Genomic DNA, 71,735 nt, shown 5'->3' on the forward strand with positions numbered 1-71,735 from the left:
TTATTTCCGTTGCTCCTTCATAACTGTAATTTTGCTACTGTGATGAATCGTCATGTAAATATCTGATATGCCATAAGTGTTTTCCGATGGTCGAGACCCACAGGTAGTCACTAGATGAAGAGCTTATAGCTCTGATTAACATGCGGATGAACTGGCGAGTCAGGCTGATCCTCTATCTAAAACTGTTCAAAAGGGAGAAAAAGACAGAGTTGCCAAAATCATGAATTTACAGCTACAATAATCAAGCAGTCAGACACACAACACCTCCCCCCCCCCCCCCCCCCCAGATCTCTCTCTTAGCCAAGGGAGAGGGGAGTGTGTGCCTGTTGTAAAAGGCCGGTCACCTTAAGTAGGACTGGAGAAAACGGAATGGGACTTAACAAAAGAAAAGCAGCAGAAGCAAACGTAGGGCTGCTCCCACTATGAGAGGACCCCTCCCCCCCCCCCCCCCCACTTCCTTAATGATACTTCAGGCGTCATTGAAATGGCCGCCAAAGGAAACATGACGAAAGCCCTTGGGGATATGGGAACAACTTTATCTGTTCTTACCCCTACCCAGCCGAGTGGCCCTCTCCCTCGGGGCAAAGCTTGTGTACAGATGGGAGGAATATCTTATCTGCCAACATCTAAGTACAACCAGTCTGTTCCCTTCCAGCTCAGGTCAAAGGACAGCTCATAGGTCTACTCCTCAAACCTTCTCAGTTCGCCTACCCGATAAGGTGAGGCTCTCTTGAAACCAACGATGTCCACCTATTCTTCTCCCAGAAGGGGGAGATGGGCTTAGAACTCATTAAATGAGGCACTGAGTCCATTTCAAAGGAGCCTCCGTACGAGGGAATGAATCTTGAGACCGACTGTTGGAAGATGCCCCAGTGTAGCTTTGGCTCTTTTCCAGTACAAATACTGGTACGACCAAGTCAGCCACTGATTAAATTAACTATTGGCAAAACTGCCTCTCCCTCATATTCACCGTATCCTGGAAGAGCTGGTGAAGTACTGGAGTTAAGCCCGTTATTCAAGATGACGTTAAGGGGTGGGGGTGTGGGGGGGGCCTTACATAATTCTATGCATGAGCCCCTGCAATTCTCCTATCGTCCCAGTAAAGAAACCCAATGATCAAGGGTGGAGATTTGTACGGGAACTCAGAGCTATAAATAAAATAGTTATTCCCACCCTGGCCGGCATGGCTCAGTGGTCGAGTGTTGGCCCTTGCTCCGAAGCGTTATGATCTTGATTCCCGGTCAAGGGCACGTACCTGGGTTGCGGGTTCATTCCTGGGTCCCCATTGGACCCAGGCAGGAGGCAACCAATTGATGTCTCTCTCTCACATCAATGTTTCTCTCTCTCTCTCCCACTCTCTAAAGATCAATGGAAAAAATAGCCTGTTGTGAGGATTCATAAGAAAAAAGTTATTCCCAGGCATCTTGTGGTTCCAAATCCACACACCCTGTTACCAGCTACCCCCGTGGATGGTAATAATTTTCAGTGATAAATTTATGCAGCTCCTTTCTCAGCATTCCTGTAAACAACAACATCTGAAGGATAGTAAATATCTCCTTGCTTTGACCTGGAAGGATCCAGAATTTCCTGGGACAGCAATGCCCCAGGGATAGACAAAGAATTCCACCTCTTTCAAATACGAAAGGCTGATTCGAACGATGTTAGAATTCCCAGGATCCAACACATGGATGATAGGCTTTTATGCTGTAGGACATGTTGGACTCCCAGGAGGACACGACTTACCTGTTACAACAGCTCGCCATCATGAGACATGGGTCTCAAAGGACAAGTTTTGATTCTCTTTCCCCCAGAGAAATGCCTTGGCTATCTCCTAACCCTGAGAGACTCGGATGAATACCAGCCTCTCCTCTCCTAAAAACACACACACAGAACAGCTTAGAGCAGCGGTTCTCAACCTGTGGGTCACGACCCCTTTGGGGGTCGAACGACCCTTTCACAGGGGTCGCCTAAGACCATCGGAAAACACATATATAATTACATATTGTTTTTGTGATTAATCACTATGCTTTCATTATGTTCAATTTGTAACAATGAAAATACATCCTGCATATCAGATATTTACATGACGATTCATACCAGTAGCAAAATTACAATGATGAAGTAGCAACGAAAATAATTTTATGGTTGGGGGTCACCACAACATGAGGAACTGTATTAAAGGGTCGCGGCATTAGGAAGGTTGGGAACCACTGGCATAGAGGGTTCATGGGTCTGACTGGATCCCAGCATGGCTGCGATCCATATTTCCCACTGATGGCCCAGCCTCCAAGCCTCCTATTATTCTCAGACGGACCTGACCCGATTCAGTGGAACCCAAAAGGGAAACAATGAAGAAGCTCGAAAGCGCCCACGTGGGGACACATTGCTGATAAACATCTTTCCTTTTTAGATGTGAAAATAGAAGAAATGCTGTGGGAGTTTTAACTCAAAAACATGGAGATCAGGCCCAGCCGGTATGGCTCAGTGATTGAACATCCACCTATGAACCAGGAGGCCATGTTCTTTTCTTTTTTTCAAATATATTTTTATTGATTTCAGAGAGGAAGGGGGAGAGAGAGAAACATCAATGATGAGAGAGAATCATGGATCGGCTGCCTCCTGCACACCCCCTCCTGGGGATTGCGCCCGAAACCCAGGCATGTGCCCCAACATGGAATCGAACCCGTGACCTCTTGGTTCACAGGTTGGTGCTCAACCACTGAGCTACACAGGCCCATGGTTTGATTCCCAGTCAGGGTACATGTCCAGGTTGTGGGCTCGACGTCCAGTAGGGGGCGTGCAGGAGGCAGCCGAGCAAAGATTCTCATCATTGATGTTTCTCTCTCTCTCTCTCTCCCTCTCTTTCTCTTCCTCTCTTAAATCAAGAAACAAACAAACAAACACACAAACAAAAACCAAACACCTTGGAGCTCCTCAGAGACCTACAGGGTATGATAGTCAGCAATGAGACCCTGCAGCCAAAGGCTCCCTCCCTGCTGGCGGCTCTGCCACAGCAACGCTGTGCAAACACACAGCACACACAGCGGAGGGCTCTTGATTGACGTGCCTCCTTCGGGTGCGTCCCACTGAATGCCCGTCACTCAGCACTCCCGTGGGGCGGGGGACTCTCTCTGCGCCGATGTCCCTTGAACCGGATGTCACCGTGCGAACCCAGCGGCGTGGCTGCCTCCTTTGCAGGCTGAAGGCACCGCGGTGGGTGTTGCTGACTGGCCCCTTGTTCCTGGAACTGACTGGGTTGCAGAAACTCTTCTTGGTAGTGCTGACTCCATTTGGTTCGAGGAGGGATCTTATCTGGAAGAGGAACAGGGCCGGCACGAGCTGCATCTGCAAGAACTTCCACGGTGGATGCAATCATGAGCTCTTATCTGCCTGCAAGAGCTAAGGCCTGCCCAGCACGCGGAGTGAACTGCTCTCACCGGGGCTTATCAGTCGGCCAGAGATCAGACAGCCAGTGTTTGCACTGATGGTCGCCGTGTTCCTGGCGTGTGTCGCTCAGGACTTCAGAATGTTGTGGAGGCTGCCCTGGCCGGTGTGGGTCAGTGGGCAGGGTGTCGGCCTGCGGGCCGAAGGGCACATACCTTGGTTGTAGGCTCCTCCCCAGCCCCGGGCCCTGGTGGGGCGCGCAGGAGGCAGCCAATGGATGTGTCTCTCTCACATCGATGTTTCTCTCTGTCCTTCCCTCTCTCGTCCACTCTCCCTAAAAATCAATGGGACAATATCCTTGGGTGAGGATTTAAAAAAAGAAAATGTTGTGGGGGCAGCGAGGCCTCTTCACTTCCTCAGGGCAGCCCATGAAGAATGGGGAAGAGGCTGCAGAATTATTAGATGCCATACAGCAGCGGTTCTCAACCTGTGGGTCGCGACCCCTTTGGGGGTGGAATGACCCTTTCACAGGGGTCGCCTAAGACCATCGGAAAACACATACATAATTACATACTGTTTTTGTGATGAATTACTATGCTTTAATTATGTTCAATTTGTCACAATGAAATTGGGGGTCACCACAACATGAGGAGCTGTATTAAAGGGTCGCGGCCTTAGGAAGGTTGAGAACCACTGCCATACAGCCACCGGAACAACCGGCGATTATAAAAATTCCAGGTCATTCTAAAGCTGCCCCCATGGAAGGGAAAGGAGGTCATGTAGCTGACGCTGCAGCGAGACAGGCAGCAGTAATAGACAGCCACGTTATCAGACTCGGGAATGCCCGTCGCTTCCTAGTAAAGAATAAAAAGACTCTCACATTTCCCACAGGCAGCTACAGAAAGAGAAAATGGGATGTGGCAACAAAAAGGGGGAACCCTGGGCCCAGGCAGGCAGATGCGGATTGGAACCAACCCGAAACCAGTCTGACCTACAGGCGCCCCCTCCCTCTACTCCAACATGAACATGAGCAAACGCACTGGGGTCCTGAAAAGATGATTCCATGGACTGGACCATCAGTGGTCCTGGAAGCTTCTCCTACTGTAGCTCGTAAAGTCTAGAGCCGATGTTCTGTCTGTTCAAATGTAACCTGGACAATCGCTGCACGGGTCCCAAAGACATGTCCCACTTCCGTTAGTCCATTTGAGGTATGGCCATTGGATTTTATCCAAATGCCACCACCTCGCGGATACAAATATGTGTTAGTGCCAGGCCGGCGTGGCTCAGTGGTTGAGTGTCGACCTATGAACCAGGAGGTCACGGTTCGATTCCCGGTCAGGGCACATGCCCGGGTTGCGGGCTGGATGTGTGTGCAGGAGGCAGCCGATGAATGATTCTCTCTCATCATTGATGTTTCTCTCTCCCTCTCTCTCTCCCTTCATGTCTGAAATCAATAGAAATCTACTTTTGAAAAAATATGTGTTAGTTATGGTCTATCTGTTTTCTCACTGGATTAACATTCGGCCTATTCTGTCTACGGCGTTTCACTCTGCTCACTGCCCCAGTCCTCTGGCTTGGTGGGATGTGCGAACGGTACAATTGAAACTCAAGTAGGTCAATTTCTGGAGATTTTCACCTTCCTGGGCCCCACGCTCGCCCTATCGTGCTCCTCAACCTGCCATCTGCTGCTTTGGGTAAATATGGCCTTTCTCCTTCTGAAATAGTCACCGGTCGCCCTAGGCATCTGGAGGAGGGACATATGGACCAGCTTTCCTCCAGGGAGACATTCTGCCTTATTATCAAGGACTCATTCACCAGCTTGAAGAAGCCGGGAAATGAGTGGTTGATTTCACAGTGTGCTCCCGGGGAGATGGAGACGTAGCTTCCAAGACCACGACTTACAACCGCGAGATGGCGTTCACTGGGAAAGACATCCATGAAAGACTCTCCAACCCCCTTGCCAGGGACCTTATCAGGTATCACTAACGAATCCTTGTGCAGCTAAACTTAGAGGTGTCGACACAAGGATTCCCATTTCTCATCTAAAAGTCAAAAAAGGCGCAGAACTGCAAGTGGGCGTCTGCCCATCTCTGGCCCTCGCCCCTGCCTAGAGCGTCATCAAAGACCCCTCAACGCTGAGAAGCTGCTGACATCAGAGATAGACAGCTATCCCGAGACACCGAGAAGGCCGAATGCCCACACACTGATGTTGAACTTTAAAAAAACTGTGTTTGATTACCTGTCTGCTAATAATACTAGCCATAATCATAGTTATACTAGTTCTTCGGGCTTTTCTCAAAACTTGTTCTTAAATAACCCGGCCATTAATGATTGCTGAAGGGGTGTGAGATAACTGTTGTACTATGAATAATACTCCTTTTATGGTTTCTCTTTCGAAATTTAGAAGAAATGTTCTTACAGAGGGAAGGACAGGGATCTGTGTGTGTGTGTATTTGAGAGAAGTTAAAAGGAAGTAGTTTGTCCTAATGAGTTGATTATTTCCAAATGAGTCAAAAGAGACCAACTTGAAGACAGGGGGAGTTGTAGATTAGTGTGTGTGTTGGGGGGAGGAATATTGACAAAGGAATTTTATGTAGAAACGCTAGAACCCAATTATGGAAACCTGCTTACCCCCTAACCCATAAGAACTACTAACTGTGTTAATTCAGACGGAAGCTGCTGTGGCTATAGAAATATGGCCCCTCTAGAGGCCATATAACAGCCTAAGGCACAGGAAATATACTTATGAAATTCTTACTGTCTGTCTGGCCTCTGGAAATTCACAGAAACATGGCCCTCTATGACAGCCATGAGGCACAGGAAATGTACTTATGAAACTCTTACTGTCCATCTGGCCTGTGGAAATTTATAGATTATGGTGTAATTATGACTTACACCCTCGTGTTCTTACAGCCTTGGCCCCGATTGAACCTGAAAGTTACAGTTTCCAATTGCACAACCAGCAGGAATCAGATAAATAATGAGTGACACTTGAGTGTTTCCAATGGCAAGTAGATGGGCCATATTAAAGTAGTAATAGTAATAATCTATAATCATAAAAGCATAATATGATAAGACCGGATGTCCTTCCAGACATCCTTCCAGACGACCTTCTGGACGAAGCCGGGGCTTCGAGGGAAGCCTGGGTCCCGGGCGCCAGAGTGAAGCCAGTGCCAGCAGCCGGGGGAAGGAAGGCCTACTCTTGCACGAATTTCATGCATCGGGCCTCTAGTAATAATAGTAATAATACCAGGAATCGGGAACCCATCTCATGGTCAGATGTGGAAACCGAAGAGGTGTATAACAGACCCTCAAGCTACACATGTTGTACTGGGTGCAAAATACAGAAACAGGAGACAGACAGAACGTGGATCATGGTCGTGTGTAGGTTAGAAATGACCCAGAGTGTTCTTGTTTCTTAGCGAAGGCCCATAAGACCTGACTGCTCCCACTCACCCGCCTTTCCCTTTTGAGACAAATTTGGCCTTGACTTTCCTCCAAAGTTACGGTCTTGTTCCATCCCCAATGGTTCATTGTTCAGCGAGACAAATGCTGACACTAACACTTCCTAGGAATGAGCCTTCCTAGCACCGCAGGACCATAGTATCCCCCCCCCCCCCCCCCCCCCCCCGCCCCAAGGTTGGCCATCAACGCAACCTTTGGATTGATTTATGACCAAAAGGAGAGACTGTGGACAAAAAAGGGGGAGGGGGGGCACGTACTAAACCTCACAAGCTCATGGAAGGCCTTAGAAACTCCAAAATGGAAGTAACTACATAGGATGCTCTGAACATGACGATGGCGAACGTGGGTAAAAAAGTGGGTCAGGGTGGGTAGTCACATCCTAGGCCTGTAGCTCCCTTGACAGAGGTCAGTTTTTATCTTAAGTGAGTCTGTCTGCTGTTCTTTCCCATCTAAGATAACGTACCTGTGAAATGTTAGAGTAATATCCTTTTCCAGACCCCTCAGGGCACATGGACCAGAGCACAGACCACAGAACCCATTGTTATCGTGTTCCCATCTTATGTGCTGTAGATGCTCATTGTTAACTCTCCTGTCCCCACCAATGTACAAAGGTATGTGTCTCTGCATTTTACTTTTTATTCAATCCCAGAGGTGTTCCTGCTTTGCTTCCTCCTGCCCCCTCCTTAATCTTTCCCCCCACTGGATTTCATGTAACCCTGCTCAGATATCCTCCTCTGATTCTAGAATATAAAATCTATCCTAATAAAAGGGTAATATGCTAATTAGACCGGATAGACCTGACGTCTTCTGGACATCCTTCCAGACAAAGCCACGGTGGCAGGGGCCGAGGCAGAGGTGATTAGGTGCGATCAGGCCAGCCGGGGGAGAGCCGTTAGGGATGATCAGGTCGGCAGGGGAGGGCAGTTGGGGGCGATCAGGCTGAGAAACCAGGACCAGTCAGACCTCTGCCTGAGGTCACAGTCCTCCCACATTGTGGCTCTGCCCCTTGGCGCCAGGGACACCTGTGGCACTCGCAGGGGCATATCGGTGCCCACACACACAGCCCGAGGACAGAGGCAGGACCTTCTCCAGGGCCAGGGAGTCCCAGCAACCTTTGGGCTTCTTGCTGGGACCCCAGCTGCAGGCTTGTGAACTCTAGGCTCAGAGGCTCAGCAGGCCTGGCTGCTCTCTGCTTAGATTTCCCTGACATCAACCCACTCTTCACATAAACCCTGCTTCCTTGTCATGCTTGGCGGACCCTTCGCCACTGCCCTGGCTTCTCCACAGCAGCCAGGAGCCCAGGAGGGGGCAGATGGCCCTGCCGGATGAGGGTAATTCTAGGAGAGCTTATGACAAAGGGAGTAACTCCAGAGCATGTGGGTGGGGTGCAAGGGGAGCCATCCAGGGGTGCAGGGACCTGGGTCAGAAGCTGCAGGACTGTAACCATCGCAGGCCCAGAGGGTTGGCAGGAGAGGGCAGGTGTGGGACCCCGAAAGAAGGGAGAATTGCACAGAGCAGTTGTCTTACACGAAGCAGCCAGCCCGAGAGACCTCCCTGGGAGTGGGGGTGAGGGATGGGGGTGGCAGATCCAGGAATAAATGCCCTGATCTTGTTTCCCTGCCTGTGATCCTTTGTTGGGCTCCCTAAGATCAAAGCAAGCCCGCCCCCCCGCCCCCGCCCACTTCAGTGTGTCTCAATGGTTGAGTGCCTACCTATGAACCAGGAGGTTACAGTTTGGTTCCCAGTCAAGGCACATGCCTGGGTTGTGGGCTCCATCCCCAGTGTGGGGTGTGCAGGAGGCAGCTGATTCATGGTTCTCTCTCATTGTTGATGTTTCTCTCTCCCTCTCCCTTCCTCTCTGAAATTAATAAAAATATATTTAAAGAAAGAAAAAAAGCCAGGGCTCCGGAGCTGGGCGATGCCATTGGAGGGAGGTGGAGAGGGAGGGGGAGCACCAGGTGTCCCCGTAGAAGCAGGTGGTGTGGTTGACACCCCTGTTTTATGGTTGAGGAAACTGAGGCCCAGAGAAGAGGACTTGCTGAAGGTCACACCCCCAGCTTTAGCCCCAGGATAGCCCTTGGGGCTCTTGGACACCAGAGCCCTTGTGCACAGACACCCCACAGACATGGCCACCTTGGAGAAACGGGGAAACTGAGGCACACCGAGAAGGACTTGCCCAGGAAAGAAAAGCAGCAACCCCCCAGGGGCTCACTTGGAACTAGGAGTTGTGGCTGGCACCTCTACCCCGTCCTCCCAATGAACCTGTAACTAGGCTATGACTGTGCGGGAACCTGAGCCCAGAGAAGTCAAGTAGCTTGACTAAGGACACACAGCACAGCACTGCAGTGCTGGAACCCGAGTTGATTCTTTCTCCTGCTACCTTCTCAATGGTGGGGTCTTCTGCCAGCCAGCTCCCCAACACCACTCTCTTCCACTCCCTCCCCGCACCCTGCAGCCAAACAGGGCCTGGGTTTCGGGCTCAATCCCCAGTGTGGGTCGTGCAGGAGGCAGCTGATCGATGATCCTCTCTCATCATTGTTTCTCTCTCTCTCTCCCCCCCTCTTCCTCTCTAAAATCAATAAAAACACATTTTTTTAAAAGTCTTTGCTGAGCACCTACTGGACACTGACTGGGATCAAGTACCAAGACCACTGGCAGATGGGCCTCCGATGGGGACAGGGGTTTGATGTCCATCACTCTGAAATAGAACTGGGCCTCCCGTGGCCTCAGGGCTCCTCCTGGGGGCTAGACCCCACCTCAGCAGGAAGGGTGTGTGCACCCTGATTCTGTAAGGCGGGGTTATCCAGGTCCTCAGTCCTCAACAGCTAGCGGCTCCCTCTGCGGATAGGCTGCGCCATCTGGTGGCCACTCTTGGGGCAGCAGCCTCGGGGCTCGGAGGCGCCCGGGTCAGACCGTTCTCTGGGCTCATGCCTCCATCTAGCGGCATTAATGTGCAATCGCAGCCCATCAGTTTCAACCTTAGTGTCATCCGAGGAGGTTCTTTGCATTCCTGGACTCCATTTCAGGGTTACTGAATCCGAATTTGGGGAATGTGGGGGTGTATTTTTCAGAACCTCGGTTTTAGACAAGATTCCCAGGTGATGCTTAACTCTGGGGGAGTTTAAGTTTGCGATGCACGACCTGAAAGGGACTTCTGTCCATGTGTAATTGTACCTGCTCCCCCCATCTGTTCAGTAATAAAATCGTCACCCACGTCACATCTGAGATACTCATTTCCAATACAGCGGCGAGGAGACTGAGGCCCGTGACCACACAGCAGGCTCCGCCAACCCGAGCTAAAGACGTGGGTGCCTGAGCAATAATAACGGGCATTGGTGGACATGCGCTATGATATCGCCAGGCCTGTTCCAGGCACTTCATCTGTATCACTTTCTCTGTCCTACAAACAAGCCCCTGAGAATGTACATCCCTTTACACAGGAGGAAACTGAGGCACAGTGAGTGAGTGTTGACCCAGGCGATCTGCTCTGAGTCCACCCTGCCCCCGAGCCTCAGGCTTTGGCTTCAGCGGCCTCAGGACATCACGGCCCCCTCTCCGGATGTCCAGGGCCACGCCCGCCTCCCGTCTGGGCCTCTTTCCCCACTTGTTTATTTATCTGGTCAATGTTTATGCCGCTTGTGCTAGGCACTGAATAGAGGGCAGTAATCAACTACGTCCTTGCTCTCCTGGGGCCTGCAGTGGGGGGTGGGGGGGATGGAGGGGTAATTTAGGAATAGAGACGAAGTTGGGGCTGGAGTGGGGGGTCATGCTGGTTGGCCCAGCGAAGGAGTTGGATTGTGTCCTGAGGACCGTGGGACCCCCGTGGCTTCTCCTGGGGGCCCTGCTGAGAGTCCATGCGCGTGTGTGGGGAGCTTCTTGCCTGGAGGGATGATCTTCGTCCTACCAGCCCCTGTGCAGCACGTCTCCTCTGCCCCCAGGCCAGACCCCTGCAAGGCCCTGCACCGAGCGAGCGAGCCCTGCCCTCTGCAGGCGTCTGGGCAAAGAGCGGGAGCCCGTGGCTTTGAGCTTGAGAGGATTTGTCTGTGTCCCGCGCGCCCCCGTGAGGCCTCCGTGTGGCTGAGATAAACGCCTCTAACGCTGTACCCCACCACACACTCGAAGAAACATCCGAGAGATGCAAGGAGAAAAGGACAATCAGAACATCCTGCATATTGTGGGGCCGGGAGGGGGCCCGGGAGCCCGAGGTTTAGCCCCGGTCTCAAGGTGCCCCTGCCCACCAGTCACATGCTCAGCCAGCCAGCTGCTGACCCCAATCCTTCTGCAGCAGCAACAAGCTCTGGCTATTGTTTTTCTAAGAATCTGGTCAATCTCCTTTCCTGTAAGTGCTGCCCGCCCCCCCCCTCCCGCCCCCCAGCTCTGGTTGCCACTGCCTGCCTCCCAGCGGCGCTGCCCCCCATAGCACCAGCCTCCCTTTCCACAGGACAATCGGCCCAGCCACAGCCCAGAGACCACACACTCCCAGGGATGGCTGGAGTCTCCTGGGGCCCATGTGTGCCCCCCCCCCCCCCGCCCCCACCGTCTCCATGTCCTGTGCCCACTCTCATCACACCCAGCTGGTCCTTGCCTTCCCGCCTGGGGGGCCAGCACGGTGGGCCCTGCCCCCTCCCTCCACTAGGGGCAGCCCCATGGGAAGAGGGGCCCCGTCCAGAATCCCAGAAGGACGTCTGGGGGACATGCAGACCGTGCAGCCGGCAGCCAGGGGGCACTTCAGGGGGCTCCAAAGTCCCCCTTGGGGGGCCAACACCCCAGCCTCTTTCGTCCTTCCCTTCCTCTGCCTTCCAGACGGCTGTACACACGGCCTCTCACCCACTGCACTCGCTGTGGGCACGCAGCTGCCCATCACTCTTGTCCTCCAGGGAGCCTGTGGGTCCCACACGGGCAAGGCACGGGGCCGGGGCAGGTTGCCTGACCATCTCCCTGAGCCCTAGCATCTCCATCTGTGAAATAAATTCATGCTACACCGGGCTCAGGGGTTGTCCCGGGAGGCGGCACCTAGTGTGCCCTTAGTACGGTGCCTGGAGCACAGTAGGTGCTCAGCAAACGGTTCCATCCCCATTTCTCAGCAGCCGAGTGTGTGTGTTCTCTGAGCCATGTCAGCGTCCTCGTTATTTTGCAAGGATGGGAGTGAGGGTCACCAGACACGCCGGCAAAGTGCTCGAAATGATTGCCATCCGGGGACCCGAAGACGAAGATGGGTTGCCGGTCTCTGCCTCACAGACAAATTAACGGAACGGCAGCTTCGGGTGCAAAATGCGATTCTTGTTGAAAGGATTAGACGCACTAAATCCAGCTGGAATATACGGTCCTCGCGAGGGTGTGTGTGTGTGTGTGTGTGTGTGTTTAAGCACAGCTGCAATAATCATACATTTATGATGAATAAATTGGGTCCTTTAATTCCTCAGCAATAAGCCCTGGAAATATAATCTGTCCTTTCAGACTAAAGAACATGACTTTTCATAAGGCTGATTCTCCAGCGCACATGACTGCTTATAATTAAATTCGCTTTTAAGAGAGCCAGATTGTACTTCTTTGCGGATTATCTGTTTGCATGAAGTCATGATGGTGAAAGGAACGGGTAATCTGTCGAATACGTGTGGCCGGTCCTTATACGAAAACACACACTCTGCTACTGATCAAAAGCTGGAAAGACAGACACGATGAACTAAATATGGACGAGGTCTGAGCAACGGGCTGGAACAAACCGGGTGCCTCTATCCCCAACCCGGCTTCTCAAAAGGATAGCCGGCCCCACGGAAGGAGACGTTTCGAAAGAGTTGAAAAAACTTAAATGTTAAATTATGGCCAAATTGTTTGCCGGAGAGGAGGCAGGCCCAGGGATTCTGAAAAGGCCCCTCACAAGGTGGGGAAAGGTTATGAGGACACACGCATGCGTGCAAACAGACCCTAAAAGTCCTCAAATCAGGGAACACGTGTAGGAGGCATATATAGGCCCACAACCTAAGACGCAAGGAACACACGAGCAGACCAAGAAGGTGGGAACGTGGAACTCAGAGAAACTGGGAGAGAGCAGGCATTCCTGGTCTAGCGGGACCATCTTGAGCTTTTTGATAAAGAACAGCCGGAAGCTGCACTGTAGATCTGCAGCTCAACCTAAGGCCAAGCCTGATGCACCCCGAACGGGTGAGGACCCCCCACGGGCTTGAGAGAAGTGGCCGCTTCCTCAAAGAGGGGATTTGGAGAATGATGAGGAATTTCTCCCCCCGACCCCCACCTACAAAATGTCCTCCCCCACATACTCCCTGCGAACGTGGCAACATTTCCTTAAAGGACCCCCTGAGTGACAGTCACATGGTTAGCATGAACCTGGGCACCTTTGGACGGAGGCAAAGGGCAGCCCCTGCACCTGGCCAGTGAGTGTGGGAGGAGCCTGGGTGGCCCCGTGCAGAAGTGGCCCAAGGTGGGGAAAGGTTATGGGGACACATGCATGCGTGCAAGAGGGAAAAATAAACTAAAGAGGCAAGATGTCCGCCCCCCCTCCCCCCGAGAAAAATGACTCGACTTTTTTTTTAATTGCTTTCAGAGAGGAAGGAAGAGGGAGAGAGAGAGAGAAAAACATCAAATATGAGAAAGAATCATTGATTGGTTGCTCCCTGCACGCCCCCTACTGGGGATCGAGCCCACATCCCAGGCATGTGCCCTGACCGGGATTCGAACCTGGGACCCTTCGGTCCGCAGGCCGATGCTCTATCCACTGAGCCACACCGGCCAGGGCTCAACTTCTTTATAAAGTGATGCCACCCTGGTGTTCCTAGGTCTTCTGATTTCTTAGCGTTGTGCTGAGCACAGATGTGTTTGTTTTCCTGGGAGGAACCGATGATTAAATTATCAGAAATCGAGCTAAAATCCAGGCTGCCTGCACGGCCCACACACCTCCCCAGTGTCCCCCCCGCGTGCGAGGTGCCGGCTCTATCTCGGAAGCTTTAGCTTAAATGTCCAACACATCTTATTAATGAAAGTGGTAAGCTGTTGTTTATCCACGTCCGAATGGGGAATAGGACTGTTTCATATAAATCTGACATTTAAATTCCGCTTAGTTCTGCGACGGGGCTGAGAGCAAGGCAGGGCTCAGCACCCCGGAGTCCCAGCTCCCTGGGCCTGCATTTTCAAGCATTGAAGTTTTCAAAGTAATCAGCCTCCTGCTTTTTTTCCCCCTTCTTCTTCTTTTGCTTTTCCAGAGGAACCAACTTGTGAAGACATCTGTTCTGTTATTAATTTCACATAAATCTTAAGCTCCTCAAGGCCAGAAATGAGGCCTCATCCACGTCGAATTAATGAAACATGATTGTAAGTCCCGCTCATGGAAATGCTGTCACACGGTTCTGAGAGGCTTAGAGGCCCTGGGTAATCTCAGGGGCCGCCGGGGGACCGCCCTCCCTGCCCCCCGAAAACAATATCCGAAATATCACGACGCTCACCCTCTCCCGCCAGATTAATAGCAAATGAACATTTCTGGGAAATGAAGCGGACTTTCTCAGTAAAGGATACACTCTCCTGGGTGAAAGCAGATTGCAAAATGTAAGAGTCTTCAGACAGAGTTTAATATCCCCCCTCCCTCCCCCCCGCAGCCCGAGGATATGCCCGCATGGAGGGGGTCCCAGATGTCTCCCTGGATGTCTTTTGGGAAACGTCGTTCAAATATACTTGGTGTAGGTTTAAGATGAGAAGCTGGGTGTGTGAGAGAATGTGTGCGTGTATGTGTGCGCACATGTATGCAGGTGTGTGTATAAGTGTGTGGTGAGTTTGTAAGAGAATGTGTGTGTGAGAGAGTGTGTGTATGAATATGGGTGAGTCTGCCCTGGCCAGTTTTCTCAGTGGTTAGAGCAAAACTCAGCCTGAGGACTAAAGGATCCCGGGTTCGATTCCGGTCAAAGGCATGTACCTCGGTTGCAGGTTCCTCCCCGGCCAGGCCCTGGTCGGGGCCAGTGCAGGAGGCAACCAGTTGAGATGTATCTCTCTCACGTAGATATTTCTCTCTGTCTTTTCCCTCTCTTCCATTTTCTCAAAACAATCAATGAAAAAAGATCCTTGAATGAGGATTTAAATATATATATATGAGTCTGACTGAGAGACTGTATGATTTTGTGTGTGTGCGTGTGGTTAGTGTATAGATGTGTGAGTGTGTGTGCCCATAGGAGTTCGTGTGTGCACGTTTGCGTGTGTATGTGGGTGCCTGGGAGAGAGTGTGTGTGTGCAAGGTGAGTGTGCGAGCATGTGCCCAGGCACACGCATAGAAGGACTCCTCCCAAGGCAGACATGACCCAGGCACCTGGAGATGGGTCTTAAACAGCCGCTCAGCACAGTCCTTGTGCGCATCTGGGCTGATGCTGAAAGGAACTGGCTCCTGGGGCTGCGAGGGTGCGGTGCAGGGCCTGCTGTTTTCGTCAAATAACCGAGCTTGCCGGCAGGAGGAGGGTCTCGAGGGAGCCAAGGAAGGGGGAGCGGGAGATTTCTTCATCAAACTTCCAAGTGTTATTCTTGGTCTTCCGCTGAGCTGGGACCCCAGCAAGAATCTGCATACGCTATTTACATCTCAACTCTTCCGAGCCTCATTAGCTTTGATATTTATTTATTTATTTGCAGAGAGGAATTTAAATCAAACAGAGAGGCACAGAAGCGAAACCTTTGAATGCCGCGCAACAATTAATTGAAACAGGCATCCGGCGGGTGGAGTGGAATACAATGCGATTTTGGAGAAAAGACAAGGAAACTAACGAGAGTCTGATGGGAAGAGCCTGCCTTGCACAGTGATCGTCCATTGGTCATGAATAAGTGACAAGTATATCGCCCTGGTCGGTTTGGCTCAGTGGATAGAGCGTCGGCCTGCGGACTCAAGGGTCCCAGGTTCGATTCCGGTCAAGGGCATCTACCTTGGTTGCGGGCACATCCCCAGTAGGGGGTGTGCAGGAGGCAGCTGATCGATGTTTCTCTCTCATCAATGTTTCTAACTCTCTATCCCTCTCCCTTCCTCTCGGTAAAAAAATCAATAAAATATGCTTTAAAAAATCCATTGGGAAGAAGTCAGAAAGTCTGTGAGTTTGGAGAGACATATATATATATATGGCATACACACATATTTTTGATACTAATTTCTCACTGAAATGTAGCATTTCCTTCAATTCTGAATGTAGGCAACAAACCACAACTGTATCAGTACTACATACATGTGACTTCTGTGCCTCTGTCATCAATAAAAATCACAGATTTCATATCACATTATAGTTGCTATTGGAGATCTTAAAATATCTGTCTCATGCCTATCTTGAAATCATAACTATTAGGCCCACCTATGAATCTTGCTACTTAAAGGTTAATAAAAGCCTGTGAGTTACTCTTAAAATTATGTGGATAACTGTCATTTAATAGAAGTTGTTTTCTTTGTAATCCCATTCTTTTTACCTTATGCCTATAAATACACTAGAGGCCTGGTGCATGAAATTCGTGCACAGATAGGGTCCCTAGGCCTGGCCCGCGATCAGAGACGACTGGGGCCTTCCGACTGCCGGCTGGGGCCTTCCTTCATTCCATGCTGCCCCCTGGTGGTTAGTGCACGTCATAGCGAGCGATTGAACTCCCGGTCTCCAGGTCAAACTCCCGAGGGGACAATTTGCACTTTAGGCTTTTATATATATAGATTACTCTGCAGTAAACCTTGAAGACAGTGTGCTACATGAAATGAAAGCCCCCCCCCCCAAAGGGACAAACACTGTATGATTCCAATTCTAGGAGGGTCTAAACATTAAATCTCCACAAGACAGAGGAACAAGAGAACAATAACCAAATTTAATTGCATACGTATGCACAGGAACCCCACATCCGTGAGAGGTTTGGAGCAGAAAGAAAAATGAGGTACACAGGGCATTCTGAGCGAGGGATGAGGTCAGCGGGGCTCCAGAGGGGAGGAGGGGAACCCGTAGGATGATAAGAAGAGCAGATGTTCAGTAATTAGACGCTTTCCCTGCTCTACAGATAAGTCATAAAAAGTTATTTCTGGTGATAGCTCTTATTTGGGCAAGGCTCCACATTTAAATTCTTTAAGGGCGAGGTAAAGCTTATCACGAGCCCACGGGGTCTCTATCGCCTTCAGCGAGGAATAATCCACATGGCAAAGTAGTACATCTTGGGGGGGCAGGTTGTTCTGATCCCCTTTGAGACATACCAGCATCCAACAGAGACTTCCTTGATGCAACGCGGAGGGTCCAAAGGGGGTTAAACGGAACACAATACCCTTGCCGTGGGAGTCAAGGTCATTTCACGTGCCACCTGAGCATCATCTGAAACCACCTGTGATCTACGTTAGTCTCAAGACACCGCTTCCTCAGTTCACACTCCCAACCACCCAGTGCCTTTAGTACTAGCCCTGTTAGTACTTGGACTAGTTACTGCCCGCCTCCCCGCCCCATTTGATGGGCACAGAGAGGCTGCTTCATTGGCCTGAGGAGGCACAGCCAGCAGGGCCACCCTGCTCTCTTCTGACCTGAGAGCTGGAGCTCCCATCCTCCAGGCGGCCTGACCACACTGGGGTTCTGTTCTGGGGCCACGTCTGCCAGGAGAAGGATGTTTGGTGGCATCCGTGCCTGCCCAGGAGCTGCCAAGGCAGCTGCCCACCCAGGCACACCCTCCCCTGTGAGAAACCCCACGGTGAGACGCACCCCAGGCCTGCAGCCCACGTCGCGTGACACTGGACCTATCAGACTTAGTCAGTGAAGACAGCTTTGCTGCAGGGAAGAGGGAATGAACAGGAGGGGAAGTTAAGGGGTGGAGAGGAAGGGAGGAGCGGAGGGGGATTAAAAAACTGACCTCACAGGATGAGTTGAGAGGATTTGAGCACACAGTAGGTGCTTCATACTCCCTCTCTTCCCCTCTTGTCTCCTTCCCAATCTCTCTCCTACACACACACACACACACACACACACACACACACACGTGTATTATTTACAGTGAAAATAGAGAGTTTGTGGCCAAGGTCTGCGCTGACACAGACATAAATGGGACCCGTGGGACAAGAAGGAGAGGCAGAGAGAGCCGCGGCGCTTCAGGGCCAGCTTAGCAGGAGCTGGAGGATGGGGTCCCCAAAAGGCATCCTCCGACCTGTCCCAGGAAGCCCCTCACCGCCACGGGGCCGGGACTCCACCGCGGGAACCTCAGTCTGTGCGTCAGGCATGGCCCTCTCTGCAGGTTCCCCAAGCGACGCAAGAGCTGACACATAAAGCAAAACCGCATGGCGCAGGCCCTGGCCGGTTTGGTTCAGTGGATAGAGCATTGGCCTGTGGATGGAAGGGTCCCGGGTTCGATTCCGGTCAAGGTCACGTACCTCGGTTGCAGGCTCCTACCCGGGCGGGACCCTGACCAGGGCCCGTGCAGGAGGCAACCAACTGATGTGTTTCTCTCTCACATCGATATTTCTCTCTGTCTTTCCCTCTCTCTTCCACTCTCGCTAAAATCAATGAAAAAATATCCTCAGGTGAGGATTAAAAAAAAAAAAAGCATGGCTCAGGGGCTTTCTTTCAACAGGGACCCCAGGAAAGGGGGGGACCCTGAGAAATGGACAGGACCTACCCAAGTAGGTGCCTCTCCCTCACACGGGGCTTCCCAGGTGCCTAGAAGGGGGAGGGGAGGCCTCGAGGGGTGAGGAGAGGCCCGCCCAAGCCCCAGATGCAAGGATGCCAAGGAGACTGTCCAGGGGCGCGTGACTGGGCGTCAGTTTCCGCCACCCCAGCTCCTTATCTCCTGTGGGCGGAAAGGCGAGGCTGACGGCAGGACGGATTGCACTTGCGCGCCAGACCACTTCCTCGGGCTCCCTGGAGCGCAGCACATCTGGCGAGCCGGTGGGCTGTTTCCTTGGGGCCGGGAAAACACAAACACAGAGACCAGGGAGTGTGCGCTGCATGGATACACCAGACCTGCGCAGAGATGGGGGGGAAGGGGGAGGGAGAGAGCCTGGGAGCAACGGGCTGCCTTGCTCTTGGGGGGGACTCAGGTGGTCCTCCCAGGGCCTCAGGCTCCTGAACTGGGAACTGTTGGAGGAGAGACAAGTCTAGCTGACAGCCAAGGATGTGTCTTGTTCTAAAAATAAATAATAATAAGAAGAATGATAGGGGCATGGCTCTCACATTAAAATACAGACACACAGGGAAGGCACAGAGAAATCCTCATGAACGTTACTGCCTACTGAAGCCTGGTGTCTGTAGGCCCAAATACCTAGGTATTAAGAAAAAATTCAGTCCTGGCTGGTTTGGCTCAGTGGATAGAGCGTCGGCCTGTGGACTGAAGGGTCCCGGGTTCCATTCCTGGTCAAGGGCACGTGCTTGGGTTGTGGGCTCAATCCCCAGTAGGGGGCGTGCAGGAGGCAGCCGATCCATGATTCTCATCATTGATGTTTCTATCTCTCCCTCTCCCTTCCTCTCTGAAATCAATAAAAAAAATATATTTTTTAAAAAGGGAAGTGGATTTGCTGTCATAAGGCAGTTCCAATAAAAAAAAAATTCAACCTAGTGAGAGAATCTCTGTTATCAGCTGAAGAGATGGTCCTGCAGACTCACAGGCCGTATGCATTTGCTCCCCAGGAATGGTTTTAATCTGAGCCGATGCATCACAATTTAAATGCTGGTGCTTGCTTTTTTTTTTTTTTTTTTTTGGACCGCACAGAAGGGCTCCCATGAAAATGCCAATATCCGGTGTCGCTAGGAAAATCAGCAGAGCTGGTGACAGTCAGTTGGAGTTGAGCCAAGGGTGCCTGCCCATCACAGCCATCGCCTGACCGGCCCAGTCCCTACTGGGCGACGTCATTCGCTCGCCACCTGCCCGGCCTGGGAGGTGGAGTTTGAGACTTTGCTTTCCTAGGCGATGTCTGGATGTGCAAGGCGGAAAGGGACCTGTCCTGCTGGAGTGTCATTGTCCCTGGTGACTGGCACCGACACAGCCATGAGTGAGCCTGCTCTGCCTCTTTTTTAAAAAAACACACATTTTTGATTGATTTCAGAGAGGAAGGGAGAGGGGGAGAGGGATAGAAACATCCATGATGAGAGAGAATCATTGACCGGCTGCCTCCTGCACGCCCCACACTGGGGATCGAGCCCGAAACCCCGGCATGTGCCCTGACCCGGGAATCAAACCGTGACCTCCTGGTTCATAGGTCAATGCTCAGCCTCTGAGCCACACAGGCCGGGCAGCCTGTTCTGCCTTAAACCAGCCAGGCTGCCTGCCTCAGCCCCCCAGCCACCTTGCCCAGGCCCCCTCCCCTGGCTGGCCCTGAGCACTGGCTGCCCCGCCCCTCAGCACGGAGTGTGAGCCCGGAGGGCTGGGCCCCAGATGCTTCCCAGGAACGGTCCCAACCTCCCCTGTGATCCGGGTTTCCTGCTCAAGCTCCCGCGGCACCTACTGCCAACTGGTGGCCTTTCATTTCTCCTGCCCTGGGCCTTTTTCCGACGTGAGAAATTGCTTTCTCCTGCTCTCCGTGGGCGGGGCTCCGTGGAGGAAGGGCTCGGCGGATGGAGGCTTTGGCAGGAAGGACTTTTCAGAAGGCATTTCCCTCCTAGACTTGCAGGATCCGGCTTACCCAACGCTCTGAATTCTCTAGCTCACATCCTTCGCTGGCTGGGCCCCAGAGGGCAGACAGCTGGGGGACAGCAGGAGGTGGTAGCCAGGCAAGGCTTCCAGAGGGGGGCGTGCTGGAGCCTGGCTGTGGGTCTACAGCTAACCACGGCAGGAAAGGTGCAGGAGGAAGAGAGAAGAGCCTGTGGACGGCCACCCAGGTCCCAAAGGGCAGGCCGGTTCTGGGAAGTATCTGGTGGGTGCGTGGAGGCGCCTGTGAGCGTCTGTTTTAGGGAGTTCTGCCCGAAGGACAGTGAAAAAGAAGTGGCAGGCGGGGCCCAGAACCAGGGGCCACGCAGGCCCTGCTAGGCTGTGCCCTGAGGCCAGCGGGAGCCACTGAGGTTTACCGGCAGTCAGATCTGGGTTCTGGAACCTGCGAGGGATCTACGGGAAGACAGACAGGAGGAGCAAGAGTCCGCCAAGGGGACCAGTGGCTGAACCGCGTGGTGGCCGCGTGACTGCGAGTGGTGGGCCAGGACACCCACGTGACTTGAGGGAACCGGCTCTGGTTCGAATGTGGAGGATGAGGAAGAGCGAGAGTTGGAGGTGACACCCAAAGGCCTAACCTGGGCTCCTGGACATTGGTCACTCCAGGAGGACCAGGAGGGGGAGCAGCTCAGAGAAGAGCCAGGGTGTGTTTTTGCAGGTAGATCAGTAATGACTATGCAAGAGAGAGAGAGAGCGATGCATTGTGGGATTTTTAGTATCCTTTTGCACACTCTCCATCCCATGGGTGGGCTGCATGCATGCATTTGGAACTCATAAGAGATTCACGCTGAGTGGGCAGCGCTTGGGGATCAAGGAAAAGCCCCCTTCTCTTGCCCTCGGTGCCAGGAGGCTCACACCCAGCCTTCCCGGTCTGGCTCCCATGACGTCCCTTCCAGGCCAGAATGAGTGACGTTTTCTCCCCCGTCCCCAAGCCTACTTCACAGCAGCCCTTTTCCCATGGCCTCAGAGTTTGCCGCTCCTGCCTCGACCTCCGTGATGAGCATATTGATTTAATCTTTAAATCCGCCATCTGGCGCAGTGTTTAATATATAGAAACTGCCACTAAAAGTTGAAGAACAAATACATCATATTTTTTATATCCTCCTTACAGCTTTAGATCCAAGGCCCAGAGAAACCCAAGGGCTTGTCCCAGCTCGCACAACGACCTTAGCCCAGGTCCCAGGGGACCCTCTCCCAGCGTTGCCTTTCCCGGGAGACTTCATTTCATGTTTCATAAAACACGTGTTTGTGCCGCACGGTTATTTATAAGTCAGAGCCCCCGTGGAAATCAGGAGGCTTCACAACGAATTCTGAATTCTTGTTTCTTTGGCTAAGTCAGAAGATCTAAAAACACTGGACAATCTTCCCAATTTTCCACACTCCCACCTTTCCCCAAGGTCTTCCTCTCACTATAGGGAGGACAGTCACTATGTAGTTTTGTGCTGCTACTGTCGTTTTTACCTACATGAAAAAACATCTATATATATAAAAACCTAAGTAACCGTCCGATTGTTCGACCGGTAGCTATGACACGCACTGACCACCAGGGGGCAGATGCTCAATGCAGGAGCTGCTGAGCTGCGGTGACTTGACAGCTGCGTTTCTAGGATGATGCATCCGGAACCAGAGAGGAGGGAGCCCGATTCTGGGGTGCGCCACCTGACAACTGCTCTCTTGTAATCCGGGACCCCTCGGGGGATTTTGGAGAGCCGGTTTTGCCCGATCCCCACAGGCCATGCTGAGGGACCCCACTAGTGCACCAATCCATGCACCGGGCCTCTAGTTATTTATACAGCGATGGCTTTAACAAATGGGGAATCAAAATGAAGCTGGAGTGTAGAAGGAAGGAGGATGTATTTTTTAGTGGAAGTCATGACTATTCTGACGTGCTATCTTTAAGGTGCAAATGATTCCCTATGTCACTCATTTTTTACCGTGATTCCCGGGCCCAAGGACCCAGGGCTCGAGGCTCGCTCCACAGAAACAGTGAGGCACAGTGGTTAGAAGCATGGCTTTCTACATGACCTCCGGCAAGTTCCTTAACTTCTCTCGGCCTCTGTTTCCTCATCTGCAAAATGGGATGATGGTGATGATGATGAGGATGGTAATTCCTGAGACTGCATAAGTACACAGAGCAAAGAAGCTGTTTTTGTCATTGTGGTGAGTGGGGAATTACCCACTCGCTCATTAATTTATTTAGCAAGTCTTTTCTGATTCATTGACTAAGAAGGTAGATGCCACTGAAAAATGCCCATCTATAAGTTTTAAAGGTCTAAAGCCACTTGGTCTGCCCTAACCGGTTTGGCTCAGTGCATAGAGCGTCAGCCTGAGGACTCACGGGTCCCAGGTTCGATTCCAGCCAAGGGCATGTACCTTGGTTGCGGGCACATCCCCAGTGGGAGGTGTGCAGGAGGCAGCTGATCGATGTTTCTCTCTCATCGATGTTTCTAACTCTCTATCCCTCTCCCTTCCTCTCTGTCAAAAATCAATAAAATATATTAAAATAAAATAAAATAAAATAAAATAAAATAAAACCACTGGGTCTTCACTCAGTCTAGTGTCCCTGCCCATCTGGTGGGAGGTGTTGTCATCACTCCCGTCCACACCCTGCCCGCATGGGTCACGCGGACCCTCAGTGCTACATGGACGCCTTTTCATTTTAATAGAGCAGCTATGTTTCCACCCCGTCCTGGGCCTCCCGGCAGCACACGCTTCGAGAACGCTGCTCATGCTAGCATCATGCCTCCTCAACCAGGACGTGCATGACAATCATCTGGACGCTCTGGCAAAGCCCTGGCCCTGCTCCCCACCCCCACCCCCGCCCCCCGAGGCCAATCACACCTGGACCTGTGGAGGCAGAGTCCGGGGCCCCGTCATGATGACAGTGGGGTCAGGTTAGGGTCAGGTTAGGGTCAGGCTGGGGGATGGCTCTCAAGCCAGAGCCACGTCCCGCAGGTCCCTGACAGGGGGGACCTCCTTGTGCTGTGCACCCTGGTGCCTCATCCCGTCCGTGCCCCGCCTCGGACTAGAACAGAACCCGCAGGCGAGCAGGGATTTATTTTATTTTATTTGGGGGGGGGGTGTCTTTGTGGGAACCCTAATCAGAGTACGCCGGATGATCAAGGCCAGCTTGCCCTACGCATGCGCGAGGGCAATAACTGAGCAGTGGCAATGTGCGAGCCGCGCAAGCGCGCCCTGATGCACCCTGTTTATGTTAACGTGGCACACGTGTGTATCACCCACCGGCACGAGGCCTCTTTATTTGCGCATGTATATAAGTTGCCACTGACCGGCCAGGTGGGGGCCCCTTTGTGGGGCCACTTTGAAGAGCTGCTTCGTTTGCTGGCTCCCGTAGAAGCAATGGCTACTTGGTCTGCAGTCAACGCTCTCCTATTCGCCCACGACTTCTCCTGTCTTCATCTGGTGCCCGGCGTCGGAGGGGCCGTGCGCCCTCAGCCTGTTTCCCCGCTGCTGTCCCCCAGGACCTGGGACAGTAGTGAGCAGGTAGTCTGCCCTCGGTCAGTCTGTACAGAAATAGTGGGTGGACGGATGGGCCCCTGCTCCAGCTGCGTCCTCGCTGGAGGCGGCAGATCTGCTCACACCGACGAGGGGTGCAGACTCCTAAACCTCAGGTGGTCAGTGATTCTAGAGGGGGCCTTGGGCAGTGTTCCCCAAACCAAAGGCACTGGAGCCTCTTTACCGACCTCCCTCGTTAACTGTTATTATTATTATTTTTACATTAACTCATGTTTACTTCCATACATTTGTCCAACAACGAAACCTTAGACCAGCGGTTCTCAACCTGTGGGTCGCGACCCCCTTGGGGGTCCAACGACCCTTTCACAGGGGTCGCCTAAGACCATCGGAAAACACATATATAATTACATATTGTTTTTGTGATGAATCACTATGCTTTACTTATGTTCAATGTGTAACAATGAAAATACATCCTGCATATCAGATATTTACATGACGACTCATACCAGCAGCAACATTACAGTGATGAAGTAGCAACGAAAATAATGTTATGGTTGGGGGTCACCACAACATGAGGAACTGTATGAAAGGGGCGCGGCATTAGGAAGGTTGAGAACCGCTGCCTTAGACTATCAGTTCTGTAAAAAAAAAAAAACACATGACTCTCCCTGGCCGGACAGAAGTCATTGTAAAAGTGAGTACAAAGGAAAGCCAGCGCCCTGTTAAACGTGGCTGGATGTCGTTGCCCGCGGAGGCCTGGGAGCCCTGGCTCTCTCCGCTCGTTATGAGGAAGCGAGGTTTATGGGGGAGGTTGTTAAAGACGGACTGGCTGTGCCCCTTTTCTTAGAGGGAACCTGAAAGCTTGGAAGAGAGTTCAAAAGCGGTGCCATCCTCCCTCTGCGCACGGGTGTGATTTAATGCTCTCGTCGCGTTTATCACCCCAAACCCTCTGCAGGGACTCACCCCCCTGGGGGAATCCTCAGCCATCCAACCCCCTCGTTTTACAAGACGCAGGCCCTCAGGGGAGGGTGTCCGCCCACAGGAAAGGCCACATTCACGCCCCCATCCAGGCCTTCACTGGCCATCTCTCCGCGTACGCCTGGCACTGGACAGACCACCCCGGGGGCAGAGAAAGGGCCGTCCCCTGACTCCGTCTGGTGCCCCTTCCCTGTCCCTTCCCATCTGGCGGAAGGTGTTGTCACCATTCCCGTCCACACCCTGCCCGCCCGGGGGCCTCGGACCCTCCGTGTTCCACGCACCCCTTTTCACTGTAGTAAAGCAGCCACGTGTCCGCCCCGTCCCGGGCCTCCCCGCGCACACACTGCGAGGACGCTGCTGATTCCAGTGTCTGGCTTCCAGACCCAGACGTCCAAACAACTAGCTTTCATCTCAGGTTCGCCCGCCACACAGCACACCATCAGCATTGGGAACAGACAGCCTGGGAGGTGGGCTCCTATCTCTCAGCGGCGTTGCTGTAACTTAACCCTCCCGCGCCCGATCAAGGCTCCCTCCCCGGCCTCGTAGGCATTTTAATACAAATGTTCCTTTCATTTGACTGATTGGAGGTCCCCAACCTGCAATAAATGAAACATCTGATCCCCTTGAATCCGAATCACTTTTTCTTTGATTTTCTTTTACTTCTATTTCTTCGTCCTTTGTTCTACAGTGAGAGTCAGATTTCCCTTTAGAAATTGAAAGAATGTGTGTGGGTTTTTTCTCCTCACCACCCCCCCACCCCCCCGCCCCTAGTTTTTTTTTAAAAAACCAGACCTTAGTGCAATTGCTGGGCCGTGGACTAGAATATTAGGATCGAATTCAATGGTTGACTGTCTCCAGCAATGTGCTCTGCGTGTCATCGTTCCTCACCCCCTGTCCCATTCCCCCCCCCCCCCCCCCACTTTTGGGCAATGGCCATACAAATTAGCCTCTGTGTATGAGTTACCGAAGCCCGCTTCCCGAATAACCCCTAGGCTCAGGAGGAAACAAGACTAAAGGCTTCTTTCCCCTGCAGAAAGAGCCGGGTTAGCCATGCTCAAAGGCCTGCATCTGGCCACGGAGGTGAGCACTTAATTGCCTTTATAATGACGTGGACCGTCCACATGGTAGGGGATCCCCAGGTTCAGGTAACGGGCCAGTGGAGACGGCCAGTCTCGGAATGACTGGCTCATCCGTATCAGTGACTTCAGAAGGGGAGCGGTGGCCTCTGGGAAGCTGGCAAGGCCCTGTGTGTGTTCACGTCCCCGGGTCCATACTGCACCGGGGTGCTTATCTGCTCAGGGGTCTTGGCCTTGCCTCTGGGAGGCTTGAACTGTGCCCACTGTGGGTAGTGTGCTGGGTATTACAGGCTGGGGGAGCCGCCTCTCTCCCGGAATTGGTGGAAAGTTCACGGTGACCCGGCGATCATAAGGAGCACTCTACTGCGTTCCTTAGCCTTTGACCTTCTGCTCTCTAGGGCCAGCCAACCTTCCTGAACCTGTGAGCTCTTCCTGTATTCAAGGATCTCTCTCTCTAGCTGGTGTCTAACCCCTGACTCTATTTACCTACCTCTGCTCTGTTCGTGTTTATCACCCCAAACCTAGGGTGGGTGGCCAGCCTTTAAGGTGGCCTGCGAGAATCCCGCCTCCGGGTGGACCACCCTTGTGTGGTCCTCTCCCACCTTGCACCAGGGTTGGCTCCTGTGACCAAAAAAAAATGGCAGAAGTGATGGTGTGTCTCTTCTGAGAATGGATAATAAAGAACTGTGTCACCTCCAAAGCATTTGGCTGGATCCACTAGAGGAGCGATGGTGTCATTATTGGGGTCAGATGCGCTCCCGGTGCGTGACGAGGTCCTAGGGTGTCATTATTGGGATGAGGAGGACCTGAGGGTGGTCAGGGAGAAGATTTGGAGGGGAAGCATGGATTGTAGAGGGAGTTGAGGGTGGAGGTCAAGAATGGGGAGATAAGTGTGAGTGCAGAGCACGCTCACACATATGTATTTCAACAGTAGGAGCCCTTCGCTTTCCGACTTTGCTGGCAGAGTGGACAATGCTGACAAGTACAAGTCCAGGGAGGTGCCAAGTTCAAGGAGCTCATTTTCAAGGAACATGCAGGGGGCCATATGGCCAATGAAAATGCGTACAAGTGGATACTATCTGAAAGGGTTCAGGTTTAAACTCAGACAGCTCCATGCTGAATCCCGCCTCCGTCCCTTACTAACACGTCATCCTTGGGCAAGTCAATTAACTCCTCCGAGCCTCACTGCCACGGCCGATGAAATAATGACAATAGAGCTGTTGTGATATTAAGATTTCTAAAAAGAAAAATCATGCCATAAAGGATTCAACTAAGAGAAGACATTAATATATCTTACTTCACCCCACCCCCCACCCCCCAGCTCTCTGGAAAGGAAAAAAATACACACACACACACACACACACATTGCTATTTCTTCCATGGTTCCTGAATAATTTTTGGTGGCCAATGTGGTGAGTGAAGGCAGGAAGGTGTTGCAATGAGATGAGAGCTTTGATCTTCAGTTGGTACCTTGGGATGTTCCAGAACTACAGGTGCTACAGCAGAAACCCAAGGTGATTTTGACAAAAAAACAAAAACAAAAACAAAAACAAAAAACCCTCAGCGAGCAAACATTAGCCTCCCACCTCAGTGCAATTAATTAACAGTTTGAGAAAGAGAGAGAGAGAGAGAGATTAAGATTCATTGGATCTTCTGGCACATGTCAACAAGTTGAACCACAAATACAAATAAGGGTCTCAAAGGGTATTTACAGACCTGGTGCCCCGGCTGGTGGAAGTGACATGTACGCTGGAGTCTAAATTTGGCGGGTGACAGCCTCCGGGTCCGGGCTTTCAGAATGCCCAGCTCAGGTGCGTAGAGAAAGGCCTGGAATGCCCACCCTGAGTGGGCTCAGCTGAGTGGTGGGAGGGCCCTGGCTCAGGCTGACTTCCTGCGGACCCAGCCGCTCAGCCCAGGGCTGCCTTGCGGGTGTTTGTAAGCTCTTTCCCATGTCCCGTCGTGACTTTTAAAGGGTCTCGTGGTTCTTAAAGCTCTCTCAACAGCCATGGTCTCTCTCTTCCTTCTTCGCCTCCTTTCTTCCTTGTGTCCTCCCTGCAATTGTTCCCAGCGTGATGGGAGGCCCGCTGCTGTGAGGTGAAGGCGCCTCTTGGCCTCCGTCTGCTTCTTACTCGCAGGAAGGCAAACATCAAAAGGCCCCACGCCGGCTCCCCACGTGGCCCAGAGCTTCCCAAATAACGTGGAGGGGAAACTGGGGCCTTGGGCTTCCCTCGCTCAGATCCTACCGAGTCAGTTTTCTCTTTCTTTGGTTTGCAGCTGGAGTCGTCCTCACTCACAGGCACAGTGGTGGGTAAAGAGCAAGGTCAGGAGGGGAGAGGAACCGGGCAGGGTTGGGCTGGGCTGGTGGACCCCGAGGATTTGGAAGTGTGGGGGGCGGGGAGGGCCAGCAGAGTTGGGTCAGCCTCCCCGTGGAGGGGTAGGAGAGGGTCTGCAGCGCTAACTCCGGCTGCTCCCGGCCTCGCCAAGACTCAGCTGCTTTGTGTCTCGAATCCACAAAACAAGGAGCTTGGAAGGGATGAGCATCAGGCACCCAGTTCCGTGTCTAACGATACGGCCTTGGCCACATCCCTTCATCCCCCGGCCTCCCTTTCCTCCTCATCTCCACGGTGGAGGCTGTGCGGTGACTCAATAAGATAACCAGGAAGGGCGTCACTGGCGCCTGGAACCTACAAGGCGCCCAATAGATGCCACTTAAATAGGCCTCTTCCCCACCCTTCAGTTGTGCACGTGGGGGCGGGGGAGGTGCCCAGGGCAGTCTTAATTTGCCATATTGGTTCTAGTACACATGTGAGGCTTTGTGGGCCATATAGGGTCTCTGATACCGGTGTTTGCCCCAAGTATTAAAAGCTCTTAGCTTGCAAAAACCCGTGGTGGGCGGGTTGGCGTTGGCCTGCGAGCCTTTGTTTGCCAACCCCTGCAGTAACCACGGCGGGAGTGTCTGATCCATCACATTTCTTTATGTCCGGGACGGGGTGTCCCCGTCTGACCTGACCACGCACGGACGCTGGGGCCTCGGCTCCCTCCCACCGGTCCCCCCACTTCTGTATTTTTGGGTTCCCCGTGCGACTGCTACACTGAGTCCAGGATGGGCTTTGACGTGGCCGCTCTTGCCCACGGAGCCCGCTGCTAACTTAGCACCTGGTCTCTCAGCTCCTGGCTCATCCTCCAGGTCATGCCAAGGACTCTCTGCTCCTCCGAGGAGCTAGATATTCCCGTCAGGACTTGACCCTTTTGAGAATGTCTGTCTGATGGTCGTATCATAAAACAATGACAAGGCCGATGAATCGCGCCTTTGTTTAAGTGCATCCTGACATCTGATACGGAATGATAATGCTGAGCACTCACAGGGGGCTTTTCTTCTTCAAAGCTCTTGGCTGCCATTAAAGGCCCCATTTGCCGAACACAGATCCCCTCTTCTTCATGTCACACAGAATCACGTCAGAGTGAGTTTGGAGGGGACGGGAGCCAGGACTCGCTGGGAGTGCGGAGTTGTGCTTGCAGACAGCCTGAGACGGAGCGCTGGGCTCTCAGAGAACTGTCATTTCCATCGAATTCCTTCCAGTAGGTCCCAGGCATGCCTTCTTCTCATTTCTTTTCTGGGGGGGCAGGATAGGCTAGGTCAGTGGTCGGCAAACTCATTAGTCCGCAGAGCCAAATCTCAACAGTACAACGGTTGAAATTTCTTTTGAGAGCCAAATTTTTTAAACTTAAACTATATGGGTAGGTACATTGTTATTCACTTAATTAGGGTACTCCTAAGGCTTAGGAAGAGCCACACTCAAGGGGCCAAAGAGCCGCATGTGGCTCGAAAGCCGCAGTTTGCCGATCAGGGGGCTAGGTCAGGCTGCAGTAACAAACAATCCCCTGATCTCAGAGGGTTAGGAGAACAGAAGGTGACTTCTGACTCATGCTACGAATCCAGTGGGCCAGTGGGACTCTGCTCCCTTGCTCTTCTGCACACGGGACACGGATGTGCTCAGGGCCACCACAACCTTCTTGCTCTTCCTCAAGCCACGTGAGCTTGTTCCCACCTCAGGCCCTTTGCACTTGCTGTGTCTCCTGCCTGGAATTGCTCTTCCCCAAGGTCTTGGCATGATCGTCTCCCTCGCTTCAATTCAGGTCACCGCTCAAATGTCACCTCTCCAGAAAGGTCTTCCCAGTCAAAAATAGCATAGCCTTTATCCCCTCTATGTTTAAATTGTTCTCTGCTTTTAAACGGTTCATTATAGATGTTATGAAGGCAAGTTATATATGTTACTAGAGGCCTGGTGCATGATTCATGCACTGGTGGGGTCTCTTGGCCTGGCCAGCACCCTCTCACAATCCAGGACCCCTTGGGGAATGTTGGAGAGCCGGTTTTGGCCCTATCCCCACAGGCCAGGCCGAGGGACCCCACCTCGGCCTGGCCTGCGGGGATCCATGCACCAGGTCTCTAGTATGCATATAAGATCTTTGGTTAATATCTTCCCGCCCTCGCCCCTCCCCTTTCCCTCTGAGATTCATCAGTCTGTTCCATGTTTCCACGCTTGTGGTTTCCACTCCTGTGTTGAGTGTCTGTCCCCTGGTGGTCAGTGCGTGTCATAGCTACCGGCCGGTCAGCCAGTTGCGTAGGCTTTTATATATATAGATAGTTTGTTCTTGGACCCTTCACTGGCATCTCTGTTCTACAAGGATAGGAGCCATCTGTCTTGCTTATCACAAAACCCTCAGCCTTTGGAACGGTGCCCGGCACTAGGGGACTCTAGGAACACCTGCCAATAAATGGTATTGATTATGATGTTGACAAACTGGCTGATTTTGTCACTGGGGGAAATAATCAAGGGTTTTCACTTGGTTGTCTGATATTTCAGTTGTATCATAACAGATATTTTCTAGTCGTTCCCATGAGCATGGGAGGAATTGTCTTCCAAATTTCTATTTCTCGTTCCCTTTCTGTCTCTCTCTCTCTTCTCTCTCTCTCTCTCTCTGGCTCTCTCTCCCCTTTTCAGCCAATCAAAGGCATACACATCTATGCGCCAGCCTCTACTCAGAACAACTTTATTAGATCATTAGCTGAGGCGATGGAAAGTTGACGCCCTTTGATCTGGTTCTTCATGTGTTGTAGGTTGCAAATAAATTAAATTAGTCCCAAGAAAAACAAAGTATGAATTTTGCAGTCTTTGGAGAGTTCCTGGAACCAGGTCTTCAGCATGAGATCTGCGTCTATAAATATTTTCAATGCTTACAGCAGTAATTACATCTCGCTGCCGATTCCCGCGTCCATGTTTTTATATTTCCACCACATGCATGTTGGCGAGTACATGCATTTCTTTTTCTTCTTCTTTTTAGGAAAGCACATAAGGTACAAATGTTTCTACTTCAAAGTGGCAGCAGAGGAGTTAGGGTTCTAAGGATTCTCTGATTTGGGGAGGGTGTTCCACTCGCATGAAACCAGCATTTCATCAAAGCGGTTTGCTTCCATCAGGGGTGCACCGGTGAGATATGAATTATAAATCACATCTTCTGTTTTACATGCGAAATGGGAGCTCCGAGGTGGAGCGAGCGCCAACAGATGGGCGCGAGGTGGTTTCATGTCTCCTGCTTATGTTTGGCTTCTCATGTCATTTTCAAAGATTCCATCATTAACTTCAGAGGCGCCCGGGCAAGGAACTTTCAACAACTAAATATGGGTTTTGGCAAAGGTTCCTGCAGCCAAACAAGGCCGGGTGGCCCAGGGTGGCTGGGGAAGCCAGACCGAAAGATCCGAGGGGCTGGGCACGGGGGCGGGGAAAGGAGCAGGGGACGGAGAGAAGGGACATCTTCCCCTGTGTTCTCAGTCTCTTCCCCTCATTGCTAACCCTGGCTTCCAGTTTCTCATCTGGAACAGAAGGAGGTCGCACCAGATCGGGGCGGATAGGCTGTGGTTGTGCAGTTCAAGTTGTTAAAGGTTGAAATACCTGTTGGTCAAAAGCCCCCTTGTATGAGCCTCCCAGCGCTGCTCTAACAATCACAGACGGTGTGGCTTAACACACCAGAAATGCATTCTCTCACTGTTCAGGGGGCTGGGCAGTCCAAATCCAGGGGTCAGCAGGGTCATGCTCCCTCCGAAGGCTCCAGGGGACCGTCCCTTGCCTCTCTCAGCTTCTGGTGGCCCCAGGTGTTCCTCGGCTTGTGGCCGCATCACTCCCATCTCTGCCCCTGTCTTCCCGTGGCTTCTTCTCTGTGTGTCTCTCTGTGTCCACCCCATAGGACAGCAGTCACTGGATTTAGGGTTGTACCCCAAATCCAGGATGATTTCCTCTTGAGATGTACGAGGAGCCAGGGCCCGGGGGGCGGTGTGTGTTGACGGTCGCCTTTTTTTTTGGCCAAATTGGATGCCTTCGTTATGGAACCCGGCAAAGTGTGCGTTCCCGCATCTGAACTTTTACCCCATTTAAGTTAGGCTTGGGGATGACATGTGAGAGCAGGGGAAGCTTAAAGAACAAGTACATGATTGCCTACATCCCTTTGACACTATGGCCCAATGCAGAGGCACCTGTCCTGCCAGGTCTGAGAGACTCCAAACAGCAGCGCCCCCTGCTGGCCGGTGGTGGATGTGCCGCATGAATGAGATGTCAACTCACTGCTTTATTTTTCGGAGATTGCTTTTGCAGCGTGATCCAGCCTTCCCTGACTACTTTTCGTGTCTGATTCATTCTTCTAGCTCCTGGACCCAGTATAATGCCTGAGATATTGTGGCCCCTCGATAATTATTTGCCGCAGGAATACAGGAATGAAGACAGATGCCTTTCCTTCTAAAGGGGCAGCTATCCTGTGAGTAGGAAGGGGTGAGGGTGGGAATAGAAATTGTGCTAAAGGCAGGTTGGGTGTAGAAATAGAAGGTCTAGTTTCCAAACTGAGATGCTGGTGATAGTTAATCCTGTCTCGTTGGCAGGCTTCGAGGTTATCATCTGGGTCTGAGAATATTGACTTTTGTAGTTCAAAAAAATTAAAAAGGCAGAAAAAAATAATTGATACTGGGATGATGAGATAAAACGAGGCAGGGGAATCAGCAGGTGGTGTATATAATATCCTCCTTCCTCATTTCTTTTAAAAAATATATTTTTATTGTTTTCAGAGAGGAAAGGAGAGGGGAAAACATCAATGATGAGAGAAAATCACTGATCAGCTGCCTTCTAACTGGGGATTGAGCCTGCAACCTGGTCATGTCCCCTTGACCAGAATCGAACCTGGGACCCTTGAGTCCGCAGGTCAACACTCTATCTTATGACTTAATGTAAATGTGTTCATTCATCTCCTGCCCATTGTACTTAACTATTCATTCAGCCCACCATCGTGAATAGTTACTGGATGCCAGCTCCTGAGCTAGGTACCACGTGGATGCAGTGTGATCTCTTCTCTTAAGAAACTCACAGTAGCATAGGGAGAAAGACCCAGTCTACGTGCTGTCAGGCCCAGGCCTGAGATGCTGGCCGGGAATCCACCCAGCCACCTGCATGCAGATTGCTCTAAAGTCCTTGCTGCTTTCATCTCTTACCCCTCCAGTGTCCTTTAAGTTGCTTCTCCATCCCTGACCCGCCCAGCGGCTCTTTGAGGAAGGAAAGGCCAGTCTTATGTCCCCATTTGCAAGATGAGGAGACAGAAGTGCCGACAGCGTAAGGCAGTGTCAAGAGTTGTCACAGGGCTTTGTGGTCTGGAGGTCTAGAAGGTCAAGCCTGTCATTTCTAGGCAAAGAAACCAGGCCAGCGTAGACCAGTGACTTCCTCAAGGTCAGCTGGTGAGTCAGTGCCAACGTCAAGACTAGAGTCAGACTCTCCAGGTCTGTGAGGTTCCCGGATGTGTCTTGTTCATGCCACCCGGGCTATTTAAAAAAACAGGCTCAGGTTGTGGGGACAAGAAGAGCTAAACCAAAGAACGTATATACTTCTATGCATAGCCCATGGACACAGGCAGCAGGGTAGTAACGACCTGGGGGGTAGAGGCTGGGAGGAAGGGGGTGAAAGGCGGGAAATGGGAGATATCTGTAACACTATCCTCTATAATAAAAGGCTAATAAGCAAATCGAACGGCAGAAAGAACAGTCACTGTGACATGCACTGACCACCAGGGGCAGACGCTCAATGCAGGAGCTGCCCCCTGGTGGTCAGTGCACTCCCATAGGGGGAGCACTGCTCAGCCAGAAGCCGGGCTCATGGCTGGTGAGCACAGCGGCAGTGGCAGGAGCTCTAAGGATGTCTGACTGACGGCTTAGGCCCGCTCCCCGGGCGTCTGTTGTCAGTCAGAGATCCCCTGAGGGCTCCCAGACTGGGAGAGGGAGCAAGCTGGGCTGAGGGACCTCCCCCAAGTGCACGAATTTCGTGCACCGGGCCTCACGTCGATAATAAAAATCTATTTAAAAAAATTTTTTAATTAAAAAAAAAATTAAAATCCAGGTTCAGGTTGACTCGAAAAAGCTCTTCCTGTTGACCGGTGTTGCTTCCCATCAAAAGCAATCAAACGCAAGACTCAGAAACGCCAGGCAGACAACTGCCTTCTCAAGGCCCCTCAAGACCCTCCCCACCCCGATGCGCGTGGGTGAAACAGTCCTGAGCTGTGTGTGGTCCTCAGGCTGAGTGGACCCCTTCCAGCCCTGCATGCTAGTTGCACACAATCAATACCGCCGGGGCTGGAGCAAGCATCTCCCCACGCCAGAAGCCGTGGAGGCAGGTGGATAGGTTTGCAGTGGGGGAGGAGGAAAGCAGGCTTACCGGGTATCCGGGTATCCGTTACTCAGAGAGAGATGAAAGGGGAGTCAGCAGCCCTTTCAGAGCTGCAAACAGTCTGCCCGGGCCGGTCACGCTGCCGGCCGTCCAGCTGGACCACAGGAATTCCTTCCCTTGCGGTTGACCAGACCAGGAAAGCTCCGCTGGGCTGCTGGTGTTAATAGGTTGTTAATGATTGATGCGGAGGCCTTTCATGTCACCCAATGAAAGACAGAAGCCGGGCGTGCAAGGGCGGAATTTTAAAACATTTCTGTTGGCTGAGCCGGAGCTGGGCTGCACCACCGCTCGTCGGAGGAATGAAACCATCTTGTCTGGTGTTCGCCTCCCTTTGTTCTTTCACTCAGACGTTAAAAATACAGCAGGCTAAAGGGGGGAAACAAATTTCAAAGATCCCGCTTGGTGTCGGGCGCAAAGAGCAGGCGAGATGTGGGAAGAGTTGGCTGAAAGCAAGTAGGTAGGGGAGGTTTTATTCTGTCTGGCTCCTCACAGCCTCCTCGGGGGATTTTGTGTACACGGGCCGGGTGTCCCTGCTGTCCTGTTTCCTGGGTTAGGGGGTATTGCCCAACATTCTCGGGCGCTTCGTGAAATAGCGATTCTCTTCGCTCTTGTCTCAGCTAAGCCGATAGCTTCCGGAGGTGGTGTGACTTGGCTGCTTACAAACAATCAAGTTATTTATTGCTGTGTCACAGAAAAGTATCATTTGTAAACCACACAGGTGCACCTGTCTACACGTGTGTTAGGTATGCCTGTGCTCACTGGTTGAATCCACCCATGTGACCATGCCTGGCATCAGAGCCCTGACCTGTACAACAGGTATAAACTGGCGCTGTCCCAGGAAGCTGGGATGTACTATGTCCAGTGACAACCGTCCCCCGATCACGAAAGGGCACATTGATGAGCCCTGTGTTCCCTTTGGCGCTGTCCTGCCCCATCCCTCTCTGCCCATCTCGCCCTGCTCTGGGCTCCAGGAAGGAAGCGGGCTTCTGTGCATGGCATCTCTGAGTCTCATTGTCCTCAGGCTTCAGCCAATGGGAAGCCCAGGAGGCGAGCAGAGGGCGGGAGGAGAGAGAAGCCAGAGTATTTCTTCCCAGCTCCTTTCCTACACAGGCATAGCATCTCTAGCAGGGGCTTCTCCCTGCTCTGGCCCCAGCCCCTGGCTTTTTTTTAAGGTGGGTATATCATCCATTGTCTCTGCTTTCCTCTTTTTGAGCTGTTGCTTTAATTCTGTAGAGCAGTAAGGTCCCCCGACTTATAGCATCAGCATCCATTGTTAAAATGCCAGCCCCAGGCCCCACCCCAGACCTACTGAGCGAGCTGTATTTTACCACCACCACCACCACCCCCCCACCCCGCCAGGGGATGCTGCTTCCCGCCTGAAGCCCAGCACTGTCTCACTGTCTGGCTAGCAGACTTCCTTGGGATTTCCCAAAATCTTCCTGTGTGTAATGCGATTGAGAACAGGTGAGAGGATGACATGACGGCTCCAGGTGCCCGGCCTTCCCGCTTCCCCTGTGGGCCCTTCTCTGTTTGTGCAGCTGTTGCAATCACGGAAGCATTTGTTCATGAATATTTCAGGGCCCCTGACACATCCTGAGCCCGGTCACAGGGCACAGAGGCGGGAGCCCAGACCTGCCTGACCTTACAGCTTGTTGCTCATAGAATGAGTTAGTTATTCATCGAGTCCTGGTGGGGCCCCCAAATCTGGAAGGAGGAGGCCTTGGTCAGCAAGGAGCCCATGTCTGGTGGGGGTGGAGGTCACGGCTGGCCTTCTCCCTGCTCGGTTTCTACAGGAAGAGTGCTGGGGACATCCTCAAGAGCGAAGTTGAAGTGGGGGTCCTGTGACTTGGTGATTAAGTAACAGAAACTGACTAAATTAAGGAGGGAAAAAGAAACAACACCCACATACAAAGAAGTTTACTAGAAGGTGTATCAGTCAGGGTTCAATCAAAGAAACCGAGCCAGTAGAAGATACATAATAAGAAGTTTACTGCAAGGAGGTCCGTTGGCTTACAGGATGGTGGGGCTGGCTAGGCAAGTCCTAACTCCGTAGGACAGGAGGTCAGGAAGGGCAGGCTGGCCCTCTCTCAGGCATGGACAGGAGCTGCTGTCCGTAGGCAGGATTCCTCTCTTCCGGAAAGCTCCCACTGTGCTCTGAAGGCCTTTCACCTGATTGGACCAGGCCCACCCAGCTGATGTAAGATAGGTTCTCTTAGTTCAAGTCAACTGATTAGGGACTTTAATCACACCTACAGAGTCCCTTCACAGGAACATCTAGATTGGTGTTTGATCGGATAACCAGGGACTATGGCCCAGCCAAGGTGACACCTACAACTGACCATCACAGAGAAGTGCCAAGAATAAAGGAGAAGCCACAGTCCGAGGATCAAGGACTCGCCTGGAAGTCAGAGTAGCTGGAGCCCATAGAATGCTCCCTCTGGGAGCCGTATTGAGGGGGAAGAGTTCCAACCAATTTTGACCTCATGATGTTTCTGCTCCCAAGTGGCAAATCCCGAGTTTATCGGATACCTTCCGTTCGATTTCACACATCTCGGGCTTCTTCTTCATTCTCCCCCATTCCGTCTGCGTATTCCCCCTCTCACTGCAAGGACACTGGGTTCCAGCGATAGTGATATAGTCACTCATTTGCCTCATCTCATGAGACACACAGAATAGTTTCAGAATCACTGCAGGTGCCCCTGTCGACAAGAAGCACACGAAGTGACGTTCCAGCTTCTGTTATACTTTTTGTTCTTAGGCTGCACCCCACGCTACGCCGACGGTTCAGGTGACTGTGTGCAAAACTTACTAGAGTTGCTTTTGGGGAGGCGGTGTGGCTGTATGATCATCATGATCTACAGTTCAGTTCATTTATTTCTGTGTGGGCTCAACGGTAGGGTTTAAAATTTTGTTCTTTTAAAATATTCAGAAGCGTCAAATGCCAAAACCTCATTTAAGAGGCTACTCCTCCGTGAAGACTCCCTCCCGGCCCCCCTCTCTCCCCAGCACTGCAATCTCCCTTAGGGACGTCCCATTGTGGGGAGCTGAGCGGCCAGGCCCACCTTCCCTGATCCTGGGATCCTGGCGGTGGCAGCGCTGAGCACAGACACACCCAGGCCGCCAGGGGCAGCTCCCTGGACGCTGAAACGTGAGCAGGTGACTCTACTGGCCGCCAGAAGCAGTGGTGGGGGCCTCGGCCGGGAAGCTCTGCCCTCGCTTTGCAGCCCAGCTCTCCTGCCAGTGCGGGCTTCCCGCTGGTTCCAGGCCGCTGTTCCTGGCCCTGGCCCTGGCCCAGTCTTCGAGCCCCCGACAACCTCTCGGAGGTAACTGATGGCTCCGGGTGCTGCTCTCCAGAGTCAGTTTCTGGTGCTTCTGCCCAGGAAGCCAGGCTCGTTCTTGCATTTGGCAATGACGACCTCGCTCCTGTGGATGCACTTGTTCTAGGCGTGAGGAACGCAGCTGCGGACAAAACAGAAAACCCCCGTGTCTCTGGAGCTTGCCACCTGGGAGGGAAGACGGACAACGCAGAAGAGACATGACGAAGGCAGAGAAAGGTGGTGAGCGTTTAGAGAAAAATGAAGCAGAGGCCAGGGGCAGGAGGAAGTAGGGGGTGGGGTGGGTAGGAGGGTATCAATTTTCAATGAGGTGGTCGGGAAGGCCGCATGGGAAGGGGGCGGTTGAGTAGACCCGTGTAAGATAATCAGGAGGAGAGAGTTTCCAGGCACTGGGCACAGAAGCGCAGTGGTGCCGGGCAAGGAGTGGCTGGTTGTAGGAAGGCGTTGGTGAGGGAGCCTGGGGAGCAGGTGGATGAGGTCCGAGAGGTAAGGGGTGAGAGTGGGGGTGCCCGGGCCGGCTCCCGTGGACCATTGTGAAGACTTGTGGTTTTCCTCTGAGAGCGATGAGAGCGGTGGGAGGGTTCTGAGCAGGGGAACAGCATGATCGCTCTGGCTCCTGAGAACAGACGGTAAGAAGCGAGGCAGGTGAGCAGGGAAACCGGGAAGGAGACAGAAGCGATCCAGTGACCCCGGAAATGATGGTGTGTTAGAGAAGTCTCTCACCTCGCGTCATCTTCTATGCTCTCTGTGGTACTTGGGGGGCTGCAGGACTAAAAAACGAAGATTTAAATTCCATGCCACAGCCTCAAGGTCCCACTGAGTTCCAAGGAGAAAGAGGCCCCCGGTTGGCCTTCAGTTTCTCAATTCTCCTTAGAGTAACAGAAGAATAGAGTGATTATCATAACAATGGTGCAGATGAAGAAATGGTGACTTTGGGCTCTAGTGGGGAATCAGACTAAACAAATGGAAATACATGAGAAAAAAAAAAAGGCCTGTTGTCATAAAAGCCATGAGAAATGGATAAAAAGTGAGCTAGGAACTGGGAAAATCTAGGGAGAACTGCCCTCTGAAGAAAGAAAAAGCATCAGCCAAGAGAAGAAGGGCATGGCAGTTGGCAACAGCATGTGCAAAGGCCCTGAGGCAGGAATGTGCGGGCTGTGCCAGAGAAACTGGGGCCCGCAGTTTGGGTTGGACCCCAGGCTGCTCCCTCTGTGCAGCCCCCCATTTCACATGCACGTGCTCGGGCTGCCTTAGCTCCAGTTCAGCTGCTCCGTTCGTTGGGGTAGAACATGGAGCCATTTCTTAATTGCTCTATAGTTAGCTCTACTTAAAAATCTATCATTTAAAAACCACCACGGGCTGGGCTGGTCATTCAGCTTCCACGGTCCATTTACTCTTTGGACTCGGCTGCTGAGCCAGCCCTCCGAGATGACAGCCTGTGCCAGTCACGGTGGAAGTGACTGTTAGCAGAACAGCTGCTCCCCCAGAGCTGGCCTGGGTGGAGACGCCAAACCCCAGGGCCCGTTGGTTTAGTTTCCTCCAAAGAGGGGCTGGGCAGGGGACAGCAGAACAGCTGGGGCCCGATGGAGGGTGGCCAACAGCATCAGAGATTCTGGGTCCATTCAAGTCTGGGCTGTGCTACTTATAAAACCTCCTTGCTTCCTCTCTCTGTCAAGTTTCCTCTCTCTGTCAAGTGGATCGAATGAAATCAGGGCCCTAGATTTGGAGTGTCAACTGGCACACCTTCTTGCAGGATCATTTAACAATATAATAGTTAAGTCACATTTATGTCCTGGATCTGCCAATTCCACCTCTAACGATCTTCCTTCCAAATGCACTCGCATATTTGCACAGATAGGTTGGCACAGAGATGCTTAGGTGAGCAAAGGATTGCAAACTACCTAAATGTCCATCCGATAGGGAACTGGACATATAAATCATAGTGCATCGATGCAAAGGAACAGTATGTAGCCTTTGAAAAGAACGAGGCAGATCTATATGTATGGATAAGGTATGATGCTTAAAATATATCCTATATAATAAAAGCCTAATATGCTAAATGTCCGACACTTCGACCAGTCGCTATGACGCGCACTGACCACCAGGGGGCAGACACTCCCACTGGTAGGTTAGCTTGCTGCCGGGTCCCGCCGATAGGGCCTGGAGCCCTCCTGCAGCCCTCTCCGGCCCCGATTGTGCACTACTGGTGGGGTCTCTCGGCCTGGCCTGCAGCCTCTCGCAATCCGGGACCCATCGGGGGATGTCGGAGAGCTGGTTTGGGGCCGATCCCCGCAGGCCAGGCCTCTAGTTGTTATATAAAACAGCAAAATATTTGTGCGCATTTGTGTTTTTTTAGTTTTTAGAAAGGTGATGATGCAATCTGCTTGCATATGCATGTTGTATCTATAGAAAGAGGCAGGAGGCTGGTACTGGTGGTTGTCATGGGAGCCTGCAGGACAGGGTGCAAGGGAGGTTCCCACCTCACTGTATATTCCTTTGCTAAAATCTAAAGTTTTCCCTACACGCCTCTTTAAACGTGGCTGAAGGTCTGAGCGCCACCAGAAAGATGTTGGCATTGAACAGGCGATAAATAATGAATTAAAAAAACAATGATTTATCTCCTTCCCTTTAATGGTGAATAGCTACCCGTTCCCTTTTGAATGACTCTGTCTCCTCGACTATAGCTAGCTCTCAAAAAATAATAATACCCATAAAGCCGGCCTCTCCCCATCGAAGACTGGCTATGGAACCGTGTGGTCAGCGAGGGGCAGGGAGGCAATTGTCCATTCACACAAGACTCGCCTGACAGCTGGGAAGAGAAGCCTCAAAGACACCCTTGAAAGGTGATGCAGAAGGTGGAATGATCAGCGGGTGAGGGTCTGTTTCCCCAGTGATGGGCCTGGTGCGAGTCTGAAGAGAGAGAGAGAGAGAGAGAGAGCGAGCGAAAGCTCTTTGTATAAAACACTGGAACCCAGTCAGCACAGGAGCGTGAAACACCCCCATACGGCCAGATCGAGATGCTTCTGGATTTCCCAGGACCGTGTGGGGGAATGACGCTCCGTTTCCCATCACTGGTGCACTCGAGCTGGGGCCTCTCAGAGCCTTTCCTCGCCTCTGCCCGCCTCTCCTGGCGCCGGTCCAGCCAGCCTCTGGGGGGATCCGGGCGGTGGCTGTCGTGTGTTGAGGGCCAGGCTCTGGAACTCTCAGACCCACCCTCTTTCCAACTGCAACTCAACCAAACCAACAAGACACTGAGATGTGCAAACAGACTGAGGCAGCTGCAGGATTTGAACCCAGGACTCACTACTTCCAGTGCCCAAGTCCTTCCCACTATGAAATCCTCCTGGGCTTCCAATTGTTTAAAAATATAAGTGAAGTCCTTAGGCTGGCATGGAGGGTCTCAGCTCTCCTGTCCCTTCTCCTCTCTGCCAGAGTCTCCACTCCAGCACAGAGAGCCTTCCCGCCTGCCGTTTCTGGAATATTCCTGGAACCACCTGGCACATGCCCTTCACCTGGCTGCTCGGCCCTCACCTCTCTCTTACCCTGCTCCTGGCTTGCACAGGCTCTGGGCAGCCTGCTCCCCCTCTCTATTGTGGGGCATCCTGCCTGGTCCTGTGGCTGATAATGTGCCTGTCTGAACCCCTCCCCCATTCTTCACAGAGCCCATCTTGTTACGAGGTCCCATCGTCCCTGTAGCTCTTGTTCAGCTGTTACCCTTGGCCTAGAAGAAGGGTCTGTCCCACTGTTGGTAAACTTCGTGATGTTTGCTTAGCGATACAACTTCCCTCGCTTTGTCCCGCTAACAGGGATCTTTGGGGGGGAGAAGGGGAGGATGCCCGCGAGATAATGAATGGAAAGCAACGTTTTAAACTTGGAAAGTAGGTTGTGTGATTATGGATAAAGACGTGTTTTGTGTTTTCCTCCAGTCCATTTCGCCTTCAAACGTTCCCGTGGAGAGGAGGTGGGAGAAAGTCCTTTCCCAGTTTTCACAGCTGGAGGGACGGGAACCTATAAAGGCTGAGCGACAGGCTTAAGAGGAAACAGAAAGAGGAAGAGAGCCCGAGAGGGCCTTTAACTTGCTGACTTCTTGCGTTTTTATGGGATCCCAGGGCCTCTCGAACAGCTCCTCTGCTCTTACTCTCCGAGAAATAATAATTTTCATAAGTCAAATCCAGCAAGCTCTACCTTGCAGCAGAAAGAGATGCAGAGGCCCGGGCTGGCTCAGGGAGCCTTTGTCTATTCTTTCCAGCTCAGGGGTTGGAGCCACGGCACAAGCTTGGGGACGAGGCAGGAGGGTGCACTGGTCGGGCCTGGGGGCAGCCTGGCCCTTTGTCCCTGACCAGCGGGGTAACAGCGGGCACCTCGGTTGACTCTATACTCGGAATGTCCTCAGAACAAGGCCTAGATTAAGTAACGTCTCCATGAAACTACCCACGGTGGCCCGGCCGGCGTGGCTCGGTGGTTGAGCCTTGACCTAGGAACCAGGAGGTCAGGGTTTCATTCCCAGTCAAAGGCACATGCGTGGGTTGTGGGCTCGATCCCCAGTGGAGGGTGTGCAGGAGGCAGCCAATCAATGATTCTCTCTCATCATTGATGTTTCTATCTCCCTCTCCCTTCCTCTCTGAAATCAATAAAAATATTTTTTTAAAAAAACAAAGAAAAAAAAAAAACTACCCACAGTGTACGAGGCATTGGACACACACCAATGGCCAAAACATAGCCCCCGCCTTCCTGCGCCTTAGAGTCACATAGGGAAGCAGATAACCAACCCATCGATGAGTACAAACATTTTTTTTCTTTTTTTAAAAAAATATTTTATTGATTTTTTTATAGAGAAGAAGGGAGAGGTTGGAATATTCCTGGAACCACCTGGCACATATCCTTCACCTGGCTGCTTGGCCCTCACCTCTCTCTTACCCTGCTCCTGGCTTGACTCTATACTCGGCATAGAAACATCGATGAGAGAGATCGATCAGCTGCCTCCTGCATGCGCACCTCCCCCCGCCCCGCCCCAGGGACGTGCCCGCAACCAAGGTACATGCCCTTGACCAGAATCGAACCTGGGACCCTTCAGTCTGCAGGCCAACGCTCTATCCACTGAGCCAAACCGGTTCGGCAGTACAAACATTTTTAAATGATTTGGTTCTCTTTTCTTCCTAACGGTCATTGTGTAGACAACGACATTTCCCGTTTGATTTTATTGGCAGAGAAGGCGCACGCCTACGGGGTCCTTCATCTTAGACTTCTGCATGGCTTCTCTCTCGAGGCCCCAATTTTGTATCCGTGTCCCGAGGCCAGGCGCTCCCCACACAGTAACTGCCCAGGAGAGAACAGCTCTGCCGTAGCCGTAGCCGAAGACTAACTGGTACAAAGTCAGGGTCTGCTTAATCGAGGGCTTGCTGAGGTCAGCGAGTTGCATGAAAAAGGCAGCGGGCCGGCACTGGGACATTCACACGGAGAAGCGGACCCAGTGCGGCCAGATTCTCTACTATTTTTCTGAGACGGGGGCGATCCAGAATTTTTGTATGACATTTCCTGATATCTGTTTAGTGGCCACAAATGCACCTTTAAGATGAAATCAGTGCACCAGGCCAAGGGTGCATTAAACTCTCCTGGGACCGAGAGCAACCCGAGAGCCACAATTTGCAAAGATCCTTGGTTGATGTCATTGCGTGTCATTTTCAACTCTGTCCGAAAGGGTTGACACTGCAATTTTCTCCCTTTTGTCTGTACCTTTCCCCAGCATCCTCCGCGGCTGCAGCTCTTGCAAACAGATTTGCTGTGCGAGCCATTGCGTCAGGAGGCAGCCTGGTGAGCTTGGGCTGTGGGATCCTCTCCGGGGCAGCCTGCTTTTCGGTGGGCCCAGGGGTGCCTCTGAGCGTGGGGTGCCTTCCTGCTCCCCTAACTCGGCTAATCACCGACTCTCTGTACTTTCCGTCTTTCTGGCGAGGTTTGTTTTCTTTGCATATTAATATGTCTCCCATCAGCATCTGGGAGGGAGCCTGTGTGGGGGGGGTAGCGAGGGCACACAGACACTTTCATCCTCCCTCTGGCTTCGTGCAGATGAAACCAGAACCCCTCGGGCCACCTCTGCCTCCCCCAGACATCCAGGAGACTTTGGCCCTTTGTTTCCCAAAGATTACAGGATTAGAGGAACTGGCCGCCCCGTCCCAGAGTGTAATCAGCCGCACGGCGGCCGAGCGGGGCTCCGTTCTGCACCCATGGTGAGTGACTGGCAGAGAAACTGGGGCCAGGCCCGTGTGTGAGAGTGAGTCTTGACTCTGGGGTTCTCTGAGCCACTGGGGGCAGCTTTGAATCACAGCCTGCTTTTCATGGCTTTGGACTCTGGCCTTCACGAAATGGAATTCCCAGGTGATGAGTTGGAATGTTCAGTGCCTGTATTTCAAAGCCGCCCTTCCAGCAAACGCACACATCTCCACCACCTTCTATGGGAGAGGCATGGCTCACCTGGAGCGTGTGAAAACACAGGTCCTCCGCCTCCCGCCGCCCCGCCCCCATCTCCTTTCCAGATTTTGCTTCAGAAGGTCGAGGATCGGGCCCAAGGAAACTTGCATTTCTGGAAAGTTCCCAGGTGATGCTAAGGCTGTTGGACCAGGGACCACCCTCGGAGAACCACAGTTCTGAAGAATTGGCACACAGGTGTCTAACACGAGAGGCTGAAGATACCTGTGCTCTTCGTGACCCCTAGAGGCTGCCGGTCCTGGTGGAAATCGTCAGCAGCGCGGTGGCCTCGGACAAGACTCTGACCTACTCAGAACCTCAGTTTCCCACCTGGAAGCTGAATATAATAATTCCAGCTCTACTTCCTGCACAGATGTGCACGTGTTCAAGGTGTATGGGAGGCAAATGATCTCTCTCTCTCTCTCTCTTTCTCTCTCTCTCTCTCTCTCCAGTCATGTTTATGAAGCCAACACCACCCAAAACACAGGGACTGATGGTGGGAGAAGGGAGGGTCCCCAGGAAAACGGAGGCGTCGTTAGAAGCAGCATGAATGAATGCCGGACACACACAACCAGAAGACAACGCCTCCTACACAAGGAAACCCAACCAAGCAGAGCCCGTGACCTAGGCCTTGGGCGGTGGCAGAGGCTCCGGAAATGGGCGACTTGAAGGATGGCTGGAGTCTTTCCCATCGCAAACAAATCGTTTGCGTGTTATCATCCGTCACGCAGGGCCGCTGAGCTGTCCACCTGGTTTGGGTTCTCCCGAGGCATCCTGGGAGCCGTCGGGGCTCCAGGGCTGCTCTGTGTGGTGCGTGCGTTCCTTTTCGTATCGGGAGATCAGAACAATAGCTTCTGGTTATCATCCCACACGTTATTGGCTACAATCTTGGCCGGAAGACCTTCCATCTCGCTTTCCAGCGTGGCCTGATTTACTCTTTCCTCTGCTCCCTGCGTCGTATGATTAATGCCGATCTCCGGCGTCCCGGTGAGATGAAGCTGTGTGTCAGGTACAATTTGTCAGCTTGGAAGTATAGATTATTTTATGTTTCTCGAACTTTGTGGCCAAGGGAACACAGCTCTTGATTGTTAAATCCATCTACACATTCCGCCCCCCGGGCGATGAAACGCCAGAGACATTAAATAGCCCGCTTAATACAGGACCTCATTCTGTATGCTTGACTATTTTGTTTTTAATTTTTCTTCCCTTTCCCGGCTGTTCACATGAAATGGGATCAAAGAAAAAAAAATTATCCTCACTGGATTTTGTTAAAATATTAATAGGTTAGGGTTGACTGGCTAAATTGAATATCTTTGCTGATCTCACTTGCATGTTTAACTTGTGCTTAGGAAAGTATGTTTCCTAGGTGATAACCTTTTATGTACCAGCCCGACTTCATTGAAATGCATAGAGATAAAAATATGTCACGCTCAGTGGCTATGCTATTCTTGTGAGGCACTGCGATCATTCAGATGGTAATTGACCCCCACCTGTAGACAGCTCCGACTCTGTAGTCAATCATCTCATTTGATGTTAAAATATGTGAAAGTACAATTATGTAATTTACATTACAAATCATGCTGAATGCCAGGGGTCTCGGAACCGCTGACAATTGCAAAGGCATTGGGGGCTCAGGGAGAGAGAGCCCGGGTCAATAAAGGAAGTGAATTACACCAGGCAAAGGGCTCAACTTTTCTTATTTGTGTTCACAGGAGCTTTTGTGCGTGTGTCACTGGGAGAGTGGCGATGGCCTTCTCTCCGCACCGTCCGTGGCAGGTTTCAGACGCCTTTCTGAAGGATGCCTCCCGCTCGCGGGCAGAGAATGGCTCCTGCCATGAAGTAGAGACGCGAGGGCTTGTCTAGGCCAGAAGGGAGAGCCGATCAATTAAGGGGAAGACTGACCGTGTCGGGTCTGGGAGGTTTTGGTGGCTACTTGGTTCCAAACCCAACACAGGTTTGAGTGGTAACTTGTGTCCACGTAAAAAACCACTGAAACCTGTAAGGGATTTTTGTGAGTTTATTTGAGCCACACTGTCGACATATGCCGGGAAGCAGAACCTCAACAAATTGAGAGAATGCTCCGGAGATTGGCGGGTTACATCTGTATTTATACATTGCAATCAAAGGAAAGGGACATAGGTGCTTACATGAAATTCATTGGTGATAGACTAGAGAGGCGGGAGAAAGCAACGCAGGGAAACCCCTGGGATTGGATAAAAAGTAAAATGATGGACACATACTTAGGTGGGTGCAGGAACAATTAACATGATGACAATAAAGGAATCTGTGGTATCCGTCCTAGTGCCCAGCACATTAGGATGTGCCCCAAGGGGTCCAGAAAAAGGGAAGTTACAAGTTACCCAGACACTTCAAGGGTATGTTATTATAGATGCAAAAAGACACATAGGCTCAGTTAAGGTAAAGGTTGACCTTGTCAGTGAAGATACTGGCCTAGGATGTAATTAGCCACCTTCACTGCTTTTAGTTAAAGTTTAATTTCAGACCATCTTTTGTGGTGACTTTAGGTCTCTGAGTTTGCAAGACCGCCATGCAGGCCTCCCCTGAGCTGGTCAGGGTAGCAAGTGGCCCCTTTCGTCCACATTTGCAAATTTTGGCTTGCACGGTGCCAAAATCCAGATCTTGGCCGGCAAACTTGAAACTTGTCTTAATTGTATTAGGAGTCATGGCCATTGTGTATCTGGCAGTGAGTGTGTGCTCGGCCCCTGGTTAAACATGTTAGATATGTTGTGTAGGTGACACTTCCCACCCAGCGTGTGACATGTCAGGCCATGTCACCTGTAGCAGGCGCATTCTTGCGCTGCATTATGCCATGATGCTGGCCTACATGCATGGTTCTTTGTTTCTCTTCCCTCCTCCCTCTATTCTGTCTGCCCTGGGGAAATTCAGCAAATCCCGTCAAAAGCCAACCTTGTAGAGATGGATCACAGAGGTCCATTTCCTGCAGTCCCAGCCCTTCTGCTAGCAAAAGTCACAATAAATTTGTAATTCTTTATCCCTTGGCCTCGTGCGTTCCTCCTTCGGCGACCCTGACAACCTGGAGCAGATGCCCGACTTCGGTCACCTTCATGACTTATAGCCCATCCTCCTGAACTAAGTTGGTCCCTTAGCACAACTGTTAGGAGCACAGAGACTGGGGATAAACACCTGGGTTCGAATCCCGGCTCTGCCATCTGCTGGCTGTGAGATCTAGAAGAAGTTGACCTCTCTTTGCCTCGGTTTCCCCATCAGTAAGAGAAGGGTCAGCGAAAGAAACATTCAAACCTGCAATGAATTTTTGTGAGTTAATTTGAGCCAAACTGTGGCCCTTTGCCTGGGAGCAGACTCTCAGGGCATTGAGAGAACGCTTTGCTTCGGAGAATAGCTGTTTCGCACCTTGTTTTATTCATTACAATCAAAGGAGGAGCTGTGAGTGGGTCAGGTGAAATCCATTGGTGATAGATTAGGGAGGCAGGGGAAAGCTGAGCCTGGAGACCTCTGGGATTGGATGGAAAGTAAAAGGGTGCCTCTGACAGGATAGTAAAGAGTCGACAATGAACGGGATAAAATAACAACGAGAGGATTTGTAGTCTCTGCTCTGGAGTCTCGGCTGTGCTCAGAGGGGTCCGGAAAAGAGGAAGTCACCCTGAGGATCCGAAGGTATGTGATCTCAGACGCAAAAGACAACAGGCTCAGTTAAGGTAAAGGCTGGCTTTTGTTAGGGAAGGTCCTGGCCTAGGACAGCACGACCTGCCACACACTGCTTGTAGTTAAACAGGTTTCAGGTCAGACCATCCTGTGTGGCTGCTTTAGGTCTGAGTTTGCAAGGCAGCCACGCAGGCCTCCCCGAAGCGTGCTGGGTTTAAAAGTACGTGGCCCCTTTGTGTCCACAGAAGTAAGCGACAGTACACTGCACCTTCTAGAGCTGTGATAAGGATTACACGTTAAAATGCAAAGCGCTTAGAACAGTGTCTGAAACATAATAAGAGTATAGGCGAAGGGTTAAATGAAATTTCCTCTTTTCTTAAATAAGGATTGTTTTTTTTTAAACCTGATTGCATATGCAAGTTAAATGCATCTCTAATAAACTTAAAAATACAGGGTGTCCCCCCCAAAAGTATACATACTTTAACAGCTGATAGTTCAATTTTGAAAATGAAATGTGTTTTTTTAAAAAATATATATATTTTATTGATTTTTTTACAGAGAGGAAGGGAGAGGGATAGAGAGTTAGAAACATCGATCAGCTGCCTCTTGCACACCCCCTTTGGGGATGTGCCCGAAACCAAGGTACATGCCCTTGACCGGAATGGAACCCGGGACCCTTCCGTCCACAGGTCGACGCTCTATCCACTGAGCCAAACCGGTCAGGGCAAAATGTGTTTTCATAAAGCCGACCTTTATAATTACTCAACGTGTGTGTATAATAATTTTGGGGACATGTAACTATTGAGTAGTGTTTTAAATTCTGTCCATGGACACCCCCCCCCCCCCCAGTGGGCTGGGGACTGTACTCCGGGAACCCCCAAAGCATCAGGTTCAAACTGCTGGGCCTGGCATTCAAAATGCCCCCCACCCCCCCAACCCCCCCCCCGCAAGGGGTCCCCCACTCACCTTCGCCGCATTGTCTGTTACTAAGGCGCCTTGGGCTCTGTTGACACACATACCCAAAGGCACACAGTTGCTTTGCTATTTCATCCAGAGGCGGCTCTGGGCCATCTTAGCAGCCTGTGTCCCGGCCTTCTCATCTGGAACACGTGGTTAATGATAGACTCCCTCTTCAGAGAGGTGAGGAGAGTGAAGCGAGTGAATTCGTGAACGTACTCAGCACTCAGGGCTTGGTCAAAGCGGGCGCTCCTTCAACGGGAGCTTAACTAGTCATTTGGTATTTTGGTCACGTTTATAGGTTAGAGAAAAGTCCTTAAGCCCAGGTAATGGCCCAAAGAACGCAGCAGGACTTCCCCGCCCAGCCCAGGCTGAGGGACAACTATTTGCCCAGCGGAGAGCAGGGGGTGTGGGAAGCTGACCTGGGAAGCGGCCGGCCGGCCACTTCTCCCTTCAACCAGAAATCCCGGCAACAAATCGCCCACTCGGTGCACCAGCCAGACACGCCGGCCCGGCCGGGCGACGTTTCCCAGGCACTTTTTGGAAGTGAATTGAGACATTATCTGTAATTAAAGTGGCAATCTGCCTCTGAGAGCTTGCCTGTCCCTCGCTGCTCCAGCCATGGCCTTGGTGACGTCCTCTCCCTGCCTTCTCTCCTCCTTTTAATTTCCAGCCCATCCCAAGGCCGGTTTAGTAAATTGGTTTTAATGGAAATGTAGCCAACATGAATAATAATGAAATGCAAAATTATTCCTGAGCTAATGAACAGCTAGCGGCTTTGGGGTTAATCGTTTGCTTCTGGTGTCAGCTTATTTATATTGAAATAGAATCGTAATGGGATTCCTGACTAAAACCGTTTCATCTTCCCCATCATCGCTTACCTTGGGGTGTATTCTTTACCATTAGTCATTGTTTAGTAATCGCTCCCACTTTGGGCCCATTTGTGAGTTAATTACCTAGTTAAACTCCAGTGATGTTTTTTTTTTTCTTTAAAAGAGAGAAAACTTGTCTTACTCCAAAGCTCTGTGTATATCCAGAAATACCTTCTTTGCTGATCTTTTTAAAAATATGTATTTTTATTGACTTCAGAGAGGAAGGGAGAGGGAGAGAGGGATAGAAACATCAATGATGAGAGAGAATCACGGATTGGCTGCCTCCTGCATGCCCCCACTGGGGATCAAGCCGGCAACCAGGGCACGTGCCCCGACCGGGAATCAAACTGTGACCTCCTGATTCATAGGTCAATGCTCAACCACGGACCCAAGCCAGCTGGCTTCACTGATCTTTGTATCAATCATGCATCTTGATCAGCTGGGGATCAAGGGTCTCTCATAGCCTCTGGCCTCTCCAAGACTCCCTCAGCTGACTCCAGGCAGAGCCCTGAGGCTCAGGCAGCGGAGGGACTGTCCACTTGTAGAAAGTCCTTTACCTTCTGTAGAACCCAGTGTCCCCACTTGAAAAGCTGGGGGTTTAGATCAGTAGATCACTGTTTCCTTAAACTGGGGGGTTTCTTCGGGAGTTCCTGCTGGGGGCTGGGGGCTGGGGGCTATTGGCAGATTGTGGATCCATTTCTCTGGAGAAGAGGAGAGTCCGTCTAGTGGGGTTCCCTTTTGTAGGGAGGTTTTCTGAGTGAGTTTTCATTTGGAAAAACAACAAAAGAGGGAGGCGGGGATGACACTATTTTCATTTTTAAAAGTTGAGACTATGGGCCAGATTTATAATTCCTAAACTTAACTACATCAAAACCATTTAGGCAATGATTTCTCAGGCTAACACCAACAGCACAGGCAGCCAACAGAAACTAGGAACGGAACTCTTAAACTTCACAGCTGGGCTGCAGTCCAAAGGGACATCAACAGAGTGATGAGGCAACCAACAGAAGGGGACTGCACAATCCCCATATCTGGTAAGGAGCGAAGATCCAAAATATGTAAAGAGTCCCCACAATTCAAAAACAACAACAGGAAAACGAAGAACAGACTCGAAAATGGGCAAAGGATTTCAACAGAGATTTCTCAGAAAGACATACTCGTATACAAATGACCAAATCAGCCCCTGGAAAGATGGCTGAGCATCCCCAATCTTTCATCAAAAACCACCTGAGCTACCACAGTACACCTGCCTCCCTGGCCAAGAGGAGGATGACGAAGATTAAATGACAAAGTCCAGGGAGAGTATTTAGCACAGTGAAACCCTACATGCATTACTAATATACCCGTGAGTTTACCTGACACAGATTGAGGACCTACTATGTGCCAAGTGAGGTGCTGTGTGCTCTGGCTTATATGGATCATGTCCTACCTGGGGGTCTGGGGAAAAGGTTAAACGGTAATAAGAGATGAAAATGTTTCAAGGTAGGTCGCTTTCTGATGACAGGTAGTTATATCGGGCTGTTCTTAATGTTTCTTCAGTTAGAAATACCGAGACATGGGGGGGAGGGGCTGTATCATTTCTCCGTTTTCAAGACTGTGTCTAATTCCTAAGACACCGGTAAGTGCGTTTGGCACTGGCCACCCTGGGTTCGGCCTGCTCCCGTCCGTCACACCCACCCGGAATTCACTAGAAGGCCGAACCATGGCACTTTACCCCGGCCCCTCCTGCAAGGCAGCATTAGGCTAGAGCAGCCGTGGGCAAACTACCGCCCGAGGGCCGGATCCGGTCCGTTTGAAATGAATAAAACTAAAAAAAAAAAGACCGTACCCTTTTATGTAATGATGTTTACTTTGAATTTATATTAGTTCACACAAACACTCCATCCATGCTTTTGTTCCAGCCCTCCGGTCCAGTTTAAGAACCCATTGTGGCCCTCGAGTCAAAAAGTTTGCCCACCCCTGGGCTAGAGACTCTCTAAGCAAGTGTCAGAGCCGGCCCTCAGGAAGCTGCCATGCGTCATGGACTGTAACAGCAGCACCCAAAAGGGCCCTGGGTCTGTAGCTGAACCACTCCATCTCCTCGTTGGGGAATCTGTGGTCTTGAAAGTGGAAGGGCCCCACGTCACTCGGGGCGCCCAGCATCAGAAGGCTGTGCCATGTGCTCCTCTGATGGCTTGCTCATCTTTGTGCCATGGGGACCTCTGCTTCCCGTCCTTGTGAAAACTGACTTTGAGCCCTAGCCGGTGTGGCTCAGTGGATAGAGTGTTGGCCTGTGGACCGAAGGGTCCCAGGTTTGATTCTGGTCAGGGGCTTACGCCCGGGTTACAGGTTCCTCCCCAGCCCTGGCTCTGGTCAGGGCGTGTGTAGGAGGCAACCAATCGACGTGTTTCTCTCACATCCATGTTTCTCTCTGTCTTCCCCTCTCTCTTCCACTCTCTTTAAAATCAATGGGAAAATATCCTTGGGTGAGGATTAAAAACAAACAAACAAAAAAACCAAAACAAAAAAAAAACCAAAAAACTTACCCTGAAAGTCCCAAAGCTCCCTGAGTCAGTGCTAACCAACCTTCCCGGAGCCTCAGGGTCAGCCAGCATGCTGCGGCAAAGGCTTCAATTCCCAAACCCTTTCCCGGGGAATTCCTATCCGGTGGGTCCCACGTGGACACTGGGAGCCCATGTGTTTGCCAGCAGCCGGGTGACGTGAGGCTGTGTCCAGCCGTGTCAACGCTTCCTGCCTCTCCTTCCTCCCTGTGACTCGAAGATCAGGAAATCGAATCTTCAAAAGCTGGGAGGGAGACCGCACTGGGTCGGCACGCCTTAGTCATCGCAGCCGTGACCCGCGGACAGCTCTTTCTCTCGTCTCACCTTCAGGGTAGGCACTGGCTTTCTCCTTTGGCACCGACGTCACAGTCACACCCCCCCCCCCCGCCCCCGCAAGACTCCTCTGTAAAAACACCCCCTCCGGCCCCCGCCAGGTCAGGGAGAGGAGTAACAATGCGCCTGAGAACAAATCTGTCCTAAAATCACAGGAGGAAAAACATCAGCTTCGAAATAGATGGGCCACGAGGAACCTTCTATTTCTGAGCCATTGTTGCATGGCTCCGGCTCGGCCGGTATCAGTGTGCGAAGCTTCCCCAGATGAGACTGTGGGTATTAAAAGCGATGAATGTTCTCCTCTTTCGTGTTGTTTATTCATTTTTCAAAGGGGCCTTCCCAGGAAACCCAGAAGATCCTTTCCAATCGGCAGAATGAAAATGTCGCCTTTTGCGATGTGGTGAACAAGCGACGTGTAGAGGTCTGTCCCTTCGCGTCGCCGTGGACTGTCCACGGAGGGCTGACGGCGGCGGCGGCGGCCCCTCCGTGACATACGGCCGCCGGTTCCCCCTCTGTGCCGGTTTGCTTAAAATCTGCGAAGCTTTATTAAGAACGCTATTTAATTACGAGAATGTCGGCCATGGAGAATTCCAGACCCACGCCTCCCCTTCGTAATTAGCAACAGGGCAAGAATGAAACACTTTCAACAATGAAGGGTTCATATTTCAAGCTTATACAGTAGCTGCTAAAAGGCTCGGCTCAGAAAATCAATTTTATTAAAGTCCTTCGAGCACTAAAGGGACCTGCATGCAACCAGGCAATTTTAAAAACTTGTCCGGGAGCCTCGACTCTTTGATTCATGTGTTTGGCGGGGGTTTATTTTTGACTATTTTCAATATTGTCTCTTGATAGTGGGGTCAGAAGTGAGTTGGGGAAGGGGTGAGCCAGGCGAAGGGAACATGCCCCCACAATTTCCCCCACCTCTTCTCCATCAGACATGGGGACCTATGGGATGGACAACCCGAGCGAGAGATGAGTGACAACGTGCGGGATTGGAGTGGAGGAGGAAGGGCAGTGGGGGGAGGAGGACAACATCTCTCCCCTTTTATTCTAAGTGTGTGTTTCCCAATTTATACTCGAGAAAAGAATCTATAATAATAAAAGCATAATATGCTAATTATATGCTAATTAGAACGGGCAGCCGAACAACCTTCCAAACATCCTTCCGGCCAACCTTCTGGATGAAGCCTGGGCTGCGAGGGCCAAGGCAAGCTGCTGCCGCTGCTGTGAGGGCTGAGCTCCTTGCACAGATTTCGTGCATCGGGCCTCTAGTAGCTAAATGTGGATCTAAGCTAGGGGTCCTCAAACTTTTTAAACAGGGGGCCAGTTCACTGTCCCTCAGACCGTTGGAGGGCCGGACTATAGTTTAAAAAAAAACTATGAACAAATTCCTATGCACACTGCACATATCTTATTTTGAAGTAAAAAAACAAAACGGGAACAAATACAATATTTGTATTTGCATGTGGCCCGCGGGCCGTAGTTTGAGGACCCCTGATCTAAGCTAAAGATTTATCAGCCAAGATCAGTGGTCGGCAAACTGTGGCTCAGCAAACTGCAGCTTGAGAGCCACATGCAGTTCTTTGGCCCCTTCAGTGTGGCTCTTCCACAAAATACCGACTTCTGCGCATGGGCCACGAAGTTTCAAGTGCAATGTACGTGCGCGCCCGCACGTGGTATTTTGTGGAAAAGCCACACTGAAGGGGCCAAAGAGCCACATGTGGCTTGTGAGCCGCGGTTTGCTGACCACGTGCCTAGATCCTACAGCCTGCGTGGACCCTCCCCAGCTACCCAAGGTCGCTAAGCCTTCCAGAATCCTGTTCTGTTCAAATTCCGCACTTGACAATTCATTGCCGCCGCCTACAACCGTCTATACCGTGTGGTGTTGACGTTGAAATGGTGATCTGTGTATCGTGTCTCCTTAAAATGGTCTTGAGCGTTTTGAGGGCTGAGACCAGGAAACCAACTCTTTTCCTGGGCTGCTGTTCTTACCTTTCTCTACTTGTCCAGTTATGTCTCGTCTCCCCCGTTGCTTTTGCAAACGCTTTGGTCAGACGTGGCCTGTGTCGCCAGGGTGTCTAGGACAGGGTGCTTGGCACATGGCAGGTGGCGGTTGCCTCTGTTAGTGAATCAATCACTGGCTCCCTCTCCCTGTGGTTCCCATGGCGCCTGGGCCGGTGCTGTTATTCTGAGGAGATACACAGCGATTTCTTTCCGTATCGTGGTGTTAGTATTTTCACATCGTTGAGTGTTTTAGTAGAGTTATCTGGGGAGTCCTTGGCAGGATAACATGGGAACTAAAGCTTAGGCCCCCAAATCAGGCAGCCTGGCTCTGAATCCCCGGCTCTGCTCTTTCCAGCTGGGTCGTCTTCCCAAGGGCCATCATTGACTTCGTTAAGGCAAGAACGGGGCCGTATGCCTTTCAGTCCTTTTCCTGGTTAGAGTATGGGCTCTGTCATCACATAGGCCTCCACTTGAATAGGGACTTTGTTCTGTCCCCGTGTGACCCTGTTATCTGACCCTTGGTTTCCTTATGCATAGAATGTGCACAATAATGTCTATCCCGCAGGACTGCTTTGGGGATTCAATGAGGTGCTACATGGGCAGCATTCTCGCTGGGCTGAGTATATAATAAGCTCTATACATGGAGGCTTTTGATGACAAACACATACACACCATGGCTGTTGTTTGCTTGGTGGCGGCCAAAGGCGCAGGCTTCAGATTTCCGTGTAAAAGTATAGCAGGATATCTGAGCCTAACCCCAACTCTCTGCCACTGTAGGCAAGGCCTCTCACGTCTCAGTTTTATCATCTTTGAAATGGGTGCAATCGTATTTGCCCGCTGGCATCCCAATGTCGTCGTAAGGCTAAAATAAAAGAACAGAGCTCAAAGGAATGGCGCTGCACACAGTTCTCAGCTGCTGTCTCAGGTAAGTGTCTGCTGAGGGCTTGATGCTGGTCCAGCATCTACCACTGTGGCGAAGACACGTGTGCTCTCACTCCTGTCCTCCAGGCTAGCGTGAGGCTAACCCTGGCCTCCTAATAAACAACATTTATTGAGCATTTGCTGTATGAGCCGGCTCTAGTCTCAGCACTTTGCAGGACAACTCATTTAAGCCTCCTAACAAGCGGGACAGTATTCTTTCCCTCCTCGTTTACAGATGAGGACACGGAGGCTCAGAGAGGGGAGGTGATTTCCCCAAGGTCACACAGCAAGTAAGTGGCAGAGCTGGGGTTCAAACCCAGGCCATCTAGCTCTTCGCTACTCTCAAGCCGTTTGTTCTTAGATAAGTCGCTTCCCTCCTCTGGGTCTCTGGATTCTCTTTTTCAAGATGAGCAAATGGTTTTTCCTCGATGCTTCTTGGGTCACGGAAAGGCTGAATGGAGAAGAGGGGGTGAAGAAATTTTAGCAATAAGATTGGGGGAAGGCCAAGGGGACCAGGGCTCTATTTGAATAAAAGCAGAACACTCTCTTAAGTTGTCAAGCCGTTAATATGTTCATATAGAGCTCCCCGCCTTCTGGGGATCTTTGCAAAGACCCTCCCCAGTTCAAGGTCAGATGAAACGCTCCCTGGCACGTGGCCTATGTCTTGTATTATTTTGGTTTTACATTTCCATCGTTGAATTTGACTGGAATTTATTTGGCCACAGAGAGAGAGAGGCGAGGCTCTCACCTTGCACTTTCTAAAAAGTTAATTCGTTGGCGCAGTTTCATCAAATCATTAATTTTTTAACTTCCTGGAAATGCCTTCTGTATCAAACAAATGAATATGTACCTTTGAGTTTGTTTCTGAACTGAGTTCTCTTAATCGATGGGCATCTGTCTACTCGTGTTTCAATGCCACAATGGCTGCTACCGGCCGATGAAAATAAATCCACCCCTAAGGCCTGCCCATTAATAATATTCAAAGCCAAGAACTTTGCTTGCGAGGTCACACAGAACACGGGCCCGTCCCCATTAGGACTTTGCATGCCCGGGCAGCCTTCCATGGGAATAGTGCGGGCGTACGTCAGGGCCCTGATTGAATGCATTATGGCTGCCAGGCAGTCAGATGACCGATGGTCCCAGCGGTTGGTGGGAAGCCTTGGCAACCATCGTTGAACGTTTGCAAAAGACAAGGACAAACAACGTGGTCAGGGAACGTGCTAAGGAGAGGGGGAGCCTTCCGTGTTGCCTGCAGTCTGCGGGCCATTGGGAGGTGAGTCTCCGTGCTCCCTCACTGTCAGCCCCTGATACGATACAGGCTTGGGAGGAGGAAGCCACCTCTGTGTGCGCAGAGGAAATGACCGGTGAAAAAGTCTTTGATTCTCAGTCTCACACTCGGTGCTCTGTCCACCCATCCAATGCACTGGGAAGCATGGACATCCTCGTAGAAATTGGAGGCAGAATTGGTGCTCTGTGAAGGGTCCCCATTTGCTTTCTGAGTGAGAGACTCTGGACGAGTTTATAATCTCTACAAACCTCCATTTCCTTTATTTTTTAATTAAAAAAATATATCTTTATTGATTTCAGAGAGGAAGGGAGAGGGAGAGAAAGATAGAAACATCTATATATATATATAAGAGGCTAATATGCTAAGTGTCCCTCTGACCGTTCGACCATTTGACCAGTCGCTATGATGCACACTGATCACCAGGGGGCAGATGCTCCGACCAGCAGGTTAGCTTGCTGCTGGGGTCCAGCCAATCGGGACTGGGTGAGACAGGCTGGACACGCCCTGGAGCCCTCCCGTGGACCCTCCCCAGCCCCAATTGTGCACCAATGGGGTCCCTCGGGCTGGCCTACACCCTCTCACAATCCAGGACCCCTCAGGGGATGTCAGAGAGCTGGTTTTGGCCCAATCCCCAAAGGCCAGGCCGAGGGACCCCACTGGTGCACAAATTTGTGCACCAGGCCTCTAGTCAATGATAAGAGAGAATCATTGATTGACTACCTCCTGCACTCCCCACACTGGGGATGGAGCCTACAACTTGAGTGTGTGTCCTGACTGGGAATTGAACCTGTGACTTCCTGATTCATAGGTTGATGCTCAATCACCAAGCCATGCCAGCAGGCATCTCTGCGCCTCCATTTCTGGTTCTATAACATGGGCAAAACTGATCTTGTCCATCTGAATTTGGTCATGTCATTCCTCTGCTCAAAACCCTCCTTCTTTGGAGGAAAAGTCAAATCCTTGCCATCACCCATAAAGCCATACATGATCTCCTTCCCCCCGCCCCGCAGGCTAATCTCCCCCTTTCTCCCTGAGTACCCTGCTCCGGCCAGACTTGCCTATTGGTCGTTCATGTCTCAAGACATTCACACTTGCTTTTCCCACAGCCCACACTGCCCTCCCATCCGGGTCCTGCGTGGCTGACACTGTTCCTTCTGGTCTCAGCGAAACGCCACCTCATCAGCAAGGTCATCCTTGACCACCACTTCTAAAACAGCCAACCTTGAACTTATCACAACCTAAAGTGTATTTGTTTGTGCAGGCACGTAGTAGGTGCTTATAAATATTTGTTGAATGAACAAGCGAATGAATGAGTGAGGCCTGGCAAGCACAAATTCCGGTGAGAGTAGTGTCTGTCCATTGAACTCGCTCGTTCTGGGTGGAGGGACTTCCCTGGCCCCCAGTCCTTGTGCCTCACACAGGAGGGGCTTGCTGCGTTCCCCAAGTCTCCAAGGGGCGCAGAGGAAACGCAGAACTTGGCCCAAACCCTTGAGGTGCCTGCAGATCCCGAGGACAGGCCTGGCGGGGTGAGAAGGTTGAGGGTGTCCTGCTCCTGGTAGGTGTTCGGACACGAGTCTTGAATAGGAGAGGGAGCTACCTCACAAGGGAGACCAAAAGCCAGGCAAGCTCCCGTCCTGAACTGATGCGTCTGCTGTCCTACGTTTGCAGAGAATTTGTCTGGACTGATTTCCTCCGGGGAAGCAGTAATGGTGTCAGCAATTACTCCTTCAAGTCGAAACACTATCTTTATCGCAGGGCACTCGGGTGCTGGCGCGGAGGCTTGGGTGGAGGGGAGAGGGTGATCGCTCAGCCTAATGGTTTCTGGAGGCCTCACTGGGCCTGGGACAGGGATGGGGTGGGAGTGGGCGCCAGGCTGGCCTGCTCCCCACCCCCAGCCTCTGGAGGAACCCCAGCCTGGGCAGCTCAGTTGCGACCCAAGAACAGCCTGAGCTGGGCCTGGGGAAGGAGAGCCACGCCGCCCAGGGCCCGTTTTACGCTTTTAGTTCTGAGAGAGCAGTCATGGGGGGAATTGCTCTGCGTTTGTGGAATCATAAATTTTTTAAAGTCTCTTGGCTCCGCGTTTAAATTTAGTGCCTGAATAAAATGTTGGCTCGAGCGCCATATTCGATTATTAAAAAATCCTACTCGGGCCTGGGAGACGAGTATTTACACTTCTGCCTGCTCATCGGAAGAGCCACTTCTCCAAATGGGGCTCACGTCTGAGTGCTGGGGCCCTGGGGAGAGGCCCCGAAACAGAGCGCTGCGTTAGTTAAACGAGGGGGCGGACCCGACAGGCTTTCAAACCCTCTCTGGGTCTAATATTTGTAAGTACTCTGGGCTACACTTTCACCATATTTGTTTGTCTTTTTCCCCTTGATTATTATTATTTTTTAAAGTATATTTTTATTGACTTCAGAGAGGAACTGAGAGGGAGAGAGAGAGAGAGAGAGAGAGAGAGAGAGAGAGAGAGATTGAGAGAGAACCATCAGTGATGAGAGGGAATCATGGATCAGCTGCCTCCTGCACGCCTCACACTGGGGATCGAGCCCGCAACCCGGGCATGTGCCCTGACTGGGAATCGAACCGTGACCTCCTGGTTCACAGGTCGACGATCAACCACTGAGCCACACCAGCTGGGCTTTCCTTGATTTTTAAAGGAAGACCTGATTATGTGCGTGTGTGTATAAATTAATAAGAGAAAGTTCTGGAAGGAAGCAGACCAAATTGGTAACAGTAGTTACCTCTTGAGAAGGAAGCAGGATGGAAGGGGAGTGGGGGTTAAAGGAGACTTTACCTTATAGGTAATGCTTAATGTTTTTTCTAGGAACGTGTAGTCACATATCAATTCGTTCATTTTAAACTCCCAGACGATCACTGTAGCTAACACAGAAGCCGTAGAAAAGGATAAACAAATACTAATCATATGTCTCCCACCCAGAGATGACACGATTGGTGTTTTTGTTTTAGGAAAAGTTTCTCAACGACCAGGTGCACGCACGCAAGGTGTTTGCGTGAGAGTCATAAGGACATACTTTCAAAGACAGGCAGTTGCTGTGGTTTCATTGCCAAAAAGGCTGATGACCTCCCCCAAGTAAAAACCCGCCATAAAACACCCCGAGGAGCGAGATGCGAAAAGTGTCCATTTTGGCCCATTTAAAAACCATCTGCACGTTTTATCTTCGGAGGCTTATGGGTCATAAGCGTCCCAGGCACAATAAGTATTTACGCAAATGAGGGAGAGGGGAGACATCACTAGCGGAAAAACCAGAGGTGGGAGATGGGAAAGGGATAAGGGAAAGCATCTAATTTCTGTTTTAAAGAAAGTTTAGTAAAAAGACAGAGTTCTCCCCGTGGTTCTATTAGACCCACAAAAACACCTGTAGTTCCGGTCTGCCAAAATATTGTAGGTAGATTCCTTTTAAGCAAGGAGCCTAGAAACAGCTAATTGGTATTTTGGAAATTGTTTTTCCATGCATTTTAACTGGACTTGACCAGCAGCAATAAAATATGTTTGCATGTGCCCTAACTGGTTTGGCTCAATGGATAGAGCGTCGGCCTGCGGACTCAAGGGTCCCTGGTTCGATTCCGGTCAAGGGCATGTACCTTGATTGCGGGCACATCCCAGTAGGGGGTGTGCAGGAGGCAACTGATTGATGTTTCTCTCTCATTGATGTTTCTAACTCTCTATCCCTCTCCCTTCCTCTCTGTAAGAAATCAATAAAATATTTTTAAAAACATGTTTGCATGTGTGCACACACACGTGCAACTCAGGATCTCTAGGAGCCCAGTTCTTTTGAAAGGAACCCCTCCCCCCTCGCCTCCCCTGCCCCAGTGTATGTGGAAGTAGGTGTGGCTGTTGGGGCCAGACACTTACAGGCAATTTTGTTTTGCTTTATGCATTGAATCCATCATTTTCATCATCTCCATAGCAACTCTACTCTTATACACCCACCTTCCCTGCTGGAAAAGCCGGGTCACAAGTGAGAAAGACCTGATTCGAACACCAACCTCTTCATCTTGAAAAACGGAGTCCTCTGGCTGAGCGTTAGCAGGAATGTCAAGGGTATCTGGTTCCACCTTCTCCCCAGTGACATCCTGTTAGGTGCTTTCTTCTTCTACGCCCCCAGGGGAGGGGGGCTCTCTACCTCCACACATCTGAGAGTCAGACACTTTTCCTCCTATTCAGTTAACATCAGGCTCTAAAACTCCTTCATCCAACGGTCTAGGCTTTGGGGTCTCCATGACAACGGGCTGTCACACCTCCCTGGAGTCCTCCTGTGTGTTTCCTGCAACGAGTCCTCACATACCTGTTTCCAGGCCCCTTTCCTATGAGCTCGTTGGGTGACCAATGCCCATGCGGTTAGCTGGGCAGCCCGGAACCATGTCTGGGTGAATGGGTGTCTATCTCCGATCCAGATGGTCAAGGCAGAGATCCAGTGTGTGGGATAGATGGCATCCGTCAGAACCCCTTGCACAATAAGTGACAGCAGCTCAGCTCCCAGGGGCGACGTCAAAATCGGAAGTTGACGGTCCACGTCACCGGAGAAGCAGCGGTGGGTCTCGGGAATGGCTTTGTGGGTGGGCTCCCTCATGTCCTCGGGACTCAGCCTCTTCATCTCCATCTCCCCACCGTGCTTCCTTTTCTCTGTGGGCTCCCAGGTGGCAAGATGGGCACCAACCGGGCCAGAAGTTGGCTTTCCCAGCTCTGCTCCTGGTGAAAGAGAGGGCGCTCATCCTGATGGTTTGGGCCAAAGTTCTGGGTCTGATTCTCATGGGACCCTTGGCCATCCTCGCGTGCGTAGCTGAGGCCACAGGTTTCGTGGAGCTAAGACTGGCCACGTGTGAGTCCACCCTCGGCCCCTGGCGCTGGTGTCGGAGCCAGCTTCTCCCAGAGCAAAACAACCGAGAAAGGGGTTTGCCCGAGGAGAATGGGCGTCCCGTTACTGGCCCACGTGAGAATAGAGCCGGGGGGCATGAACGTAAATTGCACCGACTGACGACCTGTGGGGGTCCTGTTCGGGGGTCCCCGGTGGGGACAGTGGAAAGGCTCTCAAAGAGTTAAGGAAGGGCCGAGGCGGGTTATCTGGGCAGGTCAGGAATGTCCTCTGTAGACGCAGAAACAGCCCACGTCTCCCCTGGGCGTTGGATAAAAGCGTTTCCTCACACGTCCCCTAGTTTTAGCACCATCATTCACGGCTTTCGGGTTGTTGCCACGTTGTTCAGGAGCAAAGTTGATTTTTACACTTAAATTAGGTTGCTTAAAAATAAACACCCCACCACCAGCTACTCTTCTCCGCGTCCCCCCCCCCCCCCCTCCCCGCCCTCACTTTGTTCAAAGGCAACCTTCCTCATCTGGGACCCACCAGGACCTTGGGGTGGTGAGTGTGTATCTGTGATGGGATAGGAGATAGAGTCCCAGTGGCAATCCCAATGGTCCCTAAAAACTGTCACCACAAGAAGGTAGGTGGTGCCTTGATACGAAGTAAAACTATCTCATATGGTTAGGAAGGTGGAACCCTACTGCCCAGCACGGACAACAGTTTGGGGGACAGGAGTGAATAGCAATGAGATTGTCTAGTCACCGGACACGCATGTCAGAGCCGGACGGACTTCCCGCCAAACTCGTGCGCTTCCGGCGTTTTGATTAAGATACTGCAAGGCCACAAGCAAAAACGAGGGGGCAATATTTCAGTTACTACAACGACCAAACATTGGCATCGCAGTGATCCAGAAATCCTCTCCGAAGTGTGTTCGGCGAAGACAAACACCCCCCGTAGAAAAATAGGTTAAAGGACTTCAGCAGGCAGGTCATCGATGAGTCAATACAGATGGAAATTCAATCTTCATAGCTTCCTAGCCATCAAGAAGTTGGAAACAAGATGCAATGTGTTTGACCTTTCTGAAAGGCACAGCGATTTAAAGGGTTACTACCCGGGGCTGTGGGGATGTGGGCACACTCCTCTTTCCCGTTCAGGAGGGTGTGGAGTGGTCCAGCTTTCTGGCGGGGGGGCATCTTGGCAATTTCCGTCAGAAGCTTCAAAAACATGCATGTCTCTCGCCCTGGCAAGTCATCCTGCAGGAATTCTCCTGAAGAAATGATCATAAATATGTATACAGATTTATGTAGGGCAGCGGTTCTCAGCCTGTGGGTCGCGACCCCTTTGGCGGTCGAACAACCCTTTCACAGGGGTCGCCTAAGACCATCCTGCATATCAGATATTTACATGACGATTCATCACAGTAGCAACATGACAGTGATGAAGTAGCAACGAAAATAATTTTATGGTTGGGTCACAACATGAGGAACTGTATTTAAAGGGCCAGAAGGTTGAGAACCACTGATAGAGGATTAATTACTGAAGCCTCATTTGCAATAGCAAAGGAGTTGACAGGCCTAACTTTCCAATAATAGGAGATAGGCTAAAAAAGCCATGAGAACCATATTTTGGAAGAATTCAATGGGTTGGGACATGTTTACAATATAGTTGAAATGAATAAGCAAATTATGAAATAGTGTGTAGACCATGTGTAATGCACACACATATGTGTATATATATGTGTGTGTATATTCTATATATTGTATTACTTTACATTATATCCTTATGTTATATTTTCTTGGAAGAAAGACTGGGAAGGTAATCCCCAGAATATTAACTGTGGTGGGGATAATGGGTGATTTTTGTGAGTATGTTTTTCTATCATTAAAAGAACATGTTGATGATGGCTACTATTTATCGAGGACATACCACATGCCAGGCATCGTGATAAACTCTTTTCATCGGTTGAGTTTTCACACACCCGCCTTGTAAGATAGATATACTTACACCCACTCTACAGATGAGGAAACTGAGGGGTGTTCCCCCCCAGAGCCCATGCCCCTCTTCTAGTCCAGGCCCTGGAGACACAGGAGCCCGGAGTTCCCTGCCCAAAGGGCCCCGTGGTGGGTGGACCTGGGGAGCAGGGTCAGTGAGGAAAGTGGGAGAGCGTCGTACCTGCCGTCCAGGTCACCCTCCGCTAGTCAGTGCTCACTTGGCTTATTTCTGAGCCTTCTCCCCGCCCCTCTGTCTTGTACAGGAGGAAGCAGAACGCACCGAAGGAGCGCTGTGAGGAATGAGAGCCCTGACTTGGCTGTGTGACCTTGGGTAAGTCACTTCCCTCTCTGGGCCTCAGAATTTCCTGCTGGGTCAAGACTTGCTGCTCTGATGCTCCATGGTTTTACTCGCTAGAGGATCTCTGCCTACCTCAGGGGGTTGCTGGGGTCTGGACTAAGCTAGTCCTCTTTCTTCTGGCCCCAAAGAAGCATGTCTAAGCGGCAAACCCTTGGAGCTCTCTAAGGCACCAAGGATGAAATCTGTTCATTCGCGTGCTCATTCGTGCAACTAACTCGTGTGCACGCTTTCACGCGTGTGTTCTGTGCTGGTGGGTGTTAATGCCTCATGATTGACTGGGTTCTGGAAAGAAGTGCATTTTTTTATGTAGCTCCGTCAGCCGTGAGAGGAGAGAAAACAAATACTGCGAAGGCTTTGGTGGTGCGTCCTTTCTGAACCCTCCTGGCGAGTTTGGCTTCAGCATCAGTTCTCGTTTGATTTGCCATCGCCCATCAGCCTGCTGAGCATAAAGGAGGCCCTGGGTAGCACACGAGCCAGTTGGCATTCAAGGTCTATACATTCATAGAGTCCTAAGCCATCATTCGGTTGGTGAGGTGGGGCGGTGGGTGTCCACGGTGTGTAAGTGCCAGGCGGGCAGAGAGAAGTCTGGAAGGAAGGGCCTCCGTGCAAGGGGAGGTTACAGAAGCCTCAGGCTGAAAACCCTCCAATGGGCCCCGGCTGGTTTGGCTCAGTGGATAGAGTGTCAGCCTTTGGACCAAAGGGTCCCAGGTTTGATTCCAGTCAGGGGCACATGCCCAGGTTGCAGGCTTGATCCCCAGTGTGGGGTGTGTGGGAAGCAGCCAATCAATGATTCTCTCTCATCGCTGATGTTTCTATCTCTCTCTCCATCTCCCTTCCTCTCTGAAATCAATAAAAAATATATATATTTAAAAAGAAACACACAATAAAAACCCTTCAACGGTGGCCCCTGGAATTGACACCAGCATTCAAGCTGCTCACCTGGGGCTCACAGATCCCACGTGACGAGGCCCAGCCCACCTCTCTGGTCTCACCCGCTTCTCCAGCATCCTTAGCTCCAACACTCTGGCCTTCTTTATGTGTTACTAGAGGCCCGGTGCACAAATTCGTGCACGGGTGGGGTCCGGCCAGCCTGCCCTGATGGGGGCCCATCAGGCCGGGCCGGCCAGGGGGAGGGGCCCAATTGGGGCCCAGATTAGGCTAGTTGGCTGCCGCAGTACACGTCATAGCCCCCCTGTCATTCTGGTTGCTGGACTTTTATATATATAGATTTTATTATTTTTAAAAATATATTGTTTTATTAATTTTGTAGAGGAAGAGAGAGGGAGAGAGCGATAGAGACATCAATGATGACAGAGAATCATCAATTGGCTGCCTCCTGCAAGCCCCGCACTGGGGATCAAGCCTGCAACCGAGGCATGTGCCCCGACTAGGAATAGAGCCATGACCTCCTGGTCCATAGGTTGATGCTCAACCACTGAGCCACATCGGCTGGACCACTCCGGCCTTTTTTTAAACTGCGGTCTCATGCCCACCTGGGACCTTTGCCATGGCTGTCCCTTGTGCCTGGGACGCTCTTCTCTTGGATTTTGGGGTAGACTGGCCCTTTCTGGGGTCAACATTCAGGTATCTACATAAAGTCAGGGGCCTTGTTCTCACTCACCACTGAGAATCCCTAGCACCTAAAACAATACTTGGTATATCACAAACCCTCCGTAAATGTTTGCTACATGAGTCATTCTTCCAGTTGACATCCCTGAGGTCTGCCTGGAGGAGGCTGCATGTGAGCTGGGCCCCAAACACTGAGCAGCCCACTTGGCTTCCCTTTCTCTGTCTTGCTTCCCCCCCCCCCCTTTTTTTTTTTTTTAACATCTGGACACACACTCTTTCCCGGGGTGACCTCATCCTTGTGTGTACTGGATTTCAGCTACTATCTTTGCTCAGGCCCCTCACCGCAGCACCGTTTCCCTGCCCCTCCCTTCCTCTCTCTTTGTCCATTCTGAGCTGGCCTATTTCTGGTGCTTAATTACAGCCCTGCTATGCAGACAATGATGCCACCATTCTCAACAGATGATTGTGTCTGCTCGCTCTTTTGTCCAGAGCAGAGAGACGGCAAGACTGCCCAGGTCACCGAAAGGAGAGCCGGGTTAGTTAGACACCATTGCAGGGAGCGCCTGGAGTGGGGCTGTCTGTCACCCCGCTCCCGGGCTCACCCAGAGGCACACACAGCTTCCGACCGGCCGGGACAGAGTGTCTGCTTATTCATTACAATTTTTAGACCCCGGACCCTTTTTTCTTTTTTTTAATAGGAGCTTTTAAAACAGGTTTGTTTTGTTTGGGTTTGGTTTTGGTTGAAATGACAGGAACCGGAGGTTTTCCCAGCCAGGAGCAAATGTAGACACCAACGAGTTTGGGTGGGAAACGTGCTCTCGCGTTCCACTCCGGTTTAGATCTTGGCAGAGAGTGCTGTTGCCTTCGTTGGACACAACAGGCGAAGGGCCAAAGACTCCGACTTTTCAAGGCCCTTGGGGAACTGCCGGAGACCCAGGGGGAATGTCACTGGCTCCAAGAGAGGAGAGGAGCACTAACTACCAAGTGCAAATAAATAATCGTGCTAGAATCAAAATTAGAAAACTCTTTCCCATTAAGGTACTAAAAGGCCACAAGCAAAAATAAGAGGGCCCGGCCGGCGTGGCTCAGTGGTTGAGCGTCGACCTGTGAACCAGGAGGTCAGGGTTCGATTTGGGTTGGGGCACAGGCCCGGGTTGCAGGCTCCATCCCCAGTAGGTGGCGTGCAGGAGGCAGCCGATCCATGATTCTCCCTCATCACGGATGGTTCTCTCTCTCTCTCCCTCTCGCTTCCTCTCTGACATCAATAAGAATATATTTTAAAAAATATAAGGGGGCGATATGTCAGTTGATACAGTCACAAAACATTAGCATTCCAGTGATTCAAAACCCTCTCACAAATGTGTTCGACAAAGACACAAAACATTTACACGGAACGTGGACCATGCGTGTATTTTAGTACGTTGGGTATTTCATCGGAAAGCACAGCACACAGGAGACAAGATCAGCCTGTGAAGATTCTTTGAAGGTTTTGCTACTGAACCGAGTGACCATCCTCCTCCCTCCCACCCCCTCTCCCCCCATCTCTTGACCTCATGACCAGCTACTCGCCTGCTCCGATGAGAAAGCGTTCGTGGTGCTATGGAGAGAGCTTTTATTCCTCCATTAAAAAGCAAAGTTTTTAAACTTCACGGGCAAAAGGAAGATTTACACATGAAAGTGATGAAACCTCACAAAATCTTTCCAACAGGACGGTAATTGCAGCAATAATCCCCTTTGTTATAGAAGCTCCCGTATGATGGGTGACCTTGATTTCTATCATGTCCTGTTGCCTTTTGCTCAGAATCTATAACTCCGGGGACTATGAATTATCTTGCCATAAGTGCCGGCCGGAGTGGGGGGCGCTTTCTGGAGAGGTAAATGCCACGTCGATAGGAAGTGGAGGGCTGTGGTTGCGCTGACGGCTGTTATCAGCGATGAGGGCTCAGCAGCCCAAGGTCAAAGTCAGGAGATTATTCCTGCTTAGGCTCCCCTGCCGCCCTCTCAAACTCTTCTCATCACTGTGACCTCTATCTGTGCTTTACTCGCCCCCCACGCTCACAAAACAAATCAGTTTACATTTACCCTGCAAACCGCTCTGCTTTTCCATCAGCTACATCCCTCTGCTAAGAGGTGTGTCGAACTAAAACACTACTTTTCACATAGTTTTTCTTGGAGTAGTTTTGCCGATTTTTGGTGCGTCTTATGGAATTCCGTATTCCCATCTCCCGTCATTTGATCACCGTCTGGACAGAGAACTCCACTAAGCCTATAGCCAGCGCAGTAAATGTTGCATATGCTGTGTTGGGGAGCGGGGGCCACACAAAGAAGGTGTTGTTTTTTTTTCAAATGAGCTAGAAATCAGAGAAAAGGCCATTTCGACTGCCATCTTTTTCTCAAAAGGGGGACGTTGCACCCTTCCATTTCAATCTTCAGTTGCAGCCAACCAGCTCTTCCGAGAAGTCCCCAGCCCTCTGGACTAACCCCAACACAAAATTCCCACCCCCCGCACCCCGCAATGCCCTGATTGCATTTAGGGGTTGGCTATGTTTTGCATAAGCATCCAGCCCACATCAAGGGCAGCCGTAGAAGAGACGAAGGGAGTCCATCAGATAAAGATGGGCTGCCCATGTGCTGATGGTCCCCAGCCTGTCAAGCAAAACAATTCACATACACAATTCGAACATTCCTCCTAGTTTTCCAGAAACCACATCCCTTGGGTGTATAATTGAGGTTTCCTTGCCACCCAGGAGATAGCAAGAGAGTCCGCTGGGCTTTGTTCCTCTGAGGCGGGAGGGCGGCTGGGACCCGGAGCTGCCCTGGCCTCACGGCGGCGGCGGCGGCTGTCAGATGCTGGACCTGGCCGCGACGCTAGGGAGCAGACCGACACCAGGATTGGGGGTGTGCTGCAGCCGCCTGGCCTGAAGAGGCAGGAGCCCCTGCAGATGGAAGCCTCATCTGTTTCCTGTCCGTTGCTCAGTATATGGGACACCGAGTGGGAGAGAAAGGGGGGCTGGAGGGAGCCCTGAGAAGGGGGCAGGGTTCCTGATCTCAGGTCCCTGCTCTCAGGTCCCTGCCAGCTTGAGCCAAACGCCTGTAAAATGCAAAGGTAGCAGCAGCCTAGGAGAAGGGGGTCGCTGTCTCCCTGAGTTCTCTGGTGAAGGGGAGGGGGGAGGTCTTCCCACAGGTGAGGCGTGGCCTGACCCAGGGCCCGAACACTCCTTCTGGAATCAAAAAACCTGGACACCTTTTTCCTCATTGATGCCAGAATCATCATTCTAATTGCCCATCAGTAGGGGGATGAATGAGCCCCCCCAAAACTGGAAATACTTTAATCATATAGTGGAATAGGAAAGCGGATACATGGAACAAGCAAGTTGTCGAATTTTGCAAACACAGCAGGTGAGACAATGCATGGCTTATGGGTCCCTACACACGCAGTAAAAGTGTAGAAATTTGGATGAGTCACAACATGCAGCCCAGTCTCCTGAGAAGGAGAAAGGCAAGGAGAGGGGGAGATATAGGGAGGGGACAAGAGAGACTGCAGTTTAATGTGCATTGTTTTATTTTTAGTAAAATAATCTGAAGCATATATGCCATTTAAAAAATATATTTACTTTTTCTGGGAGCTTGTTTTTATTATTCTATGGACTTTAAAAAAATTGAAAGCTCTTTTAAAAGAAAAATAATTAGAAATATGCATGTGTACACCACAAGCAGATGTCCATTTTCAACACATTTCAGGCCTGGGCTCCATAATCCCCCAGAATATAGCTCAAAAGTTGTAGAGTCCGTCACCTTTATAATTTTCAACCGCACCGTTTGGGTGTAAGTGCGTCTCTTTCCTCCCCTGCCCCTCTCCTTTTAGTCAAATTAAACGTATTGATTAGAACCCATTAGTATGTAATGGATTGTTAATTTGACTCTTTTTACAAATCATATTTATTTGCACCGATAAAATATTTGGATTTAATATGCATGTGTCACATTTATGGCGATGCTGATTGAGGGCCAAGCCATCTGAAGCGAAAGCAGACACCTCGTCCTTTGGTCTCACAAGGGGAAATGCACAATTAGCTACGTGAACTCCTGCCCGGAAGGGCGGGGTGGGGGGGAGGGTGAAGCTTCAATAGAAGGAAAATTAGAGAAAAAGGGAGAAATGCCCCGCCCCCATTTTTTGCAAACTTGAGAGAAACTCCATCTTGTGTTTGCACACTTCTACACACTAGGCACCCCGCTGTGGTATTCAAGTTACTTATGAGGTAGTCGCAACATCTCTGCTCAGATCAAGAATCAGATTTCTTGTAGAGATCAATTGAGCTGTGGTCTCTTATACTCATTTCTCCTTTTGAGGAAAAGGTCACTGAGCATGCAGTTGTTTGAAGGGAAAATGGGACTGTATTTTTCTGCGTATTTCAAATATATATATTAACTGAATGCTGCGGGGAATGTGGCTTCTTCAAAGAATCCAGGGCAAAAATATTGAAAACAGTTACCATTTAGCGAGCGCCTGTTCTGTGCGTGGCTCCTGGGGTGATGATCAAAATGTTTAGCAACTAGTACAGCACGAGCATCAGCCATTCGGAATGAATGCCGGCCGAAAACAGAACAGCTGGTAAGTCGTCCTGGGGACCAGCTGAGTTTCTGTCTGGCTGGTTCTTGACCAGGAAACGCTGCATCTAAGTTCGTTTAAAGCGCCGTTATAGGAGCTGTATTTGCCTAGGCCCGTGGTCGGCAAACTGCGGCTCGTGAGCCACATGCGGCTCTTTGGCCCCTTGAGTGTGGCTCTTCCTAAGACTTAGGAGTACCCTAATTAAGTGAATAACAATGTACCTACCTATACAGTTTAAGTTTAAAAAATGTGGCTCTCAAGAGAAATTTCAATCGTTGTCCTGTTGATATTTGGCTCTGTGGACTAATGAGTTTGCCGACCACTGGCCTAGGCTAATAATGTGTTTGATTAGTTCCTTCCTTCCTTCCCTCCTTCCCTCCCCCCTTCCTTCCTTCCTTCTTCCCTGCCCCTCTCTCTTCCTCCATCTCTCTCTCTCCTTAAAAAAAATTATTTTTCTACTTGTACCAGTCTTAACACATATGGCTTTTCTGCCTTGTTTCGGCGTTCGTTTTTGTCTTCGCAAGCCATGCTAAGCCTTTTGAGAAGCAGGCAGGCTGTACATTTTAAATAAATAAAAAATAAACACATGCTTCCCCTGGTCCTGGCCAAACCCCATTACAAAGGGAACGGAGGCGCCGTCAGAATTTCTTTGTTGCCCAGGGGTTGTCCATCAATATTGTATAACGCAAGCCAGTCATTGACTAGGCCTCGGATTTTTTGTTGTTGTTGTTATTTCCAGGGTTTGGGGTGATCTTTGCTGTAATACAAACCAATCTGTAAAAATAAGACTTCTCTTTGCCAGGTGGCAACCAAAAAGGCTTGCCCGGCCAGCCATGGGCAGCGATGAAATTTGCTTCATTTGTTATGTGGTGTTTGCAGACAAAGAGCCTGGCTGGTCATCGTTAATGATGGAGCGAGATTTCGACTACTTTTTTTGACAGGCAGCTTCCGGGAGAAACTATACTCAGCCTATTGTCAGGTGGTTTTACTGAGCTCAGGAAATTTCCATTTGTCACTTAACAGCCATGTGTCAAAAGCAAGATGCTCTGAATACGAATCGTGTGTTTCTCCCCCCACCCCCCCAATTATCTGTTTAAAATGCGTGTTCTTTCACTGATATGAAATGACCCAATTTCTGAAGCAGTAACCTTTACCTCCCCCCCCCCCCCCAAAATGAACACCCAAGTTTTCGTACTGAATACCATCGTAGTATTTTTCTCTAACAAACCCAACCTCCTTCGTAAGCAGTCATTATTCTCGATAAGTATGTGGTGA

The sequence above is a fragment of the Myotis yumanensis genome, unplaced genomic scaffold, assembly GCF_028538775.1.
Source record: "Myotis yumanensis isolate MYYU_CA2020_CCGP unplaced genomic scaffold, mMyoYum1.0.hap1 SCAF_18, whole genome shotgun sequence".
NCBI lineage: Eukaryota > Metazoa > Chordata > Mammalia > Chiroptera > Vespertilionidae > Myotis > Myotis yumanensis.